Source organism: Trachypithecus francoisi, unplaced genomic scaffold (genome assembly GCF_009764315.1).
Source record: "Trachypithecus francoisi isolate TF-2019V2 unplaced genomic scaffold, Tfra_2.0 Lachesis_group18, whole genome shotgun sequence".
In the NCBI taxonomy this organism is placed as follows: domain Eukaryota; kingdom Metazoa; phylum Chordata; class Mammalia; order Primates; family Cercopithecidae; genus Trachypithecus; species Trachypithecus francoisi.
Window position 1 is genome coordinate 26,188,035 of NW_022681463.1, and position 72,089 is coordinate 26,260,123.

General features: G+C 33.5%; 1 long non-coding RNA gene across 1 annotated transcript; it reads left to right on the plus strand.

Annotated features, from left to right (window-relative positions):
- The first annotated feature begins 35,389 nt into the window (after positions 1-35,389).
- Positions 35,390-58,317, plus strand: LOC117063395. Its single transcript, XR_004428902.1, has 5 exons — positions 35,390-35,461; positions 52,711-52,736; positions 53,554-53,691; positions 54,934-54,993; positions 57,842-58,317. It is a non-coding gene; the product is annotated as an uncharacterized LOC117063395 (long non-coding RNA).
- Positions 58,318-72,089: the final 13,772 nt, after the last annotated feature.

Below are 72,089 nucleotides of genomic sequence, written 5' to 3' on the forward strand. Positions count from 1 at the left end.
AAAGCTAGCTACTCCTGGTTGCTGGCAGGGGTCACAGAAGTAGGATGCTGCTTTCTCTGTCAGGAATCTGGTTTTAATTTTATTAAATAACAAAAAGCATGGCAAGAAAGAGGATCAAAATGAAAAAACCCAGAAGAAATGAATAACATAGCAATTCATTCCCACAACTAATATATATATTCAATTTTTCAGAAACAAAATTTATAATTACTTTGATAAGATTGTTCCTTATCTTGTGATAAGGAAACAGGTGCCCAGTTTCCAGTCAGTGAAGTCATTGAAAACCCAGGAAGATTGTAGTCTAGGGGCAAGCAAATTTGTGCAGGAAATCTTCGTGGAACAGCATTATGTGGAGTACATAAAGTATACACCAAAGGTTTAAAAGAGTGGTTTATTGTATAATGTAAATCTAAATCTATTTATATAATTTATTATTTCCTTATATCTTTTTAGGCAATAATCACATTTATCAGCAAAAAGCTCAAAGAGTTTAACTAAAAGAAATAATAAAATTTAATGTAACATTTAACTACAGACTTTCATTTACTTTGGACATTTTTCATGAATTTGGAATGAGAAACAAAATCTTTGAGAAAGTTATTCATGTTAGGAGTTGTGTTAATATCCCGACAAGATGAAAACCAAATAACGCCAGACTAATTAAGAAATGTCATCATTTACTTCAAAAGTAAAAAATGTATTTAAAGAACATGTGCCCAAAAGTGATGCTTTCACAAGGTACAATTATAGAAAATGCATTTCTATTTCTGTGAACCCTGTCACAGAAACAGAATCGTTATCTATTCTATATATGTTAGAAATAGTTTTATCTGAATCTCACAATTGTACTTCCACATTAATATTGCTCATTTTTTCAAGTGTTTTGCACCTATATCCAAAGTGAAGCAATAATTATGTATTGACTTTATTATCAGAAACCTTCCACAAATGACTAGTTTTACATCAATATTATCAGAGAATTCAGAGTGAAAATCAGTAAGAATAAATTCTAATAAATGTTTTGAATTTTAAATGGAATTTATTAAATCAAAGTCAAATTTTTGAAAGTTCATTTTGTAAAAGTAGAAAAACTTCAGTATTATCATTGTACTTTACATTCAGTTACTATTTTAATAATGCATGCAAAAATATTTTTAAAATATAAATATAAATTTGAGTATAGTGCTATTAAACAAAAACAACAGCAATAACCACCTAGATTCTTATTAAATTAATAGATATATGGAGTAAAAATGTACTTGAAATTGATTGTAAAGAGCCCTTAGTCCATATTTACATCTGAAATTTGATTATTCTGTTATAATTTAAAATAGGAACTACGTACTAAAAATTCATGTAAATTATACATAATATGATACACATATTTTGTATATCTATCATTCATGTATAATATATAAATAATTTATGTATTGTACATGAATATATAATATACATATGATACATGAATAGAAATGTATATACTTTATATATAATTTATACATAATAATGTATATATATTCACACACTTACACATTCATATATAAAACATGTATAAATAATTAAGATGGAAAAGCTGATGTTGACAACAAAAACTAATTTCAGCTGGGTGTACCTGGCATGAGACAGATGCCAGATGAAGAGAACTACAAAAGATGAATAAAATATTTAAAAATCACTGAAGGCATTCATAAAACAACAAAGGCTGCCAGAACTCCAGAGCCACAATCCTATAGGACAGGGTCACGCATTGAGGTGAGCCCTGCATTTACTGCTGCTTTTTCTTTTTGAGCTTTTATTCAATTCTAAGTGCAAGACATAGGGGCAAACTGAGAGCAGCAGTCCAGGACTTGTAGCATTCCCTTGGCTGAGAAAACAGTCACTAAAATGTGTGACTTCCAAACAACCTAGAATGCAAGGCAATATCCTAAGAGAAAAGAAAACCATAGAGAAATGACCCACACAGTGTGAGCACAGTGTTGCTGTAAGACATTATTCAACTTTTACACTGTTCGAGTACAGGTGATGATGCAGGTAAAGAAAGCATACAAACAGCTGCTCAGAAACTACAAAGTGAAGCACAGATTGAACAGTCTCACTGCTCAGGAGAGACAAATACAGAGCTCAGGAACCCCTCAACACAAGAGAAAGGACCTTTGTACACACCCTAGGATTTCACTTGGGAGACTTGAAAAGGTTAAACTCTAGATGTAAGCACAAAACAGGTATGTATTTCTTGTTCTGTGCAAGGTGGTGAAAATAGGTAGATCTTCTGCAGAGAAAAATAATACCATGCACACACTATATAATTTTCCATATATGTTTTGATAATTTATTTAAAAACAAATAGTGGTTAGAAAGGGGTCCAAATGAACAAAAACCAAAAGAATAAGATAGTAATTCATACCCACAACCAGTAAAGATATTGGAGTTACTGGAAATGAAGTTTAAAATTACTGTGATTTAAATATTCAAGAATACTGACAAAAATAGAATTTCAGCAAAGAAAAACAAAAGTCAATTAGATGGCAGGTTTAGAACTGGATAATTCAATATTATATTATGAATTTAATAGATTGGTTTAAAAATAGTGTAGTCACAGCATTAAAAAGAGCAAATACACTGAAAGTTAGAGCAAGATAAACTGTCTGAATTGATGCATCCAGAATAGATTTTAAAAACACAGTAGTGTTTAAAAGACATACAATTCATGATAATAAGATCTAATAAAGCTCCCCAAGGAAGGGAGAAAGTATGAGTCAGAAACAACACTTGAAAAAATAAAGCTGTACAATTTTCTAAAATCTATGAAAACCGAATGTGAATCTACAACTTTAAGGAGATCTAAAACAATATGAAACAAAACACTACACACACACACACACGCACACACACACGCGCACACACACACGCACACACACATGCACACACACACGCACACGCACACACACACACGCACACACACACGCACACACACACGCACACACACGCACACACAAGCACACACACGCACACACGCGCGCACACACGCACGCACACACACGCACACACACACACACACGCACACACACACACACACGCACATGCACAGGCAGGCGAAATGCAAAATAAAAGCACACCTATGTTACTTTGCTAAAAAAGGAAAAAAATCAATCTTAAAAGCAAAATGAAGAAAACACATTTTCCTTAAAGAGGCAATAATAAGAATGACAGCTAATTTTCAAATAGAGATAGTGGAGATAAGAAAAATATAAAAATGTTACTTGAAAGTGCTAAGAGAAAATAACTGCCAAGCAAGAATATTTTGTACAGAAAATATCCTCCAAAAATGAAGGTAAACAAAGATATTTTTGGCAAAAACAAAAACAGAGTAAAATATTCACCAGCAGAGCTCTGCCCTTGGAAATTGTAAAGTATGTTATTTAAGCAGAAATAAAATTAGTCCAGATAGAAACTGTAATGCAGAAAGGAATGAAAAGGAATACAGATGGCTAATATGTGAATAAATCTAAGATAACATCGACTACTGAGAACAATAATAGCAATATCTTATGAGGTTTAAAATATATGCAGAAATATAATACACAAGAAAAAGAGTGGGAAAGCTAAGAGGGGACATAAATGTAGGCAAAAATTATGAGGTCTTTGAATTTTTTAGAAATAATTAGACATATACTCATTTCATTTTACTAATCAAGAGCAAATATTGCAATGTGTGCAATAGCCATTAAATACAGGTAAAAGTAGTTTCAATTAACAAGTTAACAGAGAGGAAGAAAAGAAAAATATATTTGTTATATAACACATAATATTCCATAAAAATAACATATTTTTAAAAGAATAGAGCATAGAACAAAAACATAAAATGATAAAGTGGTACATTTAAATACAAAATCCCTTCATTTCATAAAATGTAAATGCTATATATTCTTCAATTAAAAGCAAACATTGTCAAACTAGCTGAGAAACAAAATTCTAACCATATGCTAGCATAACAGAAAACCATATTAAATATAAATACAATGGTTGACAGCCAAAGATAAAAACATGCATAATATAAGAACATTAACAAAAAGGAAGCAATATAGCTACATTAATACTAGAGAATGTATACTTCAAAGGAAGAAGCATTTCTAGAGATAAAGATCTAATAATGCCAAGAAGTTAAACATCAAGAAGCTAAAACAATCCTAATTTTGTATATGCTCAATGAAATCGTTTAAAGATATTTAAAGGAAAAACTGCAAAATAGCTTGCAGACAGAAATATTTCAAAAGTAATTGGTGTTTTAATGCAACTATCTCAGTAAACAACAGAACAAGCACACAAAAGAAAAATCCATAAGTATACATTTAAACAACACTCAGCAAGTCCCAACTAAATTATATTTATACAATATAATATCTATCATTATTCTAAAGTTTATATCAAAAAGTAAAAAACAGTAGATCATCTGTTATTTAAAAAATTTGAATTCAGAATAATGGTTGCCGGAGCTAGAGGGAGGGGGGAATAGAGAGATTCTGGACAAAGGATAAGAAGTTCTATTTAAGCAGGATGAATTGTTCTGAGAATCTAATGTATTGCATGGGAAATACAGTTAATAATACTGTATTGTAATTTGAAACTCACTAAGGCAGTAGGTTATTAAAGTTCTCATTTCCCCCCACAATGTAAAAAAATATAACTACTGAGATGATGGATATGTTAAGTACCTTGATTAAGGTAATCATTTCACAATGTTTTTGTGCATCAAAACATCACATGATACATCATATACATATATATACACATATACATACAATTTTTAGTTTTATATCTCAGTAAAACCGGAAACAATAAATCAGGAAGGAAATGAATAACTTGATTAAAAATAAACAAAATAACTCAACAGACACCTCACTAAAAAAGATATACAGATTGCAAGTAAATTTATAAAAAAACTTAATGTCCTATGTTATTAGGAAATTGGAAATTAAAACAGCAATAAGATACCACCATGTATGTATTAGTACGGCCATAATCTGAAACAGAGATAGCGTCAACTGCTACTGAAAGTTTGGAATGACAGAAACTTTTATTGATTGCTTGTGGAAATGCAAACTGGTACAATCCCACAACTAAACATATTCTAACCCATATTATCCAGAAATCATGATCCTTAATATTTAGCCAAATGAACTGAAAGCTTATGTGCACACAGAAGCCTCCACATGGATATTTGCCTCAGCAACCAAGATGTCTTTCAAAAGGTGAATGAATAATTAAACTGTGGTACAACCCTAATGTAAACTATGGACTTCAGGTGATAATGATGTGTCAATGTAGGTTCATAATTTTTACAATCTGTACTACTATGGTTGAAGTTTGTCTATAGTGGAAGAGACTGTGCATTTTTTTAGTGTGGGGTACAGGGGAACTCTCTGTACTTTTCATTACATTTTACTGTCAACCTAAAAGTTCTCTAAAAAATAAAGTTTATAAATTAATAATAAAAAATAATTTATACAAAAAGTGCCTTGATAAGTTACAAATTAATAAAATAAAAATAATAACAGAAAAAAGCATAAATATTTGGAAACTAAACAACCAAATTGTATTAAGTGGCTGGAAAAAACTACAATAAAAATTAGAGACATCTTGAAATTAATATTAATAAAATATAAAATAGAATACATTAAACTTATGGGGGTACAAATAAATGTCTACTTGAAAGGACACATATAACTTCAAATACATGCATTTAAAAAAGGAATCTTAAAATTCAACGATCTCAGAATCTGTGTGAAGAAGGTAGAAAAAGTATTAGAATTAAAGGCAAAATATGAGATGGGAATAAAGATAAGCACATATATACTTTCAAATAGCAAATAAAAGCAAAAAAGAGAAAATCAGTAAGAAAAGTCCCCCAGGAAAACAAACAAACAAACAAACAAACAAAAAACCTGGGACTTGATGGCTTCATTGCTGAATTCTACCAAACATTTAAAGAAAAACTAGTACCAATTCTACTCAAAACATTCCCCAAAACAGAGGACGATGGAATACTTCCAAACTCATTTTACAAGGCCAGTATTACTCTGATACCAAAACCAAAGACATCTCAAAATAAAAAATACCAGCAAATGAATTCAACAATACATTAGAAAGATTATTTATCCCGACCAAGTGGGACTTACCACTGGGATGCAGAGATTGTTTGACATATAAAAATAAATGTGCCACATCATAGCAACAGAATGAAGTACAAAAACCATATGATCACTTCAATTAATGCCAAAAAAGCATTTGATAAAATTCAACATTGTTTATGATAAAATCCATTCAAAAATAGGACATAAAAGGAACATACCTCAACATAATAAAAGCCATATACAATACCCACAGCTAGTATCATACTGAATGGAGAAAAACTGAAAGCCTTTTCTCTAAGATCTGGAACATGACAAGGATGCCCACTGTTCCCACTGTTGTTCAACATAGAACTGGAAGTCATAGCTATAGCAATCAGACAAGAGAAGTATGTGAAAGTCATCCAAATAGGAAGGAATGAAGTCAAATTATCCTTGTTTGCAGATGATATAACCTTATATTTGGAAGACTCCACAAGAAAACTATTGGAACAGGTAAACAAATAAATTTTCAGGATACAAAATGAACATATGAAAATCAGTAGCATTTTTGTATGCCAACAGTGAACAATGTGAAAAAGAAATATGAAAGTAATCCCATTTATTATAGCCACACATAATATTAAATACTTAGTTAAGCAAAGAAGTGAAAAATATCTATAATGAGAGCTATAAAAGACTAATGAAATAAATTGAAGAGGACACAAAAAAATAAAAAGTTATTCCATCTTTATAGATTGAAAGAATCAATATTGTTAAAATGTCCCTACTACCAAAAGCAATCTACAGATTCAATGCAATCTTATCAAAATATTAATGACATTCTTCACAGAAATAGAAAAAAAATCCTGAAATTTACATGAAACCACAAAAGACCCAGAACAGCCAAATCTATTCTAAACAAAAAGGACCAAACTAGAGGAATCACATTACCTCACCTCGAGTTCTACTACAGAGCTATAATAACCAAAATAGCACGGTACTGGCATAGCAACAGACACATAGATGAATGGAAGATAATACAGAACCTAGAAACTAATCCACACACCACACAGTGAACTAGTTTTCGATAAAGCTGCCAAGAATATACAGTGGGGAAAAGTCTCTTCAATAAATGGTGCTGGGTAAACCGGATATCCATGTACAGAAAAATGAAACTACATCTCTATCTCTCATCATATACAAAATGAAATTAAAATGCATTAAAGACTTAAGCCTAAGACCTCAAACTATGAAACTATTAGAGGAAGACATTGGGTAAATTTTCCAGAAAATTGTCTGGGCAAAGATTTCTTGAGCAATACCCCACAGTCACAGGCAACCTAAGCAAAAATGGACAAATGGAATAACACCAAGTTAAAAGACTTCTTCACAGTAAAGGATGCAATCAATGAAGTGAAGAGACAATCCATAAAATGGAAGAAAATGTGCAAAATAGCAATTCAACAATGAATTTATCACCAGATTATATAAGGAGCTGAAACAACTCTGTAGGAAAAAATCTAATAATCTGATCAAAAATGGGCAAAAGATTTCAATAGACATTTCTCAAAAGAAGACATACAAATGGCAAATAGATATATGAAAAAGTGATCAATATCACAGATCATTAGAGAAATGCAGATCAAAAATACAATGACATATCATCTCACCCCAGTTAAAATGGCGTATATTCAAAAGGTGGGTAATAACAAAGGCTGGTGAAGATGTGGATAAACGTGAATCCTAGTACACTGTTGGTGGAAATGTAAGTTAATACAACTACTATAGAGAACACTTTTGGAGACTCCTCAAAAAACTAAAATGAACTAAAAATAAACAATAAACAAAAAATAAACAAAAAACTAAAAATAGAGGTACCATATGATCCACAATCCCACTGCTAGGTATATACCCAAAAGAAAGGGAATCAGAATCTGAAAGAGATATCTGCACTCCTATGTTTGATGCAGCACTGTTTATAATAACTAAGATTTGGAGGCAACCTAATTGTTCCTCAGCAGATGAATGGAAAAAGAAAATGTGGTACATATACACAATGGAGTACCATCTGGTCATAAAAAAGAGTGGGATCCAGTCATGTGAAAAAACATGGCTAGAACTGGAAATCATTATGTTAAGTAAATAAGCCAGGCACAGAAAAACAAACATTGCATGATCTCACTTATTTGTGGAATGGAAATTAAAACAATTGAACTCATGGGTTTGAAAAGTAGAAGGATAGTTACCTGAGACTCGTGTGGGTAGTGAAGGTGTGGGGGAAGTGGAGGATGATTAGTGGGTACAAAAAATAGTTTAAAAAATGAATAAGACCTACTATTTGATAGCATAACAGAGTGACTATAATCAATAAGAAGTGTACATTTAAAAATAACTTAAAGAGTATAATTGCATTGTTAATTCAATGAATAAATGCTTGAGGGGATCGATACCCCATTCTTCACACTGCATGCCTGTATCACATTGCATGCCTGTATCAAAATATCTTACTAGTTCACACTGCATGCCTGTATCAAAATATTTTATTAGTTCACATTGCATGCCTGTATCAAAACATCTCACATACCCCGTAAGTATATACATCTACTAAGTACCCACAAAAATTTTTTAAAAAAAGGAAAAAAAGGTAAAAGTTGTCAAAAATTTTAAATGCACATTAAATACACTTACTGTCATTTAAAAATCTTAATAAGAAATATTGAACTGATTCATGCTTATAGTATAAAATTTCAAATTAAATGAAAATACTCCTGAGAATATAATATAACCAAAACAGATCGATAAAATTATGCCATTGATATTTAAAGCACCGGGTCCACAAATTCTACCCTCAAGGAAACCATTAGTTTAGATGATATCACTGGTAAATCCTTCTAAGGATTTAAGGAGACAATACCACTCCAGGAAATGTAAGTAACATTTTGAGCCTGACAGAACACTGATAACAAATTATATTAAGAATTATAAACAAATTTCCAAGTGATTACAGGCAAATATTTCATAATCATAATCAAAAGGTTAGGAACTCTGTTATAAAAGAACATTAAGGACAATAAAAATTATAATATGCCAATGAAAGAAGAATACCTAATCATAAAATTGGTTTTATTTTGGGAATGCAAGTATGATTTATTGTAAGAAAATCAACACATAATATTAAGAAAATTGATAGAATGATAGAAGAAACTCATATGATTATTTGGGTACAGAATAACCATTTGAAAAAAATGTACACAATTCTGGGTTATGAAACCAAATAAAAATGTGATAAGCAGGAATGAAAGGAAACTTCCTTAATATGTTAAAATTGTAATTGTAAAATCTATAGTATATTCCATTTAATGGTGAAATTGGGAACATTTTTGACTGAGATTAAAAATAGACAATACCTCTGTCACCATTTGTATTCAGTATTATATTAGTAGTCTCTCCAGTGCAATAAAGCAAGAAAGGAAACAAGAATTAAAAAATTTAAAAAACTTTTTTCAATAACTGTGTTTAAAAACATTACAAAAGAATCTAAAAATAAACTGTGGAATATTTATGACGAATTTAGTAATATAGGATACAAGGTCCATAGGCAAAAAAAAATAAATCATATTACCAAAATAAAAAGGAAAAATGTTCAATGCTCTGATATAATTTACATTAGAAACACAAATTATATGACCACATCAGGATTTTTTTTTCTTGCTTATATTGTAATGTTTGTGTATTTATCAACCAATATGTTTTTCTTCTCTTTCTTCTCCTATATTTTTCATACAGGAATTTTGGTGGTGATATTACTGCAATTTAATCTTTAGGTTAAAGATTAACCTAAGATTGGGTGTGTTGTGTCTGTACCAGGTAAGAAATTAGCCAAACATAAAATCAATAAAGGGCAAATGAGATTATATTTCTCTCATTTGGGAAAAGTGAATTGGAGCATCTTTTTTTGAACTAAAGAAACTTTAAATTACAACAGGCAGAATAAATTCCTACCCTCTTGCTGTATTGAAGTTTAAATATGAGTTGAAGAGAATACCTTTTGAAGATTTATGTCTTGGATGTTAGACTCATACTTTCTTATTTTCTGATATGCACAGAAGATAGGTAAGGGGACCTGGCAGCTGTGTTTACCAGAATCTCTTACCTATTGGTTTCTTATTAAATTTGGCCAATGAGATGTAAAATCTGAGAAGAAGAAAAAATAATCTATATTTTGCTTCAGAATCTTAGAGCTGAAGTGACGGTCAAGGAAAGGTGATTGGGGCTCTCACAGTGTTGTTGGCCCACCCAGAGGTGTCAGTGTGCCTGGAGGGACTCAACCTCTTGTTGACAGTGAGGTATGGCTTGTGGTTTCCTGCTCAGTGACTGGGGTGTTCAGGGACAGTGTTCCCATATCTCCATTTCCATGTGAATTTGTGAGCTCTGGTAGCACCAACTCTCCTTTTGTATTCTTGCCTCTGGAGGCCAAGTGACTTTCTGCATTTATTGATTTCTGAGTAGAATCATTTTCTCTTTATGGTTCTTTATCATTTTTAACTCTTCCGATCAAATCCAGCAGGGATATACTGGAAATACAGCAGGGCCTTGAATAACATCATTTTCTTCATCTACTATTCATTATAACATTGATGAGAAAATTAAAAAAATGGATTCCTGGCCGTGTCCATTGTCTGTGTGGAGTTTTCACATTCTCTCCACATCCATGTGGATTTTCTCTCCAAGTACTCTTGTTTTACCCCCATCCCAACAATGTGTGCATTAGTTCATGGGCATGTCTATACTGTCTCAGTGTGAGTGAAGGAGGGAGGTGTGTGCATGCACCTTGTCATGAAATTGTGCCCTGTCCAGGATTAAATCCTGCCTTAAGTCTTGAGCTGCCAGGAGAGGTTCAGTCATCCTCTATCCTGAACTGGAATAAGCGGGTTGGAAAAGGGATCGATGAGTAAATGAATACAAATGATTATCAAATAAAATTCATAAAGTATACAACAATCATACAAATTCACAGAAACTGAAAACTTTGGCATTTGGAAACAAAATTTGACATGACCAAGACTCATTTGTTGGCAAAACATGACGAAAACTGATGTGAAGCTATTTATAGTATTTATTCATGTTACTGTGAATGTTTATAAGAGTGTCTATTTCCTAACATCATAGTCAAAACTAGGTAATTTAAAAATAATTTTTTTTTTGGCTATTTGACATAAAATATTTGATTTCATTTTTGCTTGAATTTTTAATATAATGATGAAGGAAGTACAGAGTATTTTCAAATATTTATTGGCCATTTGTATTTGTCTCATGTTTATGTGAATTGGCTACTTTTTCCTTTTTAAACATATTGATACATAAGCTATCTTGTTTATTAATACAATTAGCCTTTTGATAAATACTGCTTTTCCAATGTTATTGTTTGCATATCTTATTTTCTCCATGTTGACAATTGAAAGATATGTTGTCTTAAGTTTTATGTAAAGACCTATTTCCTGCTGGTCTTCACTGGACTCTTTTTGTTATTTATTTATTTATTTTCAGCCCATATGTAGTCTCCAAGCGGGAGTACCTTTCAGCTCTTTTTTCCAAGAAAATCCAATAAGAAAAACATAATTGGAGAAAAGCTTCCAGACATTGTCATTAATATTTTGGTATGTTCTTATACTTTTCTTAACACTATTACCAGTTAGCAGGTTATCTGACTTGTAAGTCAGCAGGTAAGAGATTAACAGAGGTCTGGCTAAGTCATTGGAAACTTTACCAGATTTTCAACCTGCAAATTCTAGATTCTCTCTCTCTCCCTACACACACACAAACACACACACACACACACACACACACAAACACACACACACACAGAGAGAGAGAGAGAGAGAGAGAGAGGAGAGAGAGAGAGAGAGAGAAAGGTCTCCTTCATCAGACCAAACCACCACTAGCTTTCTGTTATTTTAGAATCCACCTTCCAAATCCCAAATTCTGTATTGATTACAAATTACATTCTGCTTCTAGTAATTAGAAAATTACAGTGGCTGAAGCATCATAGACAATTACTTCCCTTGGGCAAAAATTAATTCTGGATGTAGCCCTCCAGAAATGTTATGGTCTTATATCTTTATCACTGACTAAGGATCTTTATATTATTAACTTTTTTGGCACAGCCATTTTTCCTGGAGCTCATTCTTCAGGTAGGTGGAGAGGCATAAGGGCATACCTTCTCATTTTGAATGAGACTTCCCAGAAGTCCCATAAAACTCTTGAGCTTATATCCAAGTTTTCAGAATTAGTCACCTAGTCAGATATAGCTGCAAAGGACATTGATGATCATATACTTTATTCTGGGTTATACAATACCCAACCAAAATATTCAGGGTTTTGCTAAAGAAGGAAGTAAATACATATTGGTAGGCAATTAGAAGTGACTCCTACACTGTTATTTTTTAATGTAGTTTTCCTGGTATTTCTCTTTATTTTTCTATATATAATAGAGGAGAAAATAGATACCTGCCCTTGCATTGCCTGATTTATATTTTGCTTTTGCTTAGCAAAATGTAAATCTAGTTGATAAAATTGTTCCCGCATTTCCATGTCAGCATAATTTACATTACTACAGAAAGTAAATGTTAATGAGCCAGTAAACTAAAAAACTCTTTATTTTCTGACTTACATATGTTGTAAAAGCGAAGCAAGTTCGCTTGATGATAAGCATGATCTGTGAAAATTTTATTTTTAAGATCTTACTTGTTTTCATTATTTATTTTCATTATGCAAGTAATTATTAATTTTATGCTCTCATATATAATTTTGTACATGTAAATATGTAACTACATGTTTGGAGTTCTCTCCAGAGTAAGTATTCTAGTATTTAAAAGTTTGTCTTTAAAATTCCTGGATACAAACTCCAAGCATATTCGCTAGGGTAGTTAAATAAAGGTTCTTTATATTTGAACACAAAATATCTTATCGGGCACATATTTGACAAAGAAAATTTTATATTTAATATTTCCTATTTAATATTCCAAAGTGAGTTAATATTTTGAGACCAAACATATTAGTATGGATTTCAGGGGGATGTTAAGTTTACTTAGGGAAAAAAAATGAAAGAGAAAAATGCCTACTAGAGGACAAAGCAAAGCATTATACCAATTTTGTAGCCTCCTGTTCTCTTATGCTCTCAGGATAGACCTACACATGGTTTGAACTTTTTTCCTGTTTATGAATGTATTCCTTAAAACCCTTTTTTTTCAGCAGTGAAAACAGAGGCTACTTGATAAGTGGTTTTAGTTGCAAAGGGAATTAATCTCATAGGCTGGCTGACAAGAAGAAATATTATAAGGATATGAGTACAGAACCCATAGAAAATTATACAGCCCACTCTATACACATTTAAACATATGCCGACGGAAAGCAAAACTGTATGACAGCAAACTGGAATGTTTTAACTAAGTGATCTAGTTTAACATTGTTCAAGTCATTTTTCTTGTTCCATTTCCAACTAGCAAATTATTTCAATGCTTCTAGATTACATCATGAAAGAAAGAAGAAAGCAAGAATTAGATTCAATCAAGCAATAAAAATTGCAATTGCTTAGACAAAAATCTGGCTGCATTTTAGATTTGGACCACCTAGGTCTAGTGCCCAATCTTAGCCACAATAAGGGCAGCCCAAATAATTAGCAGCCCAGTAAAGGTCCTCTTAGTAGATAATGAATGAAAATGGGTAGCAGCCTGGGAAACTAAAAGTAAAGAGACACTTTCTTTATATAAATACATCCTAATAACATGATATTATAATTTTACCAGCTACTGGATATTGTTAAAAATAATAATAGCTGATTCTGAAAACACAACATACTTTTTCCTTTATGAAGATTTAAAGAACATTCATTTGAAATCTGCAATTACTATTTTTCTATGTATATCAGCATGATTTTCTCTGCGGTATAGGCATTCACTGATTAAAAATATTAAGGATTTCTCTAGGCTCATGAACACTAATTTGTTCTTTTTCTTTTTTAATTAAAATTTGACAGCATGAGTCCTACAAATTTTCTTTCTCAATTAATTGGGAAAAGCACAAGTAAATAAAAAATCTTATTGAAATGTTTAATTTTTATTTTACATATATACTTCTCTGAAATCTCATAACCCAAACCAGAAAACTGTAAAATCTATGGATAACATTTAGCAGTAGATCAAATTATTTAGCCAGATATACTTAAACTTTAACCCTTGAGTCATCTGGATGGACATCATTACATGATTTCTAGCTTTGCTAAACAAAATATAAATCTAGTTGATAAAATTGCTCCCATATTTCCATGTCAGCATAATTTACATTACTAGAGAAAGTAAATCAAATTAAATATTGTTACCCTATGGCATATTTAGATTACAGTCAGTGTTTTCCAATTGCACTTCTTCTGTTAGCAACATAATTTTTGAAGTTTTAGTTAATGTTCATTGCGAAGAATACTTTCTGAATAAATTACAGGAAACTCCTTGGCTTAAAAAAATTTCTAATCAAATTTGGTAAGGCAGACAACATTATCAGCACACCTGGAAAGCCTTTTTCTTATATTGTTATTCATGAATTTTTAAAGGGTAAAACAATATAATAAGAAATATTTTTAAAATATGTATTAATAATTATATGCATACTTTTAAAATTTAGATATCCATTCCCATATTGATAAGCATTTAGGTTGTTTACAAAATTTTACAAATAATGCTGTAATACACTTGTATGTGTGAAGTGTAACTCCAGAACTATGAATAGAAAAATTTTACACCAGTTTCAGAAGAGTGATGTACTCAGTGAAAGTGGAAGGGATGAACAAAGTCACATAGTTTCCCTGACCTTTATCAACAAACATAATCAATTTATAAAACTACATACATCAAATGTGACATCAATCATTCCTTGTGGCATAGTGCTCAAATTATTCTTATATTTTAAATATTGTTAAATTTAAAAGGCAAAAGAGAAAAAAAGAATACAAGCATGACTACACGAAATTAGTATTTTAAGTGTAGGACTTGTTTAGAACTTGTTTCTGCAACCATATTTAATTACACACATCTTAATAATACTTCTTAAATTTACTACCCAGTTTTCCGATTGTTATTAAAACTGTTCTCAGAAACTGGGAATAACACATGACTGTCTTTGTATTAGTCTGTTCTCACACTGCTAATAAAGACACAACAGAGACTGGGTAATTCATAAAGGAAAGAGGTCTAATTGACTCACAGTTCAGCATGGCTGAGGAAGCCTCAGGAAACTTACCAGTATTGCAGAAGGGGAAGCAAGCATATTCTTCTTCCTATGGCAGCAGGAAAGAGAAAAGTGAGAACCGAATAAAAGGGAAAACCCCTTATAAAATCATCGGATCTCGTGAGAACTTACTATCATGAGAATAGCATGAGGGTATTTGCCCTATGATTCAATTACCTCCCACCAGGTCCCTCCCATGACATGTGGGAAGTATGAGAACTACATTCAAGATAAGATTTGGGTGGGGACACAACAAAACCATATCAGTCTTTTAAAAGGTAAGTGAGTTGAATCCATGTGTAGTAGAAGTCATTATGAATGCTTTTATTTTAGCCAGGAAATTAGCAATGAAGTTGGTAGTAATGAATCATCAGTTTTAAGTGTTATCTTAGGATTCAGACCACTTGATTCCTGAGATAAGAGCTTTGCGGACTTGATTAAACAATGTCTTAAGGTAGCACAATTGGTATTGAAGGATATCTGGGGTGACCACAGTACCAAGTACCACATTTCATCTGGGGTTATCAAAAAGAGTTAGCAAATTGCTCGAAGTCACAAACACTTAGTAAGTCTCAGAAGCAGTATTTGATTCCAGGTAGGAGGAATTCTAAGTGGAAGAAAAACCTCCAAACTAAGTGTCCCCATACCTGTCCAAGGCATTGATACGGAACACTTAAAAATGTGGATCTTGAAGTTGGGCTACTTGGCTTAAATTCCCCAGGAAACCACTGGCCAGCTGCTAGCCTTTGCACACAGGTCTCTAAATTCACAGGCTAACATCCCCCTATCTGCAATTCCAAAATTCAGTAGCTTTGACAAATCAAAGATTGTAGAGGTTTGGTACAAACTTACTTGATGCCCTTTAAAATGAAATGTAAATTTTTTATTAACTCTGTTACCTTTGTATATCCAAATGTTTCATACAGACATGCTAATATTTTTATTCATATGTTTAGCTGTACTGCTGTAGACACCTCTAGAGTTGTTATCAAATAGACAGTAAACGGATCACATCATATTTCTAAAATATTTTGTATGCTCTAGCATGTCTAGTTTAAATAATTCTGCATAATACATTTTTGGTCCTTTTTGATCAATTGTAGAATTGGAGGAAAAAAGTATCTCTCATATAGAATTTTCATGGCAATTAAAATAATGTAGATTAGTTACTGAGCTCAATATCTGCCTCTTATTTTAATTACTCAGTCCACATTTACTATCATTAATATACTCTCAGGGTAAAAGTCAAAACTGAATTGTAAAGAAACTCTTATAGGATATTCTAAGTAACTTGAAATTTCTATCTGACCCAGATCATTGCCCTACTTCCATTTCTTTAGCATACAGATGGCCTATGTCTATAAAGAAAATCACATAAAATGAAAAAAATAAGGTTAACTTGAGATAGATAATCTTTCTCAGCATCAAGATTTATAAAAGAGTGGTATGATATCTTCAGACTATGCAAAGATTCCAGAACTACCTGACCTAGGGTTTTAATTTTTTTAATTTTATTTATTTTATTTTATTTTTGTTTTTTTGTCAGGAGGTGAGGCAAAAATGTAACCATAAAGGACAAATCCTAAAATATAAAACTCAAATCTCAAGTTTCAAAATAGGAAGACCTATTTGATGGTGAAAACTTGGAACAAATATAAGAAAAGTCAAAATAAATAACACATGCTTGCTGTTTCTGTGGGGACAAAAGATCAAGCGCTGAGTGCTGTACCCACTTGCAATAGGATAGGCAGCTGGTAAGAGGCCTCCTGATGGTCCCTGCCTCCTGGTACTTACACCCTTGAGTAATTCCTTCCTCCTGAATGTGGGCTACATTTAGATGTTTCCTTCTCATGAAAAGAGTATGGCAGAAGTCAGTTTCAAGTATAGGTTGCAAAAGGACCATGTCTTTCATCTTGTGTCCTGTTTCTCCCTTGCTTGCTCTGAGATAAGCCAGCTGTCATTATGTGAGCTGTAGTAAGGAGAGGCATTAAGTGGAGAGGCCCTGAGTCCGTGAGAAATTCAGGGCTTCTGCCTACCATCAGGTTTGGAATTCTGCCAACAACTGCATTCCAGCCTGTAGCTTATCAAAGATCAGGAACCAGAGGCACTCAGCTAAGCAACATTTGGAATCTTGGTCCACAGAAATGGATAAGTAGCAAATGTTTGCAAGCTTAAGCCATGAAGCTTTGGGATAATTGTTTACATGGCAATAAAAAATCTCTAACTATAGAGATAATGCTACATACATGTCTTCTGTTATGGAACTGAATATAATTTTTATGAATATGAATAAAGCGAAAATGGATAGTGTAGTTGGAGGCGACAAAAGAAATAGTATAGTGTGAGTTAAGTGCTAGTACAAAGAAATATATGTATTCTAATTTTTAAATGGATGTTATAGTGGAGTAAAAATACTATTCAGATTTCAAAAGTTACTAAATGTAAATATAAGAATATGATTTGTCAATAATGTGCACTAAATGAAACCAAATAACATAAAATAGTGCACAAATAATGCATAATGAAACATGGATATTATTAAGAAGAATAATGAAGAGAAAGAGGAAGGGGGAAGTAGCTAACAGCACAATTTTGATATTGCTGTATTAGTCAATTTTCATACTGCTATGAAGAAATACACAAGACTGGGTAATTTATAAAGAAAAAGAGGTTTAACAGACTCAGAATTCCACACGGCTGAAGAGGCCTCACAATCATGGAAGAAGGCAAAGGACAGGCAAAGACACATCTTACATGGCAGCAGGTAAAGAAAGCATGTGCAAGAGAACTGCTCTTTGTAAAAGGAACAGATCTCATGAGACTTATTCACTATCACGAGAACAGCACAGGAATAACCCACCCCCATGATTCAGTTACCTCCTATCTGATACCTCCCATGTGGGGTTTGTGGGAGCTACAATTCAAGGTGAGATTAGAGTGGGGACACAGCAAAATCGTATCAATTGCTGTCCATCTTTTTAGCCCTTTATATTCATTAACTAATTCAATCCTCACAACAACCCTAGAAAAACTGTGAGATTGTTTGATTGATTGATTGATTGATTGATTTTGAGATGGAATCTCACTCTGTTACCCAGACTAGAGTGCAATGCCACGATCTCAGCTCACTGCAATCTCTGCCTCCAGGATTCACCCAATTCTCCTGTCTCAGCCTCCTGACTAGCTGGGATTACAGGTGCCCACCATGAGGCCCGGTTAATTTTTTGCATTTTGAGTAGAGATGGGGTTTACCATGTTGGCCAGGCTGGTCTTGAACTCCTGATCTCAGGTGATCCACCTGCCTCGGCCTCCTAAAGTTCTGGGATTACAGGCATGAGCCACCGTGCCCGGCCCAATGTGTGCTATTTTTATCTCCATTTTATAGATGAGAACAGTAAATAATAATAAAAAAAGGTACTATACAATAAAACTCATGTTATAGTTAAGTATGTGCTCAGAAAAATAAACCCTCAGATGTTCGTTAAAGAGTAAAATAAATTAACAATGTTAAAAAAAACAAAAGAAAGAAAAGCACCAGAAAGGAATGAAAGATTTAAAAAGAGACTATGCACCCTTCCATGCTAATATATATACATGTATATGTCAATGTCATATATATATGACATAATCAGAATCCTTCCCAAGTTAGGAAAAATCTGCTTTCTCCTTTCTCTATCTGGTATCTGGAATTCTCTCCCCAGCAGTCCTATCTTTACCCACATGCCCATCTTTCCTTTATCTTCTTATTGGTCTACATCACTTCCTCCCATGAACTTCTTTGAACACCAAAACTAAAATATACTTCTTAAGGTCTCCTTTTTTCTCTTTAAATCTTTGATAATTCAGGTACATTAAGTTAATCATATCCCTCATTTATTAGTCATTATCTCTCATAAATTTATAATTATCCTTCTTTAGTGGTCTGTGAGTGCCTCTAGGTACTCAGTTTAGTTTATATCACTTTCATTACTTTTCTCTTTCGTGTTATCCTCAATCTCTATCTATTCCTCATTAGTCACCATATACAGTACTCTTGACAAGAACCATAATGGATTAATTTAGGTCTTGTAATTGTACCTATAAGTAGGATAAGAAGGCTTATTCTTAGAAAAAGAAATTCATTGCATTTTAAAAACTAATTCTAAGTAAACACAAAATATAGACTAAATGTTAAACTCTTTTGGGATTAAGAAGTTAGCTTATTCATTACTACCACCATTGATTGTATTAAAAATTGTATTCATACGTTTACAGTAGCTATTTCATCTGCCATTTCTTTGTTGATGATAAAAAATATCTTGTCAGAAAGTTTGAGTCATAAATACATCGTTTACCACATAATTATTTAAGAAAAGTTTAGCACATAATTATTTAAGCAGTAAAAAAATTAGGCAGTTCAGAAATATAAGTACATTGCAGAAAAATATGTTCCAAAATCAGACCATTTAGATATGGGTTTTTTGTTTTTTTGTTTTTTTTTTGTTTTTGAGACAGAGTCTCGCTCTGTCGCCCAGGCTGGAGTGCAGTGGCACAATCTCCGCTCACTGCAAGCTCGACCTCCCGAGTTCACGCTATTCTCCTGCCTCAGCCTCCCGACTAGCTGGGACTACAGGCACCCGCCAGCACACCTGTCTAATTTTTTTGTATTTTTAGTAGAGACAGAGTTTCACTGTGTTAGCCAGAATGGTCTCGATCTCCTGACCTTGTGATTTTTCCCACCTTGACCTCCCAAAGTGTAGCTATGGATTTTTTGGTAAGAATTTTCTTTGTTAAATAGAATTTTTATGAAAATTAATATTTTTGCAGTAGCAAAATAATTAGTAGCATGGGAACCATTATGATCGTTGGTATTATAGGTGAAACAGTTCTGAATAAAATTCAAAAGATGAGGAAAGAAAATATTATATTGCATATTCTGAGTTTTGCTTTTTTTTTGTTTTCTTTTATCCCTCAGACATACCTACAGTTGATAAAATGGCAAGGCTTACTTTGATACGTAAAGAACTGCAGACAGATGATATCTACAGAGGTAATCAAAAAAGAACTAGCAATAGTAACTAATAGCAGCACTTGGAGAAATTCTATGGTCCCTCCAAAGAAAAGTTGGCCTTAACGCTGGAAGTAAGCAATATATTTATCGATGTTGCAAAAGAAAAGGCACCATATACTTCTGATAAATAAATACAATTTATACATTTTTAATATGTTCTTTTGTTCAATCCTTGTTTACATAACTGAAACCTCAGGGCTTCAGAACTACATAAAACACCTATCCTTTTCATTTAGCATTTCCTATAAAGCAAATCATTTATAGTTAAAATTGTACGTCACACAAATCATTTTCTTAACAAGCAAACAAAATATTTTATTTTTTTCAACCCCTAGATTTTCTATAAAAATGTTTGTGTCTCCTAAAAAGTTTGGAGCAATGTGATTTCATATGACTATCTGTTCTTTTGCCACTGTTATGTTTATGTGATCTAGTGTCTGTAGATGTAATATTATTTTCATGGATGAAACTGACCATCCATCTCTTTATTCATCCTTCCCTCAACTTTTTCCAAGAATAAAAATAAAAGAAAAAAGATGATCCTTGAAACAAAGTAATTAGAAAAAATGAGTTTTACTGTGAAATTTATTTTATATGACTGATGAAAAAGAACAAAAAAACTAGAAGAAATACTGCAAGTATGCTATCATTACTGAACCTAATAGAGGTCCCATATTGAACTGCAAACTTTGAGCTACAAAACCATTTGAATCCAAACTGAAAAAACAGAAAATATATTAACATATATTTCCCTATCTGGTCAGAATAAACTTTCTGAAAATGGATAAATACTGAGAATTAGAAAAAATATTAATTAGCCTAATGTGATAAATATATATTTAGTATACAGGCTGACCAATAAAAAAAGCCAACATATACCCTTCAAGAAGCTCTTTTGTTCATATTCCCTGGTAATAAACATTTCAGGTGCCAAAAAATTAAACGAAGAAGCTTGAAATCTATATTTGCACAGAAATCTGTTTGGGGGAAAAAAGGCAAATTTAAGCCTAAAACAATAGCAATTTTTAAGAAGATAAAATTAGAACAAACTACGGAAGTCTAGGAACCAAAATGTTAAAGTTTGTAAATGAGGAATCAGATACCCAGTGAGATTAAATGACTTCGTTAAAGGCATGGGCAGCAAATTCATTAAAATCCAGATTTCTCAGTTCAAGTTCATGTGGTTTTTACTTGTTCAAAGAGACTGTTCTATTTCAGGACCAGTAAAATTAGGTAGAGTCCTGAAAATAATTCTTTAGGGAGTAGCCATTAACATGCTTTGTAGTTTCTAATATACAATGTTAAAGCAATTTCAGAGTAAGTCACATATAAAAGATAGTTTGCAAACTTAAGGGGTAAAAACTAACCTTCGGACAAAAAAAGTTTTGCAAAACAGTTGAAAAGAGTTTCCTCTCTTTGTGAATAACATCTTAGTTGAGATAATTGTCCAGTTTGTCCACTGAAATAATACATTTTTCTCTACTATGGGATATGTTCTACATACATTTAAATACATAAAATGAGAAAACGTGTTAAAATTCCAATATTCCTTAAAGATTTCTGAAAAAAATGAGAAAAAAATTCATAAAGTATTGGTTTTTCACTGTAGGATGAAAAAATGAAAATATAACATAGGGAAAATGAAAACTAAAACACATAAATTTGTTATAAATATAAAGACTTTCATTTGCAATAGTTCAGTGATGTATAAAACACAATTATGTAATATCCATTCTAAACTCCCAAGTAGAAAACCTACATTTGAGAGTAAGTGTGGATTTTTAAAATGTAAACTATAGATGTAGCAAATATATTTTGAAAGACAGAATATCCAATTGTACTGTAAAATAAATATCTGATATATTAATATTTAGAATGTATTTTTAATCTATGTAAAATGTTATATTCAGTCATGACACACCAATTTATCATGCATTTCCATGCCATTACTAGATATTCTTGGACCTCAAAAATGAACCAAACAATGCAAAACAGCAAACACACATCTGTTTTCAAGGATCGCAGACCTCAGGATCTATTCTAGGGAGTAGACAATTATTAGGAAAATTAAATGAAAACAGAACATGGTAAGTAGTGATGAGTATTAAGGAGAATCTTCAAAAAGGAGTGATAGAGATGCTCAGTGGGAAGGTGTAAATTTTAGGCATGGAGTAAAAAGGGACTCACTGGAAGGGTGACACTGAAGTCAAGAGGTGGCCTATTGAAGAATGTGGATCTCTGGGGAAAATATTAGGCAATGGAAAGAAAAAGTACAGTGTAAGGAGATGTTATGGAAAATGGTTTATTTAAGGAACAAACAGCCAACAGAGCAGTGCATCTAAAGAGATTAACAAGCAGAGAAAAACTATGAGAAGAAAAAATATCATGAAGCTCTAGAGCATTGTAAGGATGTTTAACTATGAGGAACCCATTGCAATATTTTGTGGAAAGCAATGGCTGTCAACATTTCGTTGCATTAAAATTACCTGAAATGACTGTCAATACTGCAGAGCTCTCTCTCCAGAATTTCTGATTCAGTAGTTCTAGAATCTGTCTCCAGAATGTATTTCTGGATCAATGGCCACACTAAATATCATGAGCATGGAAGAGTAACATGACATGTTTTAATCCAACTGATCCGGTTTACTTTTGGCAATAGACGAAAGCAGGTCAAGGATAAAGCAAAGGTGGCAAACTTCTTTCTCTGAAGTTTGTGGCTGAATTTAATTTCAGGTTTACATGGTTTAGTTGTATCGTGTTTGTGTGTGTGAGTAGTGTATGTGTGTGTGTGTGCTTGTGTGTGTGTGTGTGTGTGTGTGTGTGTGATTTTCAAAAGCCTATAGAGGCTACTTCCAGGGCAATCCTCAATCATGGTGTGGACTCTGTGTTCACCTTTTCTGCAGAAATGCATCCTCAGAGGCGTGTTGGGGTTTCACCATTCCTGGGCTGAACATAACTCAGAGGCTTCTGCACAACCTCAGACCAAAGTCTCTGAGCCATTTACTCCAGGCAATCAGTTTGTCCCACTACCGGATAAAGTTAGTGTTACTTAGATGTCTAGATTGTAAAGAAATGATTACTTTCTTGGACCTCTGGCTACTTTCTTGAAGAGAGTCATCGTACTTAACGTTGGGTGGTCTGATATGTGATGGACACGCAAGCCTAAATGAGACTTTGCTAGGACCAGTGAAACCTACAGCCCGTCAGTCTTTGAGGTTTCTGGTGAGATACTCATTTTCACTCAGTCTTGAGCTCTAGAGAGGGAGGCCTTGCTTTCCGTAGTCCACCACTTTTGGTCATGGCTTAGTAGAATTTGTGACAGCCCTTGCAAACCTCCAAGAGGAGTTTAGCTGACCATCCTTCTGGATTATTTGACAGACTCATTGGCCATCAACTATGGGCACAATTTTTGTGGCTCCTGCATCAATATATCCTGGAAAGTTCTAGATGATACCTTTTCCAGTTCTGTCTGCCATTTTTACTGCCCAGACGAGAACTTCAGGCAAAATCCCTAGCTTGGTAATTTGACTGAAATTGCTAAGATACTGCAGATCAGAAAAAAAAAAAAACAACAAGAAAACACAGGATAGAATACCAGGTGTAATAAATATAATTGGTTTCTGACTTTTCTCTGTGAAAAGGACCTAGAGGTTTTGTAAATACAGTGAAGTTTCTCCTCAAAACAATGAAAGCACTACATTTGCCCCATTAAGAATGCTGCCTCCACCACAGGAAAATTATCAAATGTAGCACTGAATTTGAAGATCAGTGTGGAAGGAATTGAAACAGTGATAAATTTGTAAGCTAACAAATCAGTGGAGCTGAAAAAAATGTAGGAGAGAAGAAATACATTCTGAATTTTAGCAAGTTAAATTGTTTTCACTGAGTGATCAAGAGACTATTATTAGGCAGATGCAAGATGAAGGGATGGAAATTATAAAAACGTAAAAACCTTACACAATTATCAGATCATGTATTCACATTAAAATATCTAGTAAGGGAAGTAGAAAGCACATATGTGCACTCTGAACTGGAATTACTGAAGTTACAAGTATTCAGCTGAATGATAGAAACTTAAAATATTCTGATTTATTTTTATTTTGATTAAAAAATATGAATTCTGTCTTCTACAATATTCTGGGCTGGACAAAATTATTAAGCTATTTCAAGTAGATGTGATTCTGTATCTTGAAACAGCACATCCTCAGCTTAACATATTTGAGTACAGAAAAATTAGGTAATATGGAAAGACAAAACACAAACTTTATTACAAAACAAGAAAGCTTTATCTCTGCTCTGCTCTCCAGCTTCTAAGAAATGTAATTATGGCAGACATTACTGGGAGGTAGAATTGAGTAACAAGCCTAAATGGATGTTGAGGGGTTCTCAAGACTGTCTTGCTCAGAAATGACAGGATCAGCTATTATTTCTGGGTGATTCTTGGGCAATCGGGGGATATGCTCAGAGCAGTTATATTGTATTGAGTCCTAAGAGAATCCAGCTTCTTCCAATATTAAGACCCAGAAAGATGGGCATTTTTCTATACTATCAGTTTGGTGAAGTTCCCTATAATATTAAGAATTTATAGATTTCTTCTGTACACTTTTAATGGTTATTTTACAGAAGCCCTTTGACATTATTTCTGTAGTAGAACCCATATCTGGAGCTCTTAAAAATCTCTTTGGTAACAGACTACAGAAGACAAAGTACCTGGAACACAACTGTTTCTTTTCATTTTCTTTCCATTTGCAAGTATAACTTAGCCAGTAAATTTAGTCTCAGTGATTTTGATTCGTTTTAAGTTTTACACCTTAAAAACCAGAATAGCTTCTTTTTCCTCATTTTCAGCAACTATAAAAGCATGGTAGCAATACAAATTTCATAGATACTTTGGGTGTCGATCATCAAGTGTTTTGAGATTTTGAGACGAAATATTTGAGATTTATATTACTTAGCAAATTTATACTACTATAATTTTATGTGTCAATGTGGCTAGGCTGTATCAAAATATTTAATAAAACATTAGTTTAAATATTGTTAGTGAAGGCATTTTTTAGACAAGACTAATATTTAAGTCAGTAGACTTTGAATAAAGCAGATTATTCTTCATAATATAGGTGGGCCTCAACCAATTAGTCAAAAGATTTAAGAGAAAAAAAGAGAAATTTCCTAAGGAAGTGAAAAATCTCCCTGCAGTCAACCTTCTGGAGACGGGATCCTCGACATCAACTCTTCCTTGGAATCTCCAGTCTGCTGCTATTCTCTGCAGATTTTGGACTAGTGAGCATGTGCAATCGGGAGAACTACTTCCTTATAATAAATCTCTCTATGTATATATCCATATATTGATACATGCACACAGACATGTACGCACATACATAAATACACACATATATTTTATTGGTTCTGTTTGTTTATCAAACCTTGATTAATACAACATCTTGTACCTTTTTTTAATTATAAAAATACAATATGGCTGGGTGCGGTGGCTCACGCCTGTAATCCTGGCACTTTGGGAGGCCGAGGTGGGCACATTATGAGGTCAGGAGATCAAGACCATCCTGGCCAACATGGTGAAACCCCATCTCTACTAAAAATATAAAAATTAACCAGGTGTGGTGGCAGGTGCCTGTAATCCCAGCTACTCAGGAGGTTGTGGCAAGAGAATTGCTTGAACCTCACTGTAGAGGTTGCAGTGAGCCGAGATCACGCCACTGCATTCGAGCCTGGTGACAGAGCAAGACTCCATCTCAAAATAATAATAATAATAATAATAATGAGCTTGTATGGTATTACTTATTAAGACCTTCTTTTCTGAAAATTTTAGCCTTTAAGAAGGCATCACAGAAGAGAAACACCTGTCCTCCATGCCTTGATTTGAAATAGTCAAAGCAAACAATCAGTGATTTTGTTAGGTGGGAAGACTTTTAGATAGAATCACTGATCTAAAAAAAAAAAAAAAAAAAGACCCAGATAATCACGAAACATGATGAAACACTGCTACATAACATTTAAACCTGAAATTACAATGCTTGCTAGGAAATTATGGACACCTATGCATTTGAATTAAGATATCTCAGGGGAGCCTCAGGAGTGGGAACAAAATGATCTGAAAACTACTTCCAAGTTGTGCTACATCTCACCCTGACCACTCCTTGTGTATTTTTCCACTATGATTAAAGAATGTTAAATTACAATGCATATTGATCTTTGTGATGACATTTCACAAAGAATATTAGTCATACCATATAAACATATCTTTTAAAGTTGTTTAGATCCATACCCTTTGAAGCAATTTTTTATGGCTTGATAAGATGAAAATAAAATCAAGATTTTCCACTAACAATAAAAACTTAAAGCATATACCTCAGCTTTGGATAGTGGTTTTAAGAATTTGAGGGATTTGGCCAGGAACAGTGGTTCATGCCTTTAATCTCAGCACTTTGGGAGGCTGAGGCGAGTGGATCACCTGAAGTCGGGATTTCTAGACCAGTCTGGCCAACATGATGAAACCCCGTCTCCACTAAAAAAAAAACAAAATACAAAAGATTAGCCGGGCGTGGCAGGCGTGGCGGCTGAAGCCTGTAATCCCAGCTACTCGGGAGGCTGAGACAGGAGAATTGTTTGAACCCAGGAGGTGGAGGTTGCAGTGAGTCAAGATCATGCCACTGCACTCCAGCCTGGGCAATAAGAGTGAAATTCTGTCTCAAAAAACATATTTGGGAGATTCAAATAGTATTTTTAAGGAATAATTATGAAATTCAGTGTTAATAAAGCCTACAATATGAAATAAATAAATCAACTGATGTTTAAAAGAGTTATGAGTCCAAAAAAACACCAAGTGTGATGAACAAGAGATTGTTAATATTATCCGTTTGGAAAAGGCTAGATGCAGGAATCTACATAAACGGAAATTAGTCAATTAAGGCAAAATAAGCTACAATTAGCTATTCTTCTCAATATGTTGCTTATTAAAAAAATAATAGGAGGAGGTCAATAAATTGTGTCTGTTGACTGTTACTTCTCTTATATACATCAGAGCCCTTAACCACTTAATATATTTTCTAGCATAAAGACCATTGCAGAACTGCTATTCATTTTCCCATTTGGTGAATATGAAAGTTATGAGCAATCTTCCTTTAACTGCCTATTGCATACATGCTACTTGATGGTGGTAAAATATCATCATTAAGACCTTAGTTTGCAGAATCATTAGACGTAATGCCGAAGTAAGTGTGTGAACTCACAACCGTAGCCACCCCTCAACCCCTCTAGTTGCTACAGTTGGATATTCATTTGGATTGTGTTCTTTATTTAGGCATGTAATTGCATTTTATGTGGAATCATTGCAATGCATTCAATATTATTGAAAGGCATTTGTGGCAACAAGACTATAAGTGGTAAGACTGAGTTTATGCTTTGATTATCTTATATCAGATTTTCATGCAAACAATGACATTCTCTGCACAGTACAACTTTTCCTGACTTTGCCCTTTTTCTCTCTTCATTACCTGCTAGTTTACTTGCAAAGTGTTTTTGCCATCTGCAATTGGTGGCTACTGTCCTATAACAAATCAGAGTTCTAAATAAGAACTTTTCAAACAAGGATTCAGAGAGAATTTGGTATCTTGGCTTGTCAGATACAAAGCTTTGAGGATAACTGTGTACTTTACTATTGTATAAAGTAGAAAAATTGAGAGTTCCAGAACCCAGAAAAAGAAAAAAACAAAACAAACAAACAAACAAAAACAAAAAAGAAAGGATGAGAGCTAAGACAGAGGAAGTCACAGAGAGAAATACAGACAACAAACTAGGTCCTATGTACATTTGTCCTTGACATTCAACCATTTTTCTTGATTTGAGTTTTATGATATGTCCAAGAATATTTTTTATCTTTCTTTTCTTAAATCACGTGCAAATGAATGGCACTCTAGACACTGCTATTTCCCTCATTCCAAAACACAATCATTGGCCACAATTGAGAAACTTTCAACAATATTTTTACCCAAAAGAGGATATATAAAATGACTTTTAATAATAGGTGGGCAATCACTTAAGATGCTGAGAAAAGTTTTGGCCATCCACTTATTTTTTAATGCTGTATTCAGAGGGCATTATTTGATGTTGAAACTCGAATTTTCATGTATCTGTACTTGTATGCTGGCATAGGCTAATATATGTTATTGCTCACTACTCATCACTTCTTGTGACTATTACTTCTCTTGCATTGGACCTGATAATTGATTTTTCATGCCAATAATGTACAATTCATTAAATAAACTAGGGAAAGGATTAACCCACTTTCCTCAATCACAGGCAGGGAGATATTTTTCACTTTCTCAGTCCATCACTGGGTAAATCTGGAGTGGTTCTAACACCTCAGCACATTTTTCAATGGGGCTAAAACTAGAGCCCTGAGTTAATGTAATATTGCATTTCAATCATCATCTTAGTTTGTATTTTTATATTATTAATTTTGAACAGAGTTCAAACATAGGAAAAGTTTTCACCCACCACCATCAATATCAAACATTGTTTCAGGAAGACAATAAAGTATGATCAGCGAGATGATGTAAACTTAGTGGAAACATAATTTATGGGTTTATTGTATTTGTAGTAAGATTATAAAGTCATTCATGTATATGATGAATACAACATGATGACATGGGTTGATAGAGGAGGAGAATGGGGCAAGATACCTCAGTCTTCAATAATGGATTTTTTCACTAATCTGTGTAATGTATGAAAAATGTCTTCTATATTTTGGCTTTGATTTTTTCATTTAATTAAACAATATATAAAATATTTGAAATTCATTTTACAAAACAGTATATGAAGTATGATTTCATGCTTATGTTGTACAAAATAAACTTAAAATGCTAAAAATAGTGTTAATTTTCTATGCACAGACACGTTTTCCGAATATCTAAACTTTTATTGTTTATATTATTTTAACTTCACTCTTATGAATACTTTCTGTTTTTAAGACAAAGGTATTAGTCCATTCTCACACTGCTATAAAGAACTACCTGAGACTAGGTAATTTATAAGGAAAAGAGGTTTAGTTGGCTCATGGTTCCACAGGCTGTACAGGAAGCATGGCTGGGAGGCCTCAGGAAACTAACAATCATGGCAGAAAGTGAAGGGGAAGCAGGCACATCTTACATGGCCAGAGCAGGAGGAAGAAAGTGAAGCAGGAGGTGCTACACACCTTTAAACAACAAGATCTCCTGAGAGCTCACTATCACAAGAAAGGCAAGGCGGAAATCGGCCCATGATTCAATCACCTTCTACCAGGCAGGGGACACAAACCCAAATCATATCAACAAACATGCCTTTCATAAAATTTAAAATTAAGTCAAAGACAAAATAATAACATTGGTGAGAATGAATGAAACAGGCAATATCATACATGTGTAGGATTTTCTGGTATAATAGATAAAACAGTTATTGTATGCATGCAAATTTTTAAAATATATTCTATTTGATATATATTATATACACTATAGATAATGTATAACATATAATGTATAAAATTTATCACATATATTACATATATTGTATATATTATTCGTATGTATTAAAATAAATAGTATATGCTATTATAATAGTCTGTGATAGACATGTTATGTGTAAATAATTAAAATATTTAAAGGGCGATTTGAAGATATTTTTTAAAAGCCAAATCTCAATTAATTTCTCTCTAAGGGTTTAATATAAATATCACCAGAAACCTTTGAAAAATGTTTTAGTAGATTTTTACACATTAAGAACAAAACATGATCATGCAACTTTTAAGATGGGTTATAATCGCACATTTTAAAATACATACATTGAAGAAAAATATGAGGGAGCCAGAGCTAAGGAGATAAAAAGGATAGAAAGAAGGCCAGAATGTTAATATACTAAAAGAAGCAAATAAATATTGAATAATTACTGTGGTTAAATTTGTGAGTACTTTAATCCCAGTACTTTTCTTGGTTTTACTTCTTTAATATTTAACAGTTGTGTGTCCTTGAGTAAATTGCTTAAGTCTCTGCTGCAGCTTCTTTTTATATAATATAAATATAATTGTACCTAACAAATAGAGTTCTCTTGAAAATAACTGAGAAAATATAATGCAATTGTGGTGTAAGGATATATACATAACATTGCTTTTTCTTTCCTGGTTCCTGGTTCCTAACACCCATAGCCCTTGTTATAATTGTCTTTTGTTATAATGTTTTGTGTGCCTGGCCTCAGGAGCAGGCCTCAGGAATGAGAATCTCTCTGACCTTCTCCTGCCCTCCGTTCACCTGCCCCATAGCAGGACTTTAAACTTCCCCTGCCTGCCTTTTTGATTGCAGGTCATAAGACTCCCATTCTAGAGAAGAACCTGCCCTATACCCTTGGAGAAGGAATGCTTTCCATCATGAAGCTTCCATGCAAACCCAGGAGGACTGGGTTCAGAGTGCTTCCTGATAACCAAACCCATGGAGGTTCCTGGAGGGCGGTGCACCCGGAGGTGACATGTAAATGCTGCCCTGTCCCCCATACTTTGCCCTGTGCATTTCTGCATCTTTATCTTTTAGAATATCCTCTAGAATAAACTGGGAAATGTCAGTGCTTCTCTGAGTCCTGTGAACTGCTCCAGTAAATTAATCAAACATAAAGAAGGAGTTGTAGGAACCCCAACTTGAAGCCAGTTGGTCAGAAGTTGCAGAGGCTTAAACTTGTTACTGGTGTCTGAAGAAGGGTCAGTTTGGGGGACTGAGACCCCAGCCTGTGGGATCTGACATTATCTCCAGGTAGGTATTGTTGGAATTGAATGGAGGAAACCCAGTTGGTGTCCACTACAAAACTGATTGCTTGCTTGCTGGTGGGAAGATATCACTACATATTTCGAGGTCACAGAAGTCTTCCATGTAGTTGTGTTGGTGTGAGATCACAGGGAACACACAACTGGAGAGCTTTTCCAAAACTACAACACAGTATAATTCAGTAGTCCAAAAAGAAAGCAAAAATAAAAGTTCGATACATAATTACAACAAAAAAATTTTTTCTACATCATTTGCATTATTTTTATAATTAGAAAAGATACCTGAGCTAAGGTTATTCTATCATTTATCTAATATCAAGTTTCTTTGATATCATTGGTTCAATTTAGGATTTGGAAGTATATTTTGCCTCACTGGCAACTCACTATTGTTAGTTGCAGAATCCTTATCATGCTCGTGATTGGTCAATGAGTTTCACTATGTGCTTACATATTTGATTGTATTTTTACATATAATTTATATTAAATGCTTTATGTAAAGGTAAATCCTTGCTACTACTCTTGCTAAGGGAGAAAGGCCATAAATCGGTAGATTAGGCCTGTTGATGGCCCATTCACACAGTCATATGCTGCATAATGACGTTCAGTCAAGCAGGGACTGTATATACAATAGTGGTCTCATAAGGTTACAATGTAGCTGAAAAATTCCAAGCACCTTGAGACATCATATCCATCTTAATTTTGTAGCACAATCCATTACTCATGTGCTTGTGGTGATGCTGGTGTTAATAAACCTATTGTTCTGCCAGTCGTATAAAAACAGGACACATGAGGTCATGGACAGTCCACAATACTTGATAACGGTAATAAACAATAATGTTACTAGTTTACGTATTTAGCATATTTTATTTTTATTTTATACTGCACTTCTACTTATAAAAATTGTGAACTGTAAAACAGCTTCAGGTGGTATTCCAGAAGGAAGCATTATTATCACAGGAGATGACAGCTCCATACATAGTGTGGTCTCTGAAGACCTTCCAGTGGGCAAGATGTGCCAATGGAAGACAGTGGTAATGATGATTCTGACCCTATGTGGGCCTAGGCTAATGTATGTGTTTGGGTCTTAGTTCTTAACAAAACAGTTTAAAATTATTTTAAATACAAAAATAAGAAAAGGAATATAAAGAAAAAATATTTTTGTAAAGTTGTATAATTTGTGTTTCAAGCTGAGTTGTTACAAGAGAGGCAAAAGTTTTTTTTTAAAAAAAGTTTTAAAGTTTATAAAGTAAGAACAGTTTAAATGAGCTAAGTTTAATTTATTATTGAAGAAAAAAATTAAATACATTTTGTGTATCCTAAGTATACAGTGTTTATAAGGTCTATAGTAGTGTACAGTAATGTCCTAGGCATTCACATTCACTCACCCCTCACTGACACCCAGAGCAACTTCCAGTCCTGCAAGCTCTACCCATTGTAAATGCCCTATACAGGTGCACCATTATTTGTATTTTATGCTATATTTTTATTGTAACTTTTCTGTGTTTGGATATGTTTAGATACGCAAATAGTTACAATTGCCTACAGTATTCAACACAGTAACATACTGTGCAGCTTTGTAGCTTAGGAGTAATAGGCTAACCCATACAGATACAGCCTAGGTGTGTAGTAGCCTATACTATCTAGGTCTGCATAATTACACTCTATGATGTTTGCACAATGACAAAGTCATCTAATGACACACTTTTCAGAATGTATCTTTGTTGAGTGAATCATGAAGATAAACTGTTCCATACAAGGAGGAGACAAACAGTACACTCAAACATGGAAATTCTTGGGCTCATGAAAATTGGATTCTTAAAAGAGCATTAGATACATTTTTAAGAAATACCAAAATTGAGATTTTGATAACATTTTTCTTTTTGTTATCAGAAAAAAGTCAATCAATCTTTGAATTTTTTGCCTTACTAAATTAGAAAAGTGAGTATCCTCTGTGTTTGGTAATATCCTGTTAGTTCACAGACTTTGAAATGTGTTGAAATACACTCTATAATAGTGGAGAGAGAAACAATGAGACAGCTTTAGGAAAGTCATCCCACAGCTGCCTAAAGATATGGTCTATGCAGACAATGTATTCAGTTCCCTGGCTCACCATTTGTTTTTATCCTAATGTTTCACGTTCCAGTTGCCTCCTTGCACACTGTGGAAAATGCTGGGTGAAAGAAGTCATAATAAGGAAAGATATCAATACATAAACCACGTGTTTTTTAATTCATTTATATCTACATTAACTTCTGATTGAAGAAAAATAATTTGTTGTTCAAAGACAGCTTGTAGATAATGGGTATCTATCTGATCACATAGCAATGATGTAGGAACTCAGTGTTCAGTTAATTAGATATTGTAAGTAGAAGAGATTAAAAAACTTAATAAAAAATTTATTTATACATACTAATGATTTTAAAGAGAAACTGCTGGGTTTCAGGTCAAATGAGTTATGCATTTAGTGTACATGTATTTAAGATATGTACTAAGAGAAGACAACAACAACAAAAGAATGGAAGAAACGAAGAAAGAAAGGTTGGAAGGAGAGAGATGAAAGGATGAAAGAAGTGGTAATGTAACAGAGACAAGTATTTAAAACGATTCATGGATTATTTTATTCAATGAGCATATGCCATAGAATGAAAATGAGATGGGAGATGTTACATGTCTTTGCCTTCATTCAATTTTGTCTCCTGTGTGTCTCACAGTGTGACATTCTCACTTTCCTGAGTGTGAATCCAATATTTAAAGATATAGTGAAAATTATTTTGTTCATGCCCCCTAAATACAAGCTACTTTACAATGGACTCAGCCAAGAAGCTGTGATCTGTTCTGTCGCTGGCAGAAAAACCAGGTGTGACAGACTTGTTGGTAGATGTCCCTAAATGTACTTCAAGGCTTATTTAAGAGAATGCCAGTGAGTAATGTTGATTATAAGATATTTCTGAGCTGGGCACGCTGGCTCACACCTGTAATCCCAGCACTTCCTAAGGCAGCCTGACTTCTGTCCAAGCAGGAGTTCTGCACAGGTTTCTGAGTTAGTGCTCCTATTTCATTCTTGCTAACACTGACACAAGTATAGCATGTTTAAAGGCAATATATGCCTGTGCCTACTCCTCTACTTGAAGCTCTTGATTTACTTCACATTGTTGTTATGGTGATGTTTGAATTATTTATTATGACTTACAGATTATTACTGATGTCCTTGAAGCATGATAAATGCCATATGCATTTTAAAAAAAATAAAATAAATAAAGGTAGTTCTGTCTCTAGACTCTGACCCTCAAATCTAGTCTATTTTATACCTACACTTATTTTTTTTTTCTAAGATGAAATACACTGATTCCACTAGCCTGGACTGTCATGTCTGTAGTATATTTTTCTGCTCTCTTTCAACAAATCTAAGCTTATTTCTCATGTTTTCTATTATTCACACATCAACTATTGCTAAATATTTTTAAAGCAGTCTACTTTTTTACATCTCCATGAAAATGACACTTAATATTTCCCTAAACTATAGCTCTCGATTATATTCTCTCCTACATAGTTAGAATTGCAATTAGTAAACAAGTAGAATTCTACATACACCCCTATTTGAATATACTTTTATTAGAATTCTACATATGCCTCTATTTGAATACATTTTTATTAGAATTCTACATATGCGTCTGTTTGAATGTCCTTTTATTAGAATTCTACATATGATTGGCTATTCTTGGTGTTTTTCAAAATTCAGTTTAAAAGAATGGAATTCATTGCCTTCCAGATTCTCTCCAAATTCATTTGCTCCTTTTTTTCCCGTAATTATTTGCTTATGGTTCCACAAGTATGTACTCTAGAGAAATGGTCATGTATGTGCTAAAGGAGACATGCACAAGGATTACATAGATACATACATTACAACATGAAGAAGTTGTTGACATATTTACTTTAAAAATAAAAACTAATTTTAGAATAATAGAGAGCATTAAAGACATTTAGATAAAAAACACAAAGAGACAGATATGTCTTATAGCTACTTACCTCCTTTCTATATGCCTTAGTAAGGTTTTGAATATAATAAGAAATGCAGGGGATTTAAATCTAGGCAAAATAAGGCCATGGCCCAGGATTCTTCTTTAAAATGTGGCTTCTATCTGGATAGATGGGACACCACACATTTGACAGAAGATTATTTATATGAGTGGTAGTAGGACAGAAAGAATGTCACATATTTTTGAGGTGTGCATTTGACGAAGCATACAGTCCACTGAAAATTCATAAAACCTACCTTATGGTGATTTCTTTCAAACACTTGATGCTTATGGCATTAAAATATAGTTGTTAAAAGTGTGTGGATGACACTTTTAATGTTCATGAGGGTTGTTGATTTCTAAAATTAAATAGTTATAATAAATATGTGGGCTTACACGAGTTAGCAGGTTTGATTGCATTACCATGATTAAATGGTTTCTTCAGGGAAATATTGTTGAATATTTTTGTTCATGTTAATTTGTAGACCTGTAACTTGGAGACACCTTAAAGTACATATTAGAAAACTCTGGCCATATTGTAAAAATTAAAGTAGCATACAAATGTCAAATGTTGTAATTTTTAATATTAAGAGACGTTGAAAATAAAGATAAGTGCATATTGTGTTCCTATTCTAGGAAAATGTGAATAAAAATCAGAGACATTGTATCTTTTTCTAAAAGCATTGATGGGAAAGTCTTGAAATGAGAGGTATAGTTTAAGAAATTAAGGGCATTATCAGCTCATTTCTATAGTTGTGTTAATTCAAACTTCATGGTAGAGCACTAGAGCTTATAAATACACAATGCAACTGCACACATTGAGAATATTTCTACATGAGTTACGCAAAGCAATTTAAAGCAGGTTACCTACCTCAAGTCTGCTGGTCAAGGTTGTTAGAAAAATGGCTTGGGAAGTTTTAAATGTAGAAATAATGAGTTACCCAAAATCCCAAGGATGAAACAGTAAATAGTGGTACAGTGTGCTGTTAATTTTTTCCCCATCAGTTCTTCTATTTAACTCTCTAATAATAAAGCTAGCAATAATTAATTACATTTATTTTATCTAGTTATGAATGAGGGCAGAATACAACGAAAGTTCAAATATAGCAGAAAAGTAAGGGAGGGGGATATTACATTTTTTTCCTAATTTGAATTACTCTTTCAGGAAATGACTTTCCTAAAATTTTATTGATTTTAAGAGCTAATTAATGTCACAGATTTATTTGCTAACATAGTTATCTGCTACATAGCCCAATATTGGTAAACACTGTGCTAAATTACTGTAATATTATTGAATCTTAACTAATTTTAACAATTATCAACTAAAATTGAAATTAAATTTGATCACCATATTCTATCCACATGAACGAAGGGAGGGAGTAAAAGAGGAAAAGAAGGAAGGGAGACAGGAAGAAAAAGAAGAAAGGAGAAATACACAGTTATGATGAAATATATAAAAACATAAAAATACTAGCAGATAAACTAGCTCAAATAAAAACTATCAAGCTGTTTAAATATCACACAAATTCAACTAACTTAGTCAATTACATAAGTAATTGAAATAATTACTGATTTTGAATAGTACCTGTATTAGCCCGTTTTCATGCTGCTGATAAAGACATACTTGAGACTCTGTAATTTATAAAGAAAAAGAGGTTTAATGGACTCACAGTTCCAGGTTCTGGGGAGGCCTCACAATCATGGTGGAAGGTGAAAGGCATGTCTTACATGGCAGTCGGCAAAGAGAGAATGAGAGAGCAGTGAAAGTGGAAACCCCTTATAAAACCATCAGTTCTCATGATACTTATTCACTACCATGAGAACAGTATGGGTGAAACCACCCCCATGATTCAAGTTTCTCCCACCAGGTCCTTCTCACAACACATGCAAATTCTGAGAACTACAATTCAAGATGAGATTTGGGTGGAGACACAGCCAAATCATAACAGTACCTTTGAAACAGTATTTTATTTTGGTAAGATAAAACATAAGTCATTTTACATATAATTCTACATAGATGGTCCTTATCAATATTAGATATTCTATAAACATATTAATGAAAGGAATATACTTTTTATTGAAATCTTGACTAAATTACTGGTTATCACATGCTTTTCTAAAGAGATTGTCAACTATAAAACTATTATGTGATATTAGTTTAATAAATAGGTTTAGTGACACATCATTTAAGTTAAAATGTTTTTATTTCTTTTTTTTTTTTTTTTTTTTTTTGAGACGGAGTCTTGCTCTGTCGCCCGGGCTGGAGTGCAGTGGCCGGATCTCAGCTCACTGCAAGCTCCACCTCCCGAGCTTCTCCGCCATTCTCCTGCCTCAGCCTCCCGAGTAGCTGGGACTACAGGCGCCCGCCACCTCGCCCGGCTAGTTTTTTGTATTTTTTAGTAGAGACGGGGTTTCACCGTGTTCGCCAGGATGGTCTCGATCTCCTGACCTCGTGATTCGCCCGTCTCGGCCTCCCACAGTGCTGGGATTACAGGCTTGAGCCACCGCGCCCGGCCTTTATTTCTTTTGGTTCTTAAATGTATTCACATATTGAACAATTATTAACTTTTCAAATAGTTCAAGTATTTGATTTAACAAATAATTTAGAATGTTTTTCACACTAAAAATCACATTTATAGGCACATATACAATGTATATAATTATCTTAATCAAAAACTAAACTGTAAAATGTTTTTCCTATTTTATTGTATAGGTTTGTGTATTCACATGTATAGGTAGCTAGATACATAGATGAATAAATATAGATAACAGCTATAGAGGTATACAGCTAACAATTCAGGAGAACTGATAAAAGTGAGGAATCTAGATGGAGCGGATTTGGATTTCATTCTTGATTTTAAGTCAATAAGGATAAATCATAAACTGTATATACAGTACTTAGCATGCTTGACAATAAGCAATCCATAAATGATAGTTATCACCATAATCATTATTATGTTTAATAATTATTTTGTCTCATGACTAGAATTTCTGTTTAAGAGAAAAATAACAGTCACAGTTTTGACAGTCACTTAATTTATGAGGTAGTTTAATGTCTATCATTTAATTTTATATTTATTTCTATATAAAAAAAATTAAGTGATGTACCCAGCACACAAAGCAAAGATGACAGCTGACCTTGGAAGAGAACCAAGAATGCCTTTGTATTCTTAATGCAGTTTCTTTTTACAACATTAAGTGTCTTTCTATTTTGTCAGGAAAAAAAAGAAAGGAGTGAAAGAGGCATGAAGACTGGGTGTCAGAACTGGTTCTAAAATTTACAACTCTGTAAATTATGATATTTTATGGAGAACAATTTCAATTTCATCATGGTTCAATTGGGATAAATAATACTTTTCCCTATAATTTGCTTAGCTTATAAAAAGATGTGATAGTAGTAATTTAGTTTATAATAGCTTGCTAGAGTTTAATTTGCCATTCAGATTTATATATAGTATTTGAAAGCACACTTCTCCAGGTGTTAATTGTGCTTAAAAGTGAGCTACACAGGAAAAATATATCCATTATAGTGACTAGCTTAAGAGACGACGGATGAGTTATAACTGACAGGACAGGTGAAGGCAAGCTCTGGACATAAATAGTATTTACTTGGATGTTTGCTTCATAATTATTGGCTAAATTGTATGGTTTGATTCCATGTAGTTTTCCACATTCTTATTTCACAATAGAACATTTAACAGAGTCAAGTAAAAACATATGTAATATAATATTTACTTCTGAGTAATAATCATGTAGCATAATATGCAGTAATCTGTCCTTATCCATGAGTGATGTGCTCCAAGACCCCCAGGGATTGTCTGAAACTGTGGATAGTGCCAAACCCTGTAGATGCCATTATTCCCCTACACATGCATACCTATAATAAAGTTTAACTAATACACCAGGCATAATAAGAGATTAACAACAATAACTGACAATAAAATATAACAATTGCAACAATATGCTGTAAAAAATTATGTAAATGTGGCCTCTCTCTCAAAATATCTTGTTGTACTCTACTCACCCTTCTTGTGTTGATGTCAGATGATAAAATGCCTCTGACAGGAGTATGGGATTAGGATGACTAAAGGGAGGGACAGCATGAGAGTTTATCATGCTATACAGAGTGACATGAAATTTAAAATTTACGAATTAGTTTATTAAACGAGATGAAGGCATGAGAGCATGTAACGAATGCTTAAGCAAATGGAAGTCACAAAGTTGCTAACTCCAAAGAAAAGTTCAAAATTTCCTGTTTTTAATGTGCTAAATTTAGTAATAAATAAAATTACTAGACACAAGTGAGGTCACCATTGTGGCAATCTTGGGAGACACAGATAAAATGTAAATTCTCATTCCTGTAGAATAGGAATTTGGATAAGCACTTTAAGAGCACTAACCCACAGTTATAGAAAGCTGCCTTTAACCTATAGCATCGATTTATAAATATAAAGTTTTCTTTAGATACAAAAACTGATAAGCCCTGGTCTCAGCACAGTCAAAATTTGTCTTAAAAAAAGAGACGTCTGAGCTGTAAGAGCATTCATTCTAGGAGCTAAGAGGGAGAGAAAAGGAAAACCAAACAATCCGATTTTTATATCACCTACTTCTTGGTCTTTCCCATTTCCCAATAAGACAATGCTTTAACTGCTGATTATTGTGTCTACTTAAGTAAACTGTTAACATAAGTTTCCACAAGACTGTGATAAACTCTTATCCCAAGATGAAAAGTGATACTGAAAGTGCCCATTTACTTCCATCCAATTTGGGGATTTCAGGCACATTAACACACATGAAGGGGGCAAACATGTTTCAGCATAAGGAAGGTGAGTATAAGACTGCAAATTATTACCATGGGTGGCTGTAAAATCACAAAAGATCAGCCTAGAAATGAGGCGAGCAGAAATATCCTTGTGATTTATCGGGAGTCTTCTTTAAGGATATCTCTTAAACATCTGTATGAGGTCAAATCTAGTATCTTCCAATCTGATAATTTTTGTTGGTACACTGGTACCTTGGGGCCATCTAAAATGCTTAGTTTAAATTTTGGTATAATATTACTTTAACCTATAGATTCAAACATTACAAAAGATGCTGTTTTAAGGGTATTATATTAATTTCTCATTTACATAATTTATTATTAAGGCAGTGTAATTTAAGAACTACATTGTTAGTGAAATACGTGTACAGACCAAATTTATCTAACAAGGTTTTTAAAAAATACCTCCCTTCAGTCTGTCTATTCAAAGATTGGTAATAATTGATCAAATGCGTGTGGAAATGCATCAACTTGTCCTTTCGCACACCAATCAGAACATACACTCATATTTGTTTTCCTGGGTTATATGTGAATATAACATATTTAAATAATTTTATTTGTATCATAAGTATTCAGTTCTTGTTATGTGCAATCTACCTTCCTTTAGTAAAATTAATTACCTAAAATTCCAATCATAGGGTAGTTGGCCAGTCTCATTTTTAAGTGAAAATAAATTAAAAATCACAGAAAAATTAGAAGAATTATTTTCTTTTTTTTTTTTTTTTTTTTGAGACGGAGTCTCGCTCTGTCGCCCAGGCTGGAGTGCAGTGGCCGGATCTCAGCTCACTGCAAGCTCCGCCTCCCGGGTTTACGCCATTCTCCTGCCTCAGCCTCCCGAGTAGCTGGGATTACAGGCGCCCGCCACCTCGCCCGGCTAGTTTTTTGTATTTTTTTAGTAGAGAGGGGGTTTCACCGTGTTCGCCAGGATGGTCTCGATCTCCTGACCTCGTGATCCGCCCGTCTCGGCCTCCCAAAGTGCTGGGATTACAGGCTTGAGCCACCGCGCCCGGCCAGAAGAATTATTTTCTTAATTTACTTTTTCTACATAAAACTATACATATTCTCCAGTATTATTTTCAGAATTCATTTAATAGTAGTTTATTAATTGTAGACCAAGTCTAGGCTGATCAAATGAATGAGAAAATGCATCAACGCGCTCTTTTGCACACCAAGCAGAACACAGACTTGTATTTTTTTATTATTCAAAAATGGGGCCAATCTTGTCTTAGGACATTGATCAGCACTTAGACCCTTTTCTGCAAACAGGGAGTCCCATGAATTAACTTTGAGCCCCTTTATCTTCCTACCACAACCAGGGGTCCTGCCTATTCCCAAGGAGCCCTTATTTGTTTAATGTATGCTAACAATCTGGTATTTGCATTGTACTGGAAAGATTTATATAGCCAAGAGGTGCCTAAGTTTAATAAACATATAAATTCCACTGTGAAATTGAGGTAAAATCGGCCGGGCGCGGTGACTTACGCCTGTAATCCCTGCACTTGGGGAGGCCAAGGTGGGCGGATCACGAGGTCAGGAAATCAAGACCATCCTGGCTAACACGGTGAAACCCCGTCTCTACTAGAAATACAAAAAATGGGCTGGGCGAGGTGGCAGGCACCTGTAGTCCCAGCTACTCGGGAGGCTGAGGCAGGAGAATGGCGGGCACTTGGGGGGCGGAGCTTGCAGTGAGCCGAGATGGCGGCAATGCACTCTGGTCTGGGCGACCTAGCAAGACTCCCTCTCAAAAAAAAAAAAAAAAAAAAGAAAAGAAAAAAAGAAAAGAAAAGAAAAGAAATTGAGGTACAATTGGCTGAAGGTGGAATTCTTTGGAGGAGGTAAATCATTTGAATTTTGTTTTTTGAAAAAAATTCAAATTTTATTTTAGATACAGGGCATACATGTGCAGATTGTTTACATGGGGATACTGCATGATGCTAAGGTTTGGAGTACAGATCTGGTCACCCTGGTAGTGAGCTTAGTACCTGCTAGGTAGTTCATAAACCCAACTCCCCTCACTCCACCCTCTAGTAATTCACAGTGTCTATTGCTTCTATAGTTATGCCCATATGTTCTGAATGCTTAGCTCTCAGTTATAAATGAGAACATACGGTATTTAGTTGGGTAGTCCTGTATTAATTTGCTTAGGATTACGGCTCTATCTATGTTGCTGCAAAGGACATAATTTTATTCTTTTTTATGGCTGTGTAGTATTCCATGGTTTATATGTACCACATTTTCTTTATCCGACCTACCATTAATGAACACTTGGGTTAATTCCATGTCTTTCCTATTGTTAATAGCACAGTGATGAATATACAAATGCATATGTCTTTTAGGTAACATGATTTATTTTTTGGGGGGATGTATATATCTAGTAATGTCATTGCTGGGTTAAACGTTAGCCCTGTTTGAAGTTCTTTGAGAAATCTCCAGACTGCAACTTCTGAAATTGAATGACTAATAAAGAACTTGTCAAGCAAAAGAGTTCTGGAGGATGGATTCACTGCTGAATTCTATCAGACAGACAAAGAAGAACTGGTACCAATCCTACTAAAACTAATCTAAAAAATTGAGCAGAATGAGCTCCTCCCTAACCCATTCTGTATAGCCAGCATCAGCCTGTTACCAAAATCTGGCAGAGACTCAACAGTAAAATAAAACTTCAGACCAATATTTCAAATGAACATAGATGCAAAAATCCTCAACAAAACACCAGTAAATCAAATCCAGCAGCATATCAAGTTCATACACCATGATCAAGTAGGTTTTGTCCCTCAGATGCAAGGCTGGTTCAACATCCAGGAATCAACAAATGTGATTCACCACATAAACAGAATCAAAAATAGAAACCATAAGATCATCTCAATAGATGCAGAGAAAGCTTTCGATAAGATGCATGATAAAAATTCTCAAAAGACCGGGCATTGAAAATATGCCTCAAGATAATAAGAGCCATTTGTGACAAACCTACAGCCAACATCATACTGACTGAGCGAAAGCTCGAACTATCCCCTTTGAGAACTGGAACGAGACAAGGATGCCCATGCTCACAACTCCTATTCAACGTAGTTCTAGAAGTCCTAGTCAGAGCAATCAAGCAAGAGAAATAAATAAAAGGCACGAAAATAGGGGGAAAAAAAGAAGTAAAACTATCTTTCCTCATTGATGATATAATTCTAAACCTAGGAAATCCTAAAGACTGCCAAAAGACTCCCAGAATTGATAAACAACTTTAATAAAGTTTTAGGATATAAAATGAATGTATAAAATCAGTAGCATTTCTATGCACCAACAATGTCCAGACTGAGTGAAACCAAGAACACAATCTCACTTACAATAACCACAAAAAAGACAAATACCTAGAAATATATCTAACAAAAGAGGTGAAAGATCTCTACAAGGAGAACTGCAACACACTGGTGAAAGAAATCAGAAATTATACAAATAAATGGAAAAACATTCCACTATTGATTGGAAGAATCAATATTTTTTAAATGGCCATAATACACAAAGTAATTTATCAATTCAGTGCTATTCCAATCGAACTACCAACATCTTCACAGAATTAGAAAAAATAAATTCTAAAATTTATATAGGAACAAAATAGAGCCCAAACAAAGTAATCCCAAGCGAAAGAGCAAAGCTGAAGGCATCAGACAATCTGTCTTCAAATTATACTATAAGGCTAAATTAACCAAATTTCACAGTACTGGTACAAAAGCAGACCCATAGACGAATGGAACAAAATAGAAAACTCTGAAAGAAAGCCATACACTTAAAATCATCTGATCTTCAATAAGGTCAACAAAGACAAGCAATGGAGAAAGGACACCTCATTAAAAAAATGGTGCTGGGATAGATGGCTAGCCATATGCAGAAGATTGAAGCCAGACCCCTACATTTCACCATATATAAAAATTAACTCAAAATGTATTAAAGATTTAAATGTAAGACTTCAAACTATAAAAATCCTGGGAGACAAAAATAGGAAATAGTCTTCTCGACATCAAACTTGGCAAAAGTTTTTTTTTTTTTTTTTTGCTAAGTCCCCAAAAGCAATTGCAGTGAAAACAAAACTAGACTAGTGGGACCTAATTAAATTAAGAGCTCCTTCCCAGGAAAATAAACGATTAATAGAGCAAACAGATAACCTACAGAATGAGAGAAGATATATGCAAACTATGCCTCTGACAATGGCCTAATATCTAGACTCTCTAGGGAACTTAAATTAGCAAGCAAAAAACAAATAACTCCATTAAAAATGGGCAAAAATTATGAACAGATAATTCTCAAAAGAAGACATACAAATGGCCAACAAACATATAAAAGATGCTCAGCATTACTAATCATCAGAGAAATGCAAATCAAAACCACAATGAGATGCCATCTCACACCCGTCAGAATGGCTATTACTACAAAGTCGAACAACAACAAATGCTGGTGAGGCTGCAGAAGAAAGGAAATGCTTATACACTGTTGGTGGGAAGGAATTTTCTGAAGTCACTTGAGCTACCTATGTTATTTCATGTGTAGGTTCACTGAATTGGGCTGATAACCCCAACTGCATAATTACTTTCTGTACCCAATATTCATTCACAAAATTTTTTCTTTCATCTTAGAATTGATACATGGGCTAGATATTCTGAAAGGTTTGAGGACCATGGTACAAACATGTGGACAAAAGACACATAAATTTTTATTATAACTACAGTGTATTTTCACTTTTAAGAGAAATGTTTTATGTGCCCTTTAAGAGAGCATAATGGGTTGGTTGTTTATTTATTTATTTTGAGACAGGGTCTCATTCTGTCTCCCAGGCTGGAATGCATTGGCGCAATCTTGGCTTATGGCAACCTCCGTGTCCTGGGTTCAAGTGATTCTTATGCCTCAGCCTCCCAAGCAGCTTACAGGTACCCACAATGACACCTGGCTTATTTTTGTATTTTTGGTAGAGATGGGTTTCACCATGTTGGTCAGGTTGGTCTTGAACTCCTGACCTCAAGTGATTCTCCCACCTTGGCATCCCAAAGTGCTGGGATAACAGGCATGACCCACCGTGCCCAGACACATAATGGTTTATTTTATATTATTTACTACTTTCATATTTTGCATATAACGGTGATGACTGTAGAGCTCATCAGAAAGAAAACCCTATTTAAAATTACTACGTGGTGTTTTATTGACAAAGCACAGTTGACTTCTACACACATATGCCCACATCACACAGAAACATATATTTTACCTTCCAATTTACAATAAAAGAGTAATGAAATATAAATTATAGAATATCTTTAAAACAAAGAATTAGCTAAGATATTTTTCTGTCTTAGCTGTTGCCATTTAATGACTTTTGATGTAATCTATGATTAATGTAGAATTGAACATCTTGTTCTCTTTAAAACTTCTTTTTACCAAACCGAATTTCTTGATTCCATTCTATATTTAAAGCTCAGCTATGTATATTGATCAAACTGACCTCACCCAAAATAAAACGGAAATATACGTAATCTGGACATATGATTTTGCTCTTACTTCCACATTAGGTATGTCATTTGTATTTGAAGCACAATATTAACCTCAAATTATGAGTCACTCATTCACAACATAATACAAAGATATGGCATTCCCCTGTCTCTGGCGCAGCTTTAGAGTTGCCAACCAGCCATATAAGTTAACACAATGAAACAGCACAAATGATATCGTCAACTTTTTATTTGTAATTACTTAATTCACATTTTCCAAGGATATAGGTAACAGAAACTTGTAGGCCTTCTGTGATGGATGACTCTCAGTGTAATATTTGATTACTTCAGAGGACATCTCATTATAAGTTGGCTTCATTTCAGAACTTTTTTTAGGATGAGAGGAAAGAAAGCATAAAATGCAGTCAACAGGAAGATAAAATTGATTTTCAAGAAAAGATAACACTATAAGTCATTCACCTCACATAATCATGACAAGATTTTAAATACACATCAATCCCTAAAATATTTTAGAGAAAAAAGTGAAATTAGCACTAAATAGAATAGTAATTTTTTGAAGAACAAAAATGCAGCAGATAAATGAAATATGATGTTCAAATATAGAATAAACTAAGGTTATTGGTTTAGAGGCAGGGTTGAAAACCATGGCACATAATATGTACAGGGGACTATTTTCACCAGCTTATCCTAAAGTAATTGAAAACTGAATTTATTTTTAAGAAATTATCTAAATAAGAATATATATATTAATATAATATGTAATATTTACATAATAAAGGCTAGAAAAACTATTAAAATGTAATCACTGCTCTAAGGGGCAGTTCAACTCTGGAATAGAAGCAAAATATCTTTGAAATCAGTTCCCTACCAATAATCTTATTTGTTGTAACAAATTTTTATTTGATTTAAATATTTCAGTTATTGTTTTATGGCAATTCACACATTAGTTTGCATCACTTGCTACCTTTCGTATGAGCTAATGACATAGGAATGTGAGAAATTCTTCTCAAGGGCATATATTTTTCATAAAAGTAGGTAAACAAAAATGATTTTCTTAGCGTTAAGCAATATCCCATCAAACATTAAAAATTACATGATTTTATTATCCATTACATTTGTGTCAACACTGGATGGATTTATTTATTTATTTTTGACATAATTATAGATTCCCCTTCAGTTGGAAAAACTAATACCGAGAGAAAATCTATATACCTTTCACCCAGTTTCCTACAGTGGTAACCTCTTGCATTGCGGCAGTATATCAAAACCAGAAAATTGATATCGACCTGATCCATCCATTTTATTCAGATTTCACCAGATTTACATGCATTCTTGCATGTGTGTGCATGGATAAGTGTGTATGTGACCTTAGTTCTATGCAATTTTGTCCCATCTGCAGATTTGTTTTACCACCCCCTCACAGTCAATATACAGGACAGCTGCATCATAAGGATCTCCTTTTGTAATCTTAGCCACTTCTAACCTCTGCTTCCTAATCCCTGGCAAAACTAACCCGCTCTGAATCTCTGTATTTTTATTATTCCATGAATGTAATATAGATGCAATTGTACAGTATGCAACCTTTCGAGATTAGCATTTTTACTCAGAATAATTATTTTAGCGTTATCTACATTGCTATCTCATTTTTACTGCTTTTTATCACTGAGTATTATTTTATAGTATAGATATACCATAGTTTGTTCAACTCTTCTTGTATTGAAGGATATTGGAATTATTTCCAGTTTTTGGCTATTATGAACAAAGGTGCTTATAATATTTACTTTCAAGCTTTATTAATATAAGTGTTCATTTTTCTGAATTAAATGCCCCAGAGTACTATTCCCGGAACATATTATAAACAAATGTTTAGTTATGTAAGAAATTGCCACAACCTTTTCCAGGTGACTGGTCTGTTTTACATTCTGGCTAGCAATGTCAGCGTGGTCGAGCTAGTTACTTAATATGCTCATGAACATTTGATGTTAATCCTCTTTGATTTTCCTCATTCTAAGTGTGTAGTGATATATCACTATTGCTTTAATTTGCCTTTCCCTAATGGTTAATGGTGTTGAACATCTTTTTTATATGCTTATTATCAACTGTATGCACTATTTGGAAAATGTCTCTTCATCTATTGCCCATTTTCTAATTGGACGATTTGGTTTTATACTGTTGAGTTTTGAGTGCGTTATATATTTTAGATGAAATACATTTGTTGGATACATGGATTGAAAATATTTTCTTTCAGTCTATAGCTTAGATTTTCTTTCTCTTCACATGAGTTTTCGCAGAAAAAAAAACAATTTTTCATTTTGTGGATGTCTAGTTTATCAATTTTTATTTTATGGATTGTGTTTTTAGTGTTAAGACCAAGAACTCTTCACCTAGCCCTGTGTCTCAGCCATATATGTTTTCTTTACTATTTTATTTTTTCTAAGAAGTTTTAGAGATTTGTGTTTTAAATTAGGCTCATGATCCTAGTTTTAGCTGATTTTTTATAAAATATGTGAGTTTTAGGTAAAGGTTCTTTTGGAAAATATTTTGTACTTACGGATATCCAATTACTCGACTACTATGTACTGAAAAGTTTCTCCTTCCATTGGATCATTTTTACACTACTGTCAAAAATCTGTTGGTCTAATTTTTTGAAACTCTTTCTGGATTCTCTGTTCTCATGATTCTTGCTTCTCTTTCATAGATCTGAGCCTTCTACTTCATGAATACCACTTTCTTTTACAAATTGTACTTTCACAGTAAGGCTTGACATCTGACAGAGCAATTGATACCACTTCTTTTTCAAGATAATTTTAGCTATCCTCTGTTCTGTGCTGTTTCATGTAAATTTTAGAATGAGCTTCTCTGTGCTTTATAAAACATCACTGATATTTTGATGGACAGATATAGGAACCTATAAATTATTTTGGTTTTCCTACCCATTTATACCCTATATTTATCTATTTAGGGCTGCTTTGGTTTATTTCATCATGATTTTATAATTTAACTTTTAGCCTATAAATACTATATATATATTTGGTTAAGTATAGAGCTAACTACTTTCTTTGAAACACTAGTAAATAATGTTGCACTTTTAATTTCAATTTTCACTTGTTTGTTGTAAGCATATAGAAATAAAATTAATTTATATTCATATATCAATTTATGTAGCAACTGTATTTTTTAATCAATTGTATATTTTTTATACAATTGCTCATATCCTATGACTTAACTCATGTATTCATTCTAGGAGATTTTGTGTGTGCATGTGTGTGAGAGTGTGTGTGTGCACGTGCGTGTGTCACCCTTGGGATTTTCTACATAGACAATCATGTCATCTGGAAAAAAAGTTTTATTTCTTTCAATCTGTATGCATTTTTTCCCCTTTTTTTCCCTTCTTACAGTGGAATGATCTTCCAGTATTATGTTGAAGAAATGTTGCAAAAGCAAACGCCCTTGCCTTGTTCCCAGTCTTAGAAAAACACCATATGACCTTCACTATTAAGTATGTTACTATTAGTAATGTTAGCTGTGGGTGTTCTGTAGATGCACTACATCAAGTCAAAGAGGTTTCCCTCTATTTCTAATTAAACAAAAAAATCATTCTGAATGGATGTGGAAATTTGTACCGTGTAAAATTGTAATATTACTCTGATTTTTTTCTTCAGCAAATTTTATGAAGATTTCATCAGTTTTCAAATGTTAAAAAAGTCTTGCATGATTTGAATAAAGTTCGTTTGGTCATGGGGTATAATGCTTTTTGCACATTTCTGGATAAGATTTGCTAATATTCTGTTGATGGTTTTATCATCTATGTTTACAGATGACATTGTTCTCCAGTTATTTTTTTCTTTTTAAAAATATCATCTTTGTTTAGGTTTGGTATCAGAGTCACAGTAACTTTACAAAATAGTAGGGAAGTGTTCCCTTACAATAGACTATAAAAAAAGGAGCATAGTTAATTATTCTTTATTTGTTTGATAGAATTCAGCAGTGAAATAATCTTACTCTGGCAACTTTTAAAACAGATTTCACTTATAAATTTAACAGCTTCAGTAGTTACAGAACTGTTTACATTGTTCATTACATCTTGGCTAAGTTTTGGTAGATTTTAGTTTTCAAGAAATTGATCCATTCTTCTGAGTTGTTGAAATTATGCATGTAAAGTTACTCCTCATATTCACTTATTATCCTTTTATTAAATGCAGTGTCTATAGTGATATCTCTATTTCATACTTGACGTGTTAAATTATGTCTTCTCTTTTTATTGCTGTTCCTGCTAAAGTTTTATAAATTTTATTTTATGTCAGAGAAGCAGTGTTTTTGTTCCTCTGCTGGTTTATTTTTTTTCCAGTTTCACTGATTTCTGATCAAACATTATTATTTTCCTTTTTTCAGTTTATTTTGCTCTTTTCTTTCTAGTTTCTTGAGGAAACTAGATGATTGATTTGAGAGTTTTTGTGGTTTAAAATGTAAACATTTAATGATATACATTTTCCTCTTGGCACTGTTTTAACTGCATCCCAGTTATTTTGATTTGCTGTATTATTATTTTCATTCAGTCCTATGTATATCATTAAATTTCCTTGGAGACTACCTCTTTGATCCATACATTATTTAGAAATGTATTATTGAATTTCTAATATTTTAGAAAATTTCCAAGGATTTCTGTGTTTTTGAAATCTAGTTTGATTCCATTGTGGTTAGAAAAAAAATGCTATAAATTTTTAACTTCTTTAAATTTAGTTATAGTTTTATGGAATATAATATTTTCTATCTTTGATGAATGTCTTATGAGCACTAAAAAATTGTTGGCTAATGTGTTCTACATAGAGCAATTAGATCCTGTTATTTCATTATGTTGATCACTTATTTCTTGCAGTAGGGTAGAGGCAGAAGTTCAGCTCCCTGCTGATTTCATTGTCACCACAGGAGGTTGATGAAACTAAAGTGTCATCTAGACCTATCTTCCATTTTCTTATTCTACAATTTTTGTTGCTGGGTAGGGGTAGAGGATCAGCTCCCTCTGGGTAGGGGTAGAGGATTGCAATCAGTTGACTACAGGGTTGAAAACAAGTGGCGTTCTGACTGGCCCTCAGTCCTATAGCCTTGAGTTTTGAGTTCAGTCTTGATGATGCCAACTGGATGAGTTTCAGCTCACTGTTAGTGCCAGCCAACAATATGCAAGGGTACAGCGAAGTGGAGTGGTAATTAGCCCTTTCTTGCAATGCTTTATTAGGTCTCATTGTTATAAAGTGGGGCTGGAGGTAAAACCACCTTTGCAAAAATTGTCTCAGTGAGAGAAATCTAATCTAACTGACTCCATCTTGCTTTTAACCTCACAAGCTAAATGCCTTTGTTAATTTTAAAACAAAGATGATAGTCGTTTTCCAAACCCAACTACCTTCTTGCTCAGGGACCAAAACCATCTTGTAAGACTAATGAAAGTTCACAGGAATAGGATTATGGGAGGGCCCTGAATTCTGCTAAAATGTAGGCATAGTAAAATGGTAACTGGTCACTGTCCTCTATCTTGCCTTTCTGTAATCACTTACTGCTTGAGAATCACATAGATGGAGGTCACAGAATTTGTAACTTCCCCAGTTGCTCCTATAGAAAATGACACTGTTGTCAGAACTTAAATATTGGTATTTGAGGTATTTTTCAGATTTTTGCATTCTGGAAACCAACTGACTCTTTCCAGACCCATGATTCATACCAGGAAACTGGCTCAACCTGTCTTGGAACCCCCTCTTAGAAACTCTCAGCACATGAAGACCATTTGGACATTCCTATGATTTCATCTCCAACCAATAAGCAGCACCCATTTCTTCATTTCCTGCCCACCAAATAATTATTTAAAGTCCTAGCCTCTGAACTTTCCAGGAGAAAGATTTGAGATAACTATCCCATTAATCTGCTTGGCTGGCCTTGTGCTAATTAAACCTGCTTTGGTGCAATACCTGCTGTTCCCAGTGCATTGGATTTTCTGGGCAGCATGTAAGGTTAACTTGGCCTGTTACAGACGTTCATCACATCACTAACTGTATTCCAGTGACACTACCCTGGCATTAAGTTGGAGCACCATTTTCTTCCTCAAGAAGATCAGCCCCCATTCAGTTTGCTAGCACCACACAGTAGGAGAAGCCATCCTGTCTCCTTCTGCCAAGCAACTGGGTGAGGTTGAATATCTACTTTATTCTTGGCACGAAAACCATGAATAGCGTATGATTGTTATGTTGGTGCTTGGCTACAGTTGGATCAGTGTTGCCAAAAAAGGCCTGTGGTGATGCCACCATTTTCCCACATCTTGGCTAAAAAGCAGTGCATAGTATAGAAATATGGAGCTTTGTTGTCATACTTTTTTTGGAGCTTTTTGGTTTGTTTGTTTGTTTGTTTGTTTGTTTATGCCTATTGGTTCTAGGACAGAGACTTTATGATGCCCTGTGTAGGAAAAATGGAAGAGAAAGAGAAAACCTAGGGAATACAACATTGTGTCATTCCTCAAGCTCCTATGTCCTTATGAGGTTTACCTACCTCTTTGAAACTTTCAGTCTTCTTGACTATATTATTATGCTGTGTGCTGGGTCTTCTACTTGTAAGAGAAGCCACCTAGGTGAAACCGAGCTAATCTAGCTTGGCTAGAAGCAGATGTGTATGGATTGAATTATAATGATTAATTATACTGAATGAAATATTGAAACTAAATGCAAATGACAAAATATTTATTTTGAATAAGGGGCTTTGTTTAATTTTTTTTAAATGCTGCAATGTTCCACACATTTTGAAAAACAAATCTTTCAAAATCCTAAGCTTGTAGTTTTGACATCTTTTCTAGTTTTGCTAAAATAGAAATATTACATGTGGGACTTTGAGAATAATAATTATGCCATTTTCTTCATTAATATTCTTGACATCCACTCATGCTGAGTTTAATGATTACTTTCTAGATTTTAATATCACCTATGTGAACTAATAAGGCATCTACTTAGAGTTTTTGTGTTGACTTAAAGATTTAGGTATTTTATGGTTTATGTATATTAATACTAGATGAATATGCAGTGGGCTTTATTTAAATGTTTCAAAGCTTTTCAAACATTGTAATAATGATTAATAACAAGTTTATATTCTGCTCATATTAGCTTTTCCTATATTCCTTAGGGATTTTAGAAAATATAATTTTAAAGGTAACTGAATTTTATTTCAACTTACATATGTACAGTTTTACATACAAATTCAACCAGTGTTTTCATTTGTAATTTAGAATGTGTTGCTTTATTTCTGAGCAGGGAATTCCTAAAATTTCTGTGTTTTAAAAACTTTTCCAGTATCAGTAAATGAAAACAAGATGTCATCGTTCCATGTAACTCTACTATATATTTATTTATCTTTATGATACAAGCAATTTATTTTTTAAATTAAAAAAAACAAAAGATGTAAAGATTATAGGTGTCAAAAGTAATATAATGAGCAGAATTGGAGATGAAATATTAATCCATTTATGCCAATTATCTGCATAAAAACAGTTATCTCGAACTCAGGGTCAATTGACAATATTTAAGAATTATTGAAAGAAGCTTTTTAAACTGAGATATTTAGAATAATTAAAGTCAATTTCAATCTTCTATGGGGCTTACATGATCCCACTAAATTGAGCTCTTTTAACATCAAGCAATTTAAAGGAAAACAAGAAGGAAAATAAAAAGAGATGAGAAACCTTAAATATTTGATGTAGGGAAGAAAGAAAGAAAAAGTAACTATTGTTAATTCACTTTATTCAACAATAACTGGGCTCAGGGTAAAATGTTTTCAGATCTGGAACATCTTCTTTTCAAAGACTTTAGCTTGCAATGGATGTGGTAGGGGTGATTCTTCTTGGATGATATCTGAATTTCTTCAGAATTCCTATTTTCTGTGGCTTAACAACATGGAGAAGAATTTGTGTAGCGTATCATAAGATAACTCAACAATATATCTGTGTTTATGTGTGTGTTTCTGTTTAAGGGGGCAGTAGTTCAATACTACTTTAAAAATAATACTCCCTGGCCGGGTGCGGTGGCTCAGCCTGTAATCCCAGCACTTTGGGAGGCCGAAACGAGGGGATCACGAGGTCAGGATATCAAGACTATCCTGCCTAACATGGTGAAACCCTGTCTCTACTAAAAATACAAAAAATAAGCTGGGCGTGGTGATGGGCGCCTGTTGTCCCAGCTACTCGGGAGGTTGAGGCAGGAGAATGGCGTGACCCCGGGAGGCGGAGCTTGCAGTGAGCGGAGATCGCGCCACTGCACTCCTGCCTGGGCGACAGAGCGAGACTCTGTCTCAAAAAAAAAAAAAAAACCTCCCTAAATTTTCCCCAGGAAAGTAGGACCTAAATTCCATAGAACTCTCTCCCCAGTGATGTTGACATTTGCAGTAAGAACTTCCTTGTCCTGCTATTCTTCACATAGAATCCTAGTTGTCATCATTATAGGAACATCTGCCTTATCGTATTTGGGGTCACAGGATTTTCTAATTCCAGGTATAGAATTATGAACAAATCTTATTTTTTGTATAAACCTTATTTTCTTAAATTACCTGCATTTAACATTTTTAAAATGTATTTTGGCTTTTTTTCCATTACAAAGATAAAATAGTCCTAAGTAGTATTTAGTTGGGAAGTCCCGTGTTTATGCTAAATTTGCTTACTTTTGTTATTTTCTCAAAATATTTTCTTGAAAAAATTATTAATAGATGTTTCTAAAGGTAATTTTAAAAATGAATTGACATTTAAATAACATAGTTAATTACATTTAGTTACCTATCATTTAAGCAATGGAATCCTAATTCAGTGGTTGTTTAACTTCTATTTCACATAAGACATATATCTCAAATAAATTTTCAAATTATTTTTGACTTTTGTTAGACATAAAGTCTCACTATGTTTCATTGGTTGGAACTCCTGGATTCAAGCTATCCTCCCACCTCAGCCCCTTGATTAGCTGGGACTTCAGGCACATACCATTGTATCCAGCAAATTTTCAATTTATTAAAAGCTTAATTACATTTTGCGATCATCAAGATTAAACAAACATTTTACATTATTGCATATAAGCATCTCTCTTTCTCGTTCTTCACACATACACACAATAAAAATGAACTACAGTTGTGGTTACTCACTCTATTTTAGATACTTATATCTTTCCCTTGTCAATAATTATATTTAATATATTTATATATGTTATTTGTTATAAAAAGTAAATATTAACTAATTTTAAAGAGTTTTAAAATACAGTATCTACTATAAATGAATTCTATATCACTCATAAGCTAACATTGTTGCTGGAATTAATTTTATTATTTACTCACATTTATAAAACTCAATAGCTTTTCCTTCTATTTCAGACAAATTATACCTATTTTTCTCAATAACACATGGCTACAGTGAAAGACTTCCATTTATTGGTAAGTTTTATCCTTAACTGATGAATGTCCCATAATAATAGTAGACACGGTAAAGACGAAAGAAATTATTTATATAACTTTTTGTGGAAGCCCATGATTTAGAGACTAATACAGTGGAGCTTATTGTGCAACTTACTGTGAAATTTCCTGATTTATTATGCAGTTCTTAGGAGCTTATTGAGTGTCCTTATTGTCACACTTCATGATTTACTGAGTAATACAGAAGAGCTTATCACATAACTTGATAGTGAAATTCTGATTTACTGTGAAATAGTTGTTCCAATATGTTTCTACAATGGGAAGAGTTTATCTAATGTTTTCTAATTACAGACAAGCTTCATCACACACTTCATTTTCAAAGCAAGTAATATCTATAAGAAAGCTTTGAATGTATCTTTTGCAATAGGAAAATTTCTCCCTTCAAAATGATCATTTATCCTAATTTCTGAAGCATTTAAGTCTGGGAGTTGGCCCCAAGAAAATGAAAGGCCATTTCTACTTTACTACATAATGTACCATGATGACACAGTAGTTGATGATAGTTATCTTTCAAGAGACTAAAGTTAAATTTTTCTAAAAATGATAAAGTCACTACACTTGAATGAATTAAACGTCTCAAATTATTTTTGTAATACCTGGCTTAACTGTTTCTCTCTTTCACTTACCATTAAGCAAAGTCTTAATGGAGAAATTTTATAATTTGATAGCATGCAAAATTGTAAATTTATAAATTACCACTTAAACTGTAATGCTTTCATAATATGTTTATGCTAATTTTTGCTCAAATATATGAGGAAATTCTATAACATTCAATGTTTCACTAATTTTTAAACTTTTTTGTTGTTCATTTTTATTTCTTAAACTTTATATAAGCTTAACAGTAGTTAAATATGTGTAATGCAAATAAGTAACTTAACTCTTGAGAGAATATATGACTTTGATGTTTAATTTCACTTATCTGAAAACGAAATTGTGCAAGCAAATGGGGATTATTTCATTTAATTTCATTTAATCTATGCATATACTTTGATATAGAAGATGTTAAATGTGGATTGTATGCAGTTACAAGAATCAATACTCTATATGCCCAAATATAATATCACTCATATCCCCCAGGGAGCATGAAAAATACACAGAATTGTTTTTAACCATTAGCATGTCTACAGTTAAAAAATATTGAATCTCTTGACATTAGGGAGAAAAGAGAAAGGGATAAGGGTGGGACACAAATCTTTGGGGAAATTTTATAACTAGGAACAAAAGAAGGAAAAGTAGTAACTGAGCAAAATGGAAAAAGAATAGTTATAGAGCTAAACACAGAATCTGAGGACACAGTGCATTTTTGGATACAGTGCATTTTTTCACCTTAAACTTAGTCAGTTTTGAACCCTCTGGTAAGGCTTATTATTTTCCTGGCAGCCAGTAGGCAGTTTGATGCAAAGCTAAAAAGCTCTTATAAAATAGGGTTGATTGACAGATAATGTGAAAGAAAAAAATCATATTCAAAAAAAAAGTTTTACTAAAATATAATGAAATATATTCCCTCAAAATGGAGTTGGTAAAGACAAAGTAATTTCATAAGACATAGATCCTATTAGATAATAATAGTACAAAAACTACAGAAGTAGACTATGCATAAAAATAGTTAATCTATTAAGAGAGCAGAAATTTTCATTTACTTTTATGAAATTAAAGACAGGGCAACAGAATCTTAACTAGGAAAACTAAAGGGAACTATATTAAAAGAAGAAAACTACAATTCTTTGAAAGGCATTGTGTTGTAACAGGACAATCAAGAAATATGATGGCAGGAAGTGGAACCAAATACTGACTCCACAACATATCCTTCATCTCTTATGAACTGATGAATCCCTAATGAGAATATATTTGTGGATATAACTCAGTCACACCATCTATTATATTTAGTAATAATTTCAGTAACAAATGCTTATCAAATTCACTTCGAATATATAGATGACTATTGTTCTAAAACTTTACGTTTGTGTATGATGTACCAATGAACAGAAACCTCCACTTCAACACACACACACACACACACACACACACTAGCACACTCTTTCTTTTTCTTTTTCTTTTTGTTTTCGAGACAGCATCTTGCTCTGTCACCCAGGCTGGAGTGCAGTGGCATAATCTCGGCTCACTGCCGGCCTCTGCCTCCCGGGTTCCAGTGTTTCTCCTGCCTCAGCCTCCTGGATAGCTGGGATTACATGTGCCCACCACTACACCCGGCTAATTTTTGTATTTTTAGTAGAGATGGGATTTCGCCATATTGGCCAGACTGGTCTGGAACTCCTGACCTCAGGCAGTCCGCCTGCCTCGCAAAGTGCTGGGATTACAGGCGTGAGCCACCGCACCTGGCCCACACTTTCACGTAGACTTTTTCTTTCTTTCTTTCTTTTTCTGAGATGGAGTCTAGCTCTGTGGCCCAGGCTGGAGTGCAATGGCACCATCTCGGCTCACTGCAACCTTTACCTCCCAGGTTCAAGTGATTTTCCTGTCTTAGCCTTCCGAGTAGCTGGGATTACAGGCGCCCGCCATCACACCCTGCTAATTGGTGTATTTTTAGTAGAGACGGGGTTTCACCATGTTGGCCAGGCTGGTCTCGAATGCCTGACCTCAGTTGATCCGCCGGCCTTGGCCTCCCAAATTGCTGGCATTACAGGAATGAGTCACCATGCCTGACCCACATAGCCATTTAAACAATTTATCAAAAAGCAACATTTAAAATTTGTACTTTGTTATTTGAAATTCACAACCTTAGTCAAGTAATAAAGCAGGGTTGAATGGACACTATTCACTCTGCTTCATATCTCTACACTCCCTAAAGATCACTTTTTGGCCTCTGGCTGAGATCAAGAGCACTACCTGAAGATGAAAGATGACAGGAGCTGATTTGCAGAGTCTCTCCCTACACATTTTTGTTGTATTGAATTTGTTTCATTTTATTCTCTCATCTTTCATGGAATGTTACAATTACCTAAATTATAGACTAATACAGAAGTTTTTGAGCAAAAAAGTATATGTGCTGTGAAGGTCCACATTTTAAACGATCCTAAAACGTAATTGTTTTAGAACGGGCACTTGTCCGGGTCCCACTGAATGACTCATTTTACGGCATCACATTCAATATGGATTCTATCAAAGGAAAACCAACTCATTCTCAAGATGAAATTCATCCTTTGCAAATTATGTACCAATGACATCACTCATTCAGTGCCAATTACGGAAAAATAGGTTTCAACATAGAGTAGCTTGTACTGTTTATTTAATAAAACTTTCAGAATGTGTTTCCTTTATAATTTCCAATTATTGTAAGTGTTAAAGTAAGTCCTGCAATAGTCTTTATAACACAAGAAAAGGCTTTAAGGGAATCATATACTCAATAGTACTCGAGTGGAGTATTGAAAAAATAATGCCATTATTGCAATAGCAAACATCATCGACTATATAGATACCTTCTTGTCTCATTTGAAATATGCACAGGGCTTTATGTCATCATCCATTTTACAAGTGCATTATTGTCTCCCACAGCAGAGACCATGTAGGATGCTGAAATTTGAAAAGCTTTCTTAGGCACATATTGATAGATTATGAATTATTACATGTGTATTACAGAATCATGTTTTTATGAAAAGCAGTAAGTGCTCTATTCAGTAAAAATGTTACTCTGTTTCTCAGATTATAGAATATGTCTGACTTCCTGTGGTAGGGTTTTTAGTCAATTTGTTGGAGTCTTTCCAAGGACAGTCAAAATGAAATCGGGGTTGCAGCATTTTAATATCTCTTTGAACCTAAGCATTGCTGAAGCACTCAGAAATCTGCAAATTTGCCAACTCTCTTGTGGGCCTTTGTAGAGTGTTGGTAGTTCATTAATTACTCCCTAGTAATCAACTTTGCAGTGTAATAGCAACTGTTTATTTTATAACTTTATCAAATGCTGAATGAAAGATTAACCTGCACTATGTGCTGTATTCAGTTGTAAACTTTTATTAAATTTAGCCGAAACAGGTAGATACAAATAATAAAAAAGCTACCTGAATATAGATCTGAGAAAAAGGGAGTTTAACTAATAGAATAGCCACAGTACATTTAAACTTTTGTTTTTGGTAATGTAAATTCAATATACTCAACATATTACCTCAGGAGTAGTAATAGAGTACCTAACTCAATTTCTGATTCTGCTATTAAGAGCCATGTCAATATTACACAATAAAATACATATTTTGTGCAGGAACAAACAAACATGTTTCTAGCATCAGAAGGAATATATTCATTGATAAAACTATGTTTGCTCTTTTGGATCTGACTAATATAACTCAGCTGGAGACGTATGCTGTCACTTTTTGTCCTCTAATATGAAGGTAGCGGATATAAAGATACCAGATAGCCCTTGACTTTGAATTTAGACCTGGTACTTTTCATTGACCATTTGTTAACTCCAGTGAATTGTCTATGCAAGTATTGCTAGCCATATAGACATAGCAATTGGGGTGGTGGGGCAGAGAAGGCACAGATGACAACTTATTGCATCTGCCCATAATCAACTTCCATTGTTCCTATTTCGCACCATTTACTTTTTTATATTCGTACTGTTCTGAGCACAAAATTTTGAGTTCTACACAAATTACTCTTAAGACAAAATGAGCAATTCTGTGACCCTAGTATATACCAGACAAGTACTAAATTCCCAGTGTTCAAAAAAGATTTTAAAGTGTTCTTATTATTTTCATAATTAGAATAATTGTGAAAAATTAAAAATATTTTATTTGGGTGTGATTATGTTAAAAAACAAGTTTATGATAATATCCAAGGGTGCAACATGTTTTCATTATAACTTTTGCTTCATTATCTTGTATATGAGTTATACAATTACTTGGATAATTGTCTTTAAAACTAAGTACATTGTGTTTTGGTTTCAAATGCATGAATGGTATGTTAAAGAATTATTCAGGAAGCTGAGGTGGCTCAGCCCGGTTGTCCTGGTGCACAATGAGGTGAGGCTATTAGTTCAAGACCAACCTGGGCAACATTAAAACCAGAATTAAAAAAAAATTATTCAAATATTCTTAATTTACTTTGAGAATTTTATGTTATGTTACCAAAACAAAAATTGTTTTTAAGTATCTCACAGCCATTAAAGACATTTTATGTTTTGCCTTTTTTTCTAGTAAGATAAATCATATTACTACATTTACTTATAAAGTAATTCACAACAGGTTGAAAGACTAAATTGTTATTGTTATGTTTAAAATTACCACCATTCTTTCCTATTTAAAAAACTATATTTTAATCTCTTTTTTGTCAGCATTTGATATTAAACTTCAAAAATATAAATACATTAAATGGGAATGTTTTCATCTAAATTTCTTCTCTGCAACATAAAAATGGTTTTCTATGACATGAAAATGATAAACAAAACAAAACAAACAAAAAATAACTTGCTTTAGTACCATGTTGGCAGGTTGCCTATCTTGGATACAATTCTTTGAAAGTTTTTCCTATCTCTTCATCCATTATTAAGTCTGTTTAAATTTCCCTTACTTTATAATTAAATTTGGATAATATGCTGGGGGAAAACTGCAGTATCACACTCACATAATAATGATATACAGCACTGTACTAGGCATCTTATTTTTATGATCATGATATTCCCTCTGTCTGAGATTTTATTGCCTTTCTAATTGTTCACTTTGTTAATGTGACTGGATAGAGTTAACAGGAAGAAGCCCAGCAACCTGCTGGAATCCTGTGTGGTTTGTCTTCATTTTGGGCTTTGTTTACTCAGTACAGCAGATTTTGAATACTGATGATCACCTACCTGCAATAAAGAAATGCTAGAAATATTTTGATCTCCTTTCCCTGGATGAGCTTACTTCTATTCTTAACCTCCCTCAATTAGCTTTTTGTATCCTTCTACTTCTTTCTTTAACAAAGAAAATCTTTTTCAGAAATATTTTAATCACTGCTCTAATAGCAAATTTATCAACCTGGCCTTTGATATATTCTTTGAGTCAGTTGCCACTCTGAAGAGAAATACAAATTCAAAACAATAGTAACTATGTTTAGAGCTTGTGTGTGTGTGTGTGTGTGTGTGTGTGTGTGTGTTGTGTGTTGGCGGGGAGGTGGTGGGTATAGAGTTTACAACATTGGCTTGATTTTTTTTTCCTTCTGAACTTATGTAATTTTTTATTATGTCAGAATTTATTCAGTAAATAAAATAGATGGCATATACTGTTATTGGCTGGATACTTTCTTAAATGTTTAAATCTTGATAAATTTACATTGATCCTCCAAATTTAGCAGATTATAGAGGCACACATTTTTTCTCAAAGATATGAGGCTCATTCTAGGTGGTCTTGTGTTATTCTAGGTTCTTCTTCACTTTTATCCACTGCAGGTTTTGAGAGCCTTCTCCCTGATCAACATGGCATTTTCTTACAGGACTCTCAGGCTTTTCTCATTTCAAAATAAAAATAACTAATCTCATGAGCATTACTGAGTCATGCTATTTTTTTTTTTTTTTTTTTTTTGCTGGTGGTGATACTGAGAGGGTATAATGATGAGCAGGTTATGTCATTATCTACTGGGGTGTTTGTATATGTCTATATTTTTCTTATCTTTAGACTGTTTTTAAAGTACCTTCTTATTTGACAGTAGTAATTCTGAAGTTAGACTGTTTTAAAAATAATTAATCCCTTATTAAGTTATTGACTGGATATTGATTGTATAGAGTCTATAATCACTATAACTAAAATTTCATTTGTGTATTACTTTTAATACTTTCAGTTATGTTTAAAGAATTATATATGCTCATAAACCTATGAAGGGAAAAATTTGTGATACAATATTTAGTGAAAAAATTATTTGCTACACAATTAGGTGTTACAAAGCCGGCTTACTGCTGACATTAAAAATAAAAAAGTTTGACCCTTCACCAATTTTAGTGTAGCCATTCAGAAATACACACTAACGTATGGCTTATTGGGTGAACAAAACATGAAAGGTGTATAATAATAGAATAAAATATAAATGTAGTACTGACACCTGATACTAATACATCACACTACCCAAATATTTAGGTTTAAAACAGTTATTAAAATTATGACAAACTCATTCTAAGACATAATAATCAGTTACTTTCAAATGAATGCAACAAATTACAAACCCTTATCTTCATTGTGTCTATCCCTGAAATAAATATGTACTTCAGACACTAGATAGAAATTTACATTCCTTTTTATTTTATTGTGGTGAAATATATATAACACAAAATAGACCATTTTAAATATTTTAAATGTGTCATTCAGTGGCATTAATTATATTTACACTTCACAACTTTTATCTAAACTACAGGAGGTTACATCCTCTTTCAATACATTTTTAGCCAAAACACACACACACACACACACACGAGATACGATGAGATGGTGATATTTTCATAAAGAAATGGTAATATTTTCTACCACATTGTGTTCCAAGATTAGTGAAAGATAGCAAAGAAGTCATAAATCCTCTGAATCTTTGTGTAAGTGTTGATTATAAATTCAAAGTCAAATTCTAAAAAGAATAGTTCAAGTATAACTGCAATTCCATAAAAGTATTACATGGAGCTTTAGGAAATTGACTGTTGAACTGCTCACAGTCCAGTAGTATAGCAAGTCAATTTATTATTGTGTATCAGTAAGGATTCAACCAGAGAAATAGAACTAGTAGAATAAAGATTCAAAGATGCATTGCAAGGTATTGGCTTATGCTGCTGTGTAGGCTGGCAAACCAAGTCTGAAATCCAGCAAATACCTCATCACAAAGGCATGCAGGAACTGTCAGGTACAAGTTAAAGCAGCTATGCACAAACATAAGTTCCTTATTCTTATGGAAACCTCAGTGATGTCTTCAGGCTTTTCAACCAATTGAGTCAGTCCTGCCTAGAATATGGAGGAGAATACTGTTACTTGAAGTCATCTAATTACACACGTCAGTCACCTCTATGAATTACCTTCATTATCACACCTAAATTGATGTTTGACTAAATAACTAGAAACTAGAACTAGCCAAACTGACACATAAAACTGATCGTTACAGAGTGCTCTGTAGAACATATAGAAACAGGAAATTTAAAAATCAAGTGCCAAAAGATGAAGTATCACACTTCATAAATAAGGAACAGCTATATAAATCAATTAAAAAGTGAGGAGTAGAAGCTAGAACTTCCATGACAGCTAACTGGACACATAGCCTTCCATATCTTTTCTCCTACTATCCTAATAAAAAGAATCCCACTAGGGCTTAGGATGGCATAAGAGAATGTAATAGCAAACAACATTTATTTAGAGCTTTTTAGGCAGTTTACATGTATTGACTGTCTTAATCTCTTAATCCTTAATAAATCTATATAATAACACTGCTCTAAGTACTTTTATGATTGTCATTTTATATAGGAGAGGATGGGGGAGAGAATTGAGACTTCAAAGTAATATATTCTATAATTTGTCAAAGTTACAAAGCTGGGAAGTAGTGGAGCTAAAATTTGAATTTATGGAATTTGTTCATTAGGGTACACTTTTAGTTTCTATGGTCATTATGCTACTACCTCTCTGTGGAATCGATTTTGAAAGTTTTGGTACTAAGATTACAATATTGTCATGCCAAAGAGTACATTAGAAACAGGACTGTGCTCAGAATATACAATAAATAAAGGTCTAAAAAAAGCTAAAAAATTATTTTTGAAAGCATATTTGGTAATATCTATACTAGTTTTTTACATACCACCCCTTCGTTTCACTTCACACAGAATAGTCTACAACTTATTCAGAAATGTAACGATGAAACATCATAGCCTGATATCAAAAGATATCTATTTCTTTTTTTATCTTTCAAATTAAGAGGATAAACATTTATAGATTATATTTGTGAAAAAGAACATCAAAATTACCTACCGAACAAAAAGGTGAGGTCGTCACAGAAATGTTGGCTACTCTCTCTTTTTATGTACAAAATATTACTAATTCAAATAGGATAAATGTTAATACAAATCATCTTTAGAAATAATAAAACAGAGAAATACCATTTCACTGCACTCGAGCCTGGACAGCAAGCAGAGTGAGACTCTGTCTCAAAAAACAAAAAAAGACAAAGAATAAAACATGTGGACAAGTGCAAGAAACTGTCATCTATATTACTCACACATATATGTATACAAGTATGCATACACTCTTACATTTACATGTATACATAGAAGTATGCATGCATGTATTTATGCACACATTCCATATATAGTTCATGTATGCATGCAAACATATATGCACACGTGTGCATATACAGGCATGCATGTGTATACATACACATACAACACATGCACACACACATATGCCAAATACACACAAACGTGACATTTCACTAGAGCAAAACTTCATAAAAACATGGGACTCCCCTGCGCTAGGACTGTGCCTGCTACATTAGAAATTTCATATTAAATATTTGTTGCACAGGTAATAAACAAAAATCCTAAATTTGACTGTAACAAGCAGGAACCCAAATTCATATTATTTTATGTCACAGTTATATTTTTAATTATAGTATAAAAGTATCAACAAGCTACTGCAATATTTTACTTAGGAAAATTCCATCATCAGATTTGTATTTTTAAAGCAAACTTTTTGTTAACAAAGTAGCTATGCTAGGAAAAGGCAGATTGGAAACACAATAGGAAGTTGGATCGGTCAGTAATATTTTGGGTGCAAAACAGAGAAGCCAGATTCAACATATATTAGAAAATAACAAGGAAACTTAATAAAAGTACAATGTTCAATCACAGAATGTTTTGATCGAATGAGGAACAATAAGCCATACAGCTCAGTTACATGAAACATCTGTTTTACATAAATAAAGGATCTATTTATCTATGTATCTACCTAGCACTCCTCTCCTCTTCCTGGCTTCTTCTTGCATATTTTTAATCCTAAAGAAAAAATGTATGATATTCCTCCTTATACTGGGGAAGAAGGCTGCTCAGGAAGCTTATTTTGTCTTCTGTGGCTGTTTGGCTAAAGAGAGATTAAATAGATTTGCTAAACAATATTGTCCTTATACTTAAAGCACTGTATTGTACACTTAAAGTGTATTAGGGGTAGCTATCATGTTAAGTGTTATCACAGTAATTAAATAAAATCTTCTTTAAAATTTCAGGGAAGTCATTGTATTTGTCCAGCCTGTTTAAATGCGGAGCTAATCATCTGTAATCTGAGAGTGAAGGGTGTAAAGCATATGGAAACAGTTCAAATTTCATGGTTGGAATAAAAAAACCTGGAGCTTTGCTAGTAGAAGGACTGGGAGGAATACTGCATAAATAAACAATATATAATTCCCTACTCTTTTTTAATAATCACACAAATAAATGAAAACTATAACTTCCCTAATATACACATCTAAGAAGTAGTAAGTAGGAGGTGTGATATCTCAAGGATAAAATTGATAGAGTGGTGAGCAATAATCTAAGAAGTGAAGGGGAAGTTCTCTAGTGTTCTATCTTGGGGACTTGACTTGGAAGACAGACAGGTATTTACATGTGGACATACTGCTGTTACAGGAAAGCCATCTAGAGATGTCTTGAAGGCATTTGGGCACATACTCGGACTTCATGAGTAGCACCCTGCTTAGAGGGCTTGTTTAATTTTTGTCTATTCCTGATGAGGCAGAGTGTGGACTCTGAGGAGGAAAGAAAGATTAGGCTGAAACTCTAAATGGTAGTGTAAATAGGAGCAGGAGACGATCAATCTCTTTAGGCGGTCATAGTAACACAAAGAGAGATAGAGAAAGAGGAAAAAAAAAAATAGTATCTTAACAACCAGCAAAAAGCAAGGAGTTTGAACAGTTTCAAATTCTAGAAAGAGTTTAGATGATGCCAGGCGTGATGGCTCATGCCTGTAATACCAGCATTTTGAGAGCCCAAGAAGGGAAGATTGCTTGAGACCAGAAGTTTGACACTACCCTAGGCAACAGAACAAAACACTTTCTCTACCAAATAAGAAAAATAAAAAATTATCCTAGTGCAGTTGTGCATAACTGTGGTCCCAGCTACTCAGAAGGCTGAGGCAGGAGGATGGTTTGAGCCCAGGAGTTCCAGGTTGCAGTGAGTTATAATCGTGCCACTACACTCCACTACACTGGGCAACAGAGCGAGACCATGTCTCAGAATAATAATCATAATCATAATCATAATCATAATGTCTAGAATAGAATAGAATGAGTTTAGTAAAAACATTAAAAATTGTTTATTGTGATGAGCATTTGGGAGGTCATTGTTGAAACTGATGTTAGCAGCATATTAAGGAGTTGGAGGAAGAAACAAACTTATAGTATATGATGCGGTGACTGAGCTTAAGATAGTGCAGACTACATTATCTGAAGCCTAGAAGTTATCACAACTAAAGAGGCACTCATTTTCTAGAGAGTGCTCTCCTATGGCACTATAGGAAACATTATGAAAACTGCTCATAATTTAAACCTTAAAAATAGAACAATTTTAAAATTTTGAACATATTCCCATTATTGTTTGATTTACATAATTTTTATTTTGACTTATAACAAATCACATTAATTTTATGAAATTAAAATGCACTGCTCAATAATTTATCACAAATAAAATGCTCATGTAACAATAACGAAGGTTAAAAAGTAGGACCTTGTTGACAATTCCTAGAATTTTCCTGCAATCACTGTCTCTCTATCCTTAAATATAACCATTACTTTAGATTTGTGTTCATGAGAGTGTGTGTGAGAGGATCACTTAGGATCACTAATTTCCCTGCTTTAAAACAATATATGAATGTAATTTTAAAGAAAGATCTCTGACAACAGTATGAGTTCATCCACCTGTAATTGATCCATATTTGCAAATTATGGTACAGTTTTATAAGCATATGATATGTACTTAAAAATATATTTATTGAAGGCTAGTTACGTATGTCCATTATTTTAATACATATGTTTGCTGATCATATTTTTCAAATCTATATTTACTTAGTAATTACTTTCTGGCAGTTCTCAATTACTGAGAGGTGTGTGTTATTGCTCATTCTGAATGTCATTTTGATTCATCCTCTTCTTAATTTTGATGGTTTTTGTTTCTTTATTTAAAGTTTTTTAATTTATATAAATTTAGAATTGTAATTTATTCCCAGTAAATGGAAACTCTTATTATTACAAAATTTCTCTCTTTATTAAAGCTTTTTGTCAAATGTCAATTTTCTCTGATATTAATATAGCTCTCAGTTTTATTTTGCTTAGTGTTGACATAATTCGTTTTCTTTCCTTTGTATTACTTTCTGTAGCTTGACATAGTATAAGTTTCTGTTGTAAAGATCACATAAGATAAACAGATAACCTCTAATGTTTGTAGCTCTGACTAATATAGTCTACATGTACTTCAATTTTGAATGTATATTTTCCATTTTTACTTGTCTAATCAGACTACTTTAAAACCTATGTTAATCCAGCACAGTACATTACTTCATGTGGTCATCAATTGTTCTAGAATGCCTCATTTTACTTCTAAGTGCCCCTTGCTTTTGTTTACATTAAATCACTATTTAAAGATGAATAACTTCCTGTTAAAGTGATTGTAAACAGAAATGCAAGTTGAGTCTTGTAATTGCAGAGCAGTACTAAATTATAAGCTGCTCATTCAGATGATAGAATATATGCTTATATAATTTTATATTATTTTATAATGAAAATATATGCACAAACTCATACAGGAATTTATGAACACAATAAACTTATCAACTCACACAGACGTTTGTGAACACCTAAGAATTTATTTCTAGGCACAAAATTGTTCTAAGAACACAGGTTGAGAAATTTGCTGATCTTAAAATCTAAATACCTGTCTGACATATATATGTGGGTTCTTTCCCATTCTTCTATTCTCTCAAACATAGTTCAATCAGGCTTTTGCCGGAAGCGTGGTACCAAACACAGCTCCTGTAAAAGTCTCATGTCTTCTTTGATCCTAAAAGTCTATAGACAATTACTAATCTTTACCCTACTGGACCCATGTTTATCAAAGGTAATTACCACCCTCCTGTTAGACATTATTCATTTAATAGCTGCCAAGAACACCAACCCCTCTGCTTTTCTCAACACTGTCACTTATTCCTCAGTCTCCTTTTCTATTTCCTATCTTTTCACCGAATTCTCCATGGCTCAGTCAAATTCCTCAGGTTTTATCCCTTGCTCTTCATTTCTAATGATAGTCACTTTCCAGGTGGTTTTATTTGGGTCTTTTCATTTATATTCACATATATGCTTAATAATAAACTTATTTTAAAAAGAAATATATACTTTGTAATTCAAGTTATAGTATAAAACAAAGATTTTTCCAATATGTATACAATGAATATATTTTTATATCTACCTACAATTTTATATAAGCTGATAGACTTATTTTATTAAAAAATATGAAAATGTATCACATTCAAAAACCTCTTTTAACATATAGGCCAGAATATTTAATATTATGAAAAGTTTTCTTACATATAATTTTATACAATAGATAATAATCTGATAATTTCTAAAATTAATGTAGTTTAATTTGATTTAATTAAAGTTAAAATAAAAACTTTTGAATATGTGCCTTGAATCATTGTATTATGTTAAGAAATAATTATAATTTTTCAACATATTTAAATTATAATATATAATGAATATATATATAATTTGGAAGATTATAAACATCTATGTTATTAGTAAAGATGTATCTCATCAGCCTCAGATTTTACATAACTAAGAATGAGTATACTATATCCTACTTTTTAAAAAAGAACATATGAAGATTATAAAACATACTTGCAAAGCTAATCAAAATGTCTCATTATATCTATCAATGAATAAAATATATTATTTTAAAGTGGTTATTTATTTGGGAAAGAGAAGTAGCCATGTACTTGCTTATAAGTTATAGGCATCAAATAATTTGGTACTGGGTGGTGGTTGATTTGGGTTATAGAACTAGAGCTTGTTTTATTTTTGCTTTTTATTTTAGTTTAAGTTCTGGGGTACATGTGCAGAACATGCAGTTTTGTTACACAGGTATACACATGCCATGGTGGTTTGCTGCACTCATCAACTGGTCACCTACATTAAGTATTTCTCCTAATGCTATCCCTCCCCTATCCCCTCACCCACTGACAGGCCCCAGTGTATGATGTTTCCCTCCCCGTGTTCATGTGTTCTCATTGTTCAACTCCCACTTATGAGTGAGAATGGCAGTGTTTGGTTTTCTGTTCTTGTGTTAGTTTCCTGAGAATGATGGTTTCCAGCTTCATCCATGTCCCTGCAAAGGCATGAACTCATCCTTTTTTATAGCTGCATAGTATTTCATGGTGTATATGTGCCACATTTTCTTTATCCAGTTTGTCATTGGTGGATATTTCTGTTGGTTCCAAGTCTTTGCTATTGTGAATAGTGCCACAATAAATATAAATGTGAATGTGTCTTTATGGTAGAATGATTTATAATCATTTGAGTATATACCCAGTACTGGGATTGCTAGGTCAAATGGTATTTCTGGTTCTAGATCCTTGAGGAATCGCTGCATTCTCTTCCACAGTGGTTTAACTAATTTACACTCACACCAACAGTGTAAAAGCGTTCCAATTTCTCCACATCCTCTCCATCATCTGTTGTTTACTGACTTTTTAGTGATCGCCATTCTAACTGGCATGAGATGGTATCTCATTGTGGTTATGATTCGCATTTCTCTAATGACCAGTGGCAATGAGCATTGTTTCATGTTTGTTGGATGCATAAATGACTTCTTTTGAGAAGTTTCTGTTTATATCCTTTGCCCAGTTTTTGGTGTTTTTTGTTTGTTTGTTTGTTTGTTTTTTGGAAATTTGTTTATATTCTTTGTAGATTATGGATATTAGCTCTTGGTCAGATGGATAGATTGCAAAAATTTTCTCCCATTCTGTAGGTTCCCTGTTCACTCTGATGATAGTTTCTTTTGCTGTGCAGAAGCTGTTTAGTTTAACTAGATCCCATTTGTCAATTTTGGCTTTGTTGCCATTGTTTTTGGTGTTTTAGATATGAAGTCTTTGCCCATGCCTATGTCCTGAATGGTATTGCCTAGGTTTTCCTCTAGGATTATTAAGGTTTTAGGTCTTATGTTTAAGTCTTTAATCCATCTTGAGTAAATTTTTGTATAAGATGTAAGGAAGGGGTCCAGTTTCACTTTCCTGCATATGGGTAGCCAGTTTTCCCAACACCATTAAATAGGGAATCCTTTCCCCATTGCTTGTTTGTGTCAGGTTTGTCAAATATCAGATGGTTGTAGATGTGTGGTATTATTTCTGAGGCCTCTGCTCTGTTCCATTGGTCTATATATCTGGTTTGATACCAGTACCATGCTCTTTTGGTTACTGTAGACTTGTAGTATAGTTTGAAGTCAGGTAGACTGATGCCTCCAGCTTTGTTCTTTTTAGTTAGGATTGTCTTGGCAATACAGGCTCCTTTTTGGTTCCATATGAACTTTAAAGTAGTTTTTTCCAATTCTGTGAAGAAAGTCAATGGTAGCTTGATGGGGATAGCATTGAATCTATAAATTATTTTGGGCAGTATGACCATTTTCACTATGTTTTTCCATTTGTTTGTGTCCTCTCTTATTTCTTTGATTAGTGGTTTGTAGTTCTCCTTGAAGAGGTCCTTCACATCACTTGTAAGTTGTATTCCTAGGTATTTTATTCTCTTTGTAGCAATTGTGGATGGGAGTTCACTCATGATTTGGCTTTCTGTTTATCTGTTATTGGTGTATAGGAATGCTTGTGATTTTTGCACATTGATTTTGTATCCTGAGACTATGCTGAAGTTGCTTATCAACTTGAGATTTTGGGCTGAGACGATGTGGTTTTCTAAATATACAATTATGTTATCTGCAAACAGAGACAATTTGACTTCCTCTCTTCCTATTTGAATACGCTTTCTTTCTTTCTCTTGCCTGACTGCCCTGGCCAGAACTTCCAAACTATGTTGACTAGGAGGGGTGATAGAAGGCATCCTTGTCTTATGCCGGTTTTCAAAGGGAATGCTTCCAGCTCTTGCCCATTCGGTATGATATTGGCTGTGTATTTGTCATATTTTGAGATACATTCCATTAATGCTTAGTTTATTGAGAGTTTTTAGCAAGAAGCGGTGTTGAATTTTATTGAAGGCTTTTTCTGCACCTATTGAGATAATCATGTGGTTTTTGTCATTGGTTCTGTTTATGCGATGGATTATGCTTGTGAACCAGCCTTGCATCCCAGGGATGAAGCCAACTTGATCGTGGTGGATAAGCTTTTTGATGTGCTGCTGGTTTCAGTTTGCCAGTAAGTTATTGAGTATTTTCGCATCAATGTTCATCAGGGATATTGACCTGAAATTTTCTTTTTTTGTTGTGTCTCTGCCATTTTTGGTGTCAGGATGATGCTGGCCTCATAAAATGAGTTAGGGAGTATTCCCTCTTTTTCTATTGATGGGAGTAGTTTCAGAAGGAGTGGTGCCAGCTCCTCTTTGTACCTCTGGTAGAATTCAGCTATTCATCTGTCTGGTCGTGGACTTTTTAGGTTGGTAGGCTATGAATTGCTGCCTCAATTTCAGAACTTGTTATTGGTCTATTCAGGGATTCAACTTCTTCTTGGTTTAGACTTGGGAGGGTGTATGTGTCCAGAAATTTATCAATTTCTTCTAGATTTTCTAGCTTATTTGCATAGAGGGGTTTATAGTATTCTCTGATGGTTGTTTGTATTTCTCTGGAACCGTGGTGATATCCCCTATATCATTTTTTATTGCGTCTATTTGATTCGTCTCTCTTTTCTTCTCTATTAGTCTGGCTAGTGGTCTAGCTATTTTGTTCATCTTTTCAAAATACCAGCTCCTGAATTAATTACTTTTTGAGGGGTTTTTCGTGTTTCTGTTTCCTTCAGTTCTGCTCTGATCTTAGTTATTTTTTGCCTTCTGCTAGTTTTTGAATTTGTTTGCTACTGCTTCTCTAGTTTCTTTTAATTTCAATGTTAGGGTGTCAATTTTAGATCTTTCCT